The 72,089-nt window shown below is 48.1% G+C and overlaps 2 protein-coding genes across 5 annotated transcripts in view; both read right to left on the bottom strand.

Moving 5' to 3' along the window:
• CYP27C1 (cytochrome P450 family 27 subfamily C member 1) overlaps window positions 1-2,131 on the bottom strand; it is a 14,200-nt gene extending 12,069 nt beyond the window's left edge. For 2 of the 3 annotated variants that reach the window (XM_077273249.1, XM_077273250.1), the window contains exon 1: window positions 1,829-2,130. In XM_077273249.1, coding sequence (XP_077129364.1) covers window positions 1,829-2,128 — 300 coding nt within the window. In that variant the 5' untranslated portion in view covers window positions 2,129-2,130. Of the gene's footprint in view, window positions 1-1,828 lie in introns of all 3 variants that reach the window. The other variant, XM_077273248.1, reaches the window with a different exon arrangement.
• A 42,010-nt stretch (window positions 2,132-44,141) lies between these two features.
• On the bottom strand, window positions 44,142-64,915 carry ERCC3 (ERCC excision repair 3, TFIIH core complex helicase subunit). 2 transcript variants are annotated; one of them, XM_077273247.1, is made up of 15 exons: window positions 64,760-64,915; window positions 59,605-59,810; window positions 57,383-57,619; window positions 56,803-56,852; window positions 55,042-55,177; window positions 54,528-54,692; window positions 54,030-54,234; window positions 52,844-53,158; window positions 52,414-52,598; window positions 51,278-51,480; window positions 49,222-49,318; window positions 48,677-48,794; window positions 45,976-46,094; window positions 45,477-45,632; window positions 44,142-44,682 (listed from the first exon to the last, which is right to left on the bottom strand). In XM_077273247.1, exons 1-15 carry the CDS (start codon window positions 64,785-64,787, stop codon window positions 44,548-44,550), a joined length of 2,355 nt encoding a protein of 784 aa, XP_077129362.1. In that variant the 5' UTR covers window positions 64,788-64,915; the 3' UTR covers window positions 44,142-44,547. The 2 variants fall into 2 exon arrangements, 1 of the variants encoding a protein (XP_077129362.1); XR_013217876.1 differs by lacking the exon at window positions 44,142-44,682 and having other exon boundaries at window positions 45,493-45,632; window positions 45,976-46,096; window positions 48,678-48,794.
• Window positions 64,916-72,089: the final 7,174 nt, after the last annotated feature.

The following is a 72,089-nucleotide window of genomic DNA, read 5'->3' as shown; positions in this document are numbered from 1 at the left end:
TGCCGGGGATGGAGCACGCTGAGCTGTGTATCCAAGCCCGCCACGCACCCAAGCCCGCCACGCACCCAAGCCCGCCACGCACCCAAGCCCGCCACGTGTGATACTGCCTGTCAGTCACATAGCTGAGCCAATGAAATGTCTGTTACATGTATTCACACTTATTGGAATCCATATGGATCTCAGCCCACAGGCATCAACCATTCCCTTCCTGGGTCTCTCAGCCCCAGGCACCCCCCCCCCCCCCTTTGTCTCGGGGGTCTCATAGCCCCAGGCGCCCCTTTGTCTCGGGGTCTCTCAGCCCCAGGCGCCCCCCCTTTTTCTCGGGGTCTCTCAGCCCCAGGCGTCCCCCTATGTCTCGGGGTCTCTCAGCCCCAGGCGTCCCCCTTTGTCTCGGGGTCTCAGCCCCAGGCGCCCCCCCCCCCTTTGTCTCGGGGTCTCTCAGCCCCAGGCGCCCCCCCCTTTGTCTCGAGGGGTCTCAGCCCCAGGCGCCCCCCCCCTTTGTCTCGGGGTCTCTCAGCCCCAGGCGCCCCCCCCCCTTTGTCTCGAGGGGTCTCTCAGCCCCAGGCGCCCCCCCCCCCTTTGTCTCGGGGTCTCTCAGCCCCAGGCGCCCCCCCCCCCCCTTTGTTTCGGGGTCTCTCAGCCCCAGGCGCCCCCCCTTTGTCTCGAGGGGTCTCTCAGCCCCAGGCGCCCCCCCCTTTGTCTCGGGGTCTCTCAGCCTGTAGATGTTGCAGCAGCTCTGCAGTTACAACGTGTCACTTTCTGGATATAAACACTGAGCGGCCACGCCCACTTACATTACTCTGCACATTAGTGGGCGGGGCCTGCTGACAGCACCCACTGAGGCCACGCCCCTAGTTGTATAACTGCAACTCAGAGCACGTGGAGCAGGAGAGGAGAGGGTTAACTGGGGCTTCATTACAAATGTTAACCCCTGCAGCTCCGGAAACTCCCAGCACCTGCCCCTGCAGGAAAAACACAAACATTAACCCCCGCAGCACTGACATCTGAGGATGACCCCCCCCCCCCCCCCCCTCCGGAGAGAAGCACTGCAGACCCCCAGACAAGGCTGCACGGGACATGGTCCCCCCCAAAAAAAAAAAAACAGCAAGCACCCCTACAGTGCCGCCCAATATACACAGCCGCCTGCAGTACCTCCATCCACACAGCCCCCTAGTGTCGCCCAGCATGCAGCCCCCCAGTATCTCCTCACAACACGCAGCCCCCCCAGTATCCCCTAACACGCAGCCCCCCAGTATCCCCTCACGACACGCAGCCCCCCAGTATCCCCTCACCACACGCAGCCCCCCGGTATCTCCTCACCACACGCAGCCCCCCAGTATCCCCTAACACGCAGCCCCCCAGTATCCCCTCACCACACGCAGCCCCCCGGTATCCCCTCACCACACGCAGCCCCCCGGTATCCCCTCACCACACGCAGCCCCCCGGTATCCCCTCACCACACGCAGCCCCCCGGTATCTCCTCACCACACGCAGCCCCCCGGTATCCCCTCACCACACGCAGCCCCCCGGTATCCCCTCACCACACGCAGCCCCCCGGTATCCCCTCACCACACGCAGCCCCCCGGTATCCCCTCACCACACGCAGCCCCCCGGTATCTCCTCACCACACGCAGCCCCCCGGTATCCCCTCACCACACGCAGCCCCCCGGTATCCCCTCACCACACGCAGCCCCCCGGTATCCCCTCACCACACGCAGCCCCCCAGTATCCCCTCACCACACGCAGCCCCCCGGTATCCCCTCACCACACGCAGCCCCCCGGTATCTCCTCACCACACGCAGCCCCCCGTATCCCGAGCCCCCCGTACCTGGATCTCATGGATGCGGCTGAACCCGTCTCTCCAGAACAGCTCCAGCAGGTTGGTGAGGGTGCGGGGTCCGGGCATCTCCTTCAGGCTTCTCCCCAGCGCCTCCCCGCTGCTGAGCCCCCTTCTCTCAGCGCCCCCAGCCTCCTGCCTGACCGCCTGCCCTGCTGCCCCGGGGGTCCTGTGCACCCCCCTCCTGCGGAGCCCCCAGAGCCCCGTGTGCTGCAGCAGCCGCCGCCCCCCCAGCACCGCCGCCATCCTCCGCTCGGCTCCGTGCTCCGCCGCAGACTGGCCGCCGGGCATCAGCTTACACCATTATTAAAGCCTCCCTCCCCCCATCCCAGAGGAAGGGGTGGTCACAGGGCTGCGATCAATGGCTTCTTCATGGAAGTTTCCCCATCACGGGGACCCTCTGCCCAGGACCCCCAGCATTAACCCCTCCTCAGCGGGCAACTGCTCCCTCACGCGGAGCTCTTGCATTAACCCCTGGAGTCCTGGAGACTTTCTGATTCTTTTGTTATTTGTTACATTTTATATTATTATTCTTTTATAAGAAGAAACAACCAAAATCACCGGGAAGAAAAAATCCTGAAAGGGTTAACATGCAACCAAGTGCCATGTCCCTGTGTGGGGTCCGGGACCCTGTGTCCCACTATATGTATATGCTGACCATATGGCGATCCCACACGATGGATCCCAACAGATCCCGGCGCCCATTGACTCCTAGTGTACAAATCAGTGCAGTGTATGGGAGCAGATCTCCGGGATCCACACGTCCGCAGACCCTCAATATCGGCCAGAGTCGCCCACACCCGTCTGTCTGTTTTATATCTATTTGCCGCGGAGCTTGAACATTTTGTGAACTTTCCAGAATTATTTATTTTTCTGCATAAATTTGTCCTAAAGCGACATCAGATTTTCGCACCAATTAAATAAATGTCTCACAATTCTGAGAAGCGCTGGAGTCAGAGCGCCGATTAATGAAAAATGGTGAACAAACCTTACTCCAGTCAGGGACCGGAGTAAGACTCTGGGGTCGCAGCTCATCAGGAATTCGATGTGGCCTCAGATCTCTATTCGACCCCATCAAGCTCCGGCTCTGCCAGGATTGGAGGAACTGGGCAAAACTGGTGTGAAAATGACAAAAGTCACCAAACTTTTTTTCTTCTGGTGCGTTGCATGGCGTATAAGTCTCCTCACACTGGCATGTCAGGCTTGTCACTCTCCACAAGAAGAGATGTTGCCCCTTAGACCTTGTTCTTCTGGTGAAAACACTTGGAAACATCAGGGCCGCAGTCATTATTTTTACTGAGGGAAATGATCCAATGTCACGTCTGTGAGTTGCAAAAATACATGACTCTTAGGATGAACAGATCTTTTGAAGGTGACATTAGATTGTAATGACAAATCAATGGGATGAGACCCAGGTGTGAGCGGGCGACCAGAACACGGATCTATAAAAGGCTGATCCTCACAACACAAGTGTAACATGGCCGGAACACAGGAGACTTCTGCGGAGCTCCGAAGAAGAGACCTTGATGTTCATGAGGCTGGAAAAAGTAACAGAACCATCACTAGGTCCGTGTTACATATACAGCACTGTGTGAACAGCGGCTTCTTGACCTTTTGTGGCTTCCCCTCCTTGTGGAGTGTGTCAGTGACGCCTTCTGGACATCTGTCAGGTCAGCAGTCTTCCCCATGATTGTGGAGCCACTGAAACAAACTAAGGGACCTTTATAAACACTTAGGAGCCTTTGCAGGTGTTTATTGTTAATTATTCTAATTTACTGAGATAATGACTTTTGGGTTTTCATTGGCTGTAAGCCATAATCATCAACATTAACAGAAATAAACACATGAAATAGATCACTCTGTAATTTTCATTGGCTGTAAGCCATAATCATCAACATTAAGAGTAATAAACACATGAAATAGATCACTGTGTGTAATGACTCTATAGAATATAGGAGATTCACTTTTTGTATTGAAGAACTGAAATAAATTCACTTTTTGATGATATTCTAATTTTGTGAGAAGCACCTGTATGTGTTCTCTCCGTATATTCCACAGATATGACACGTACCCATTATAATCTATGGTGCTGGTGTTTATTCATAGATTGTGATGTGGATCTGTGCCAGACTCATGGAGACATGACCATTTTTCTACCGTATCTGTATATTTATCAAGGCAGCTCAGGGCCCCTGTACAGGATATATGTCTGGACCCCCCTCCCTGTCCGCCATGCCGCTTATGATGAAGACAATCTAGCCATGGGACCCCCATAGGTAGATGGGATCGGGCTCTGAGCAACAGGTCAGATTGTCCTCATTATCACCGCCCTGCAGGCGGGGGCGTACATAGAGTTCACAGGTCCCTATAGCACAAATTCTATTTGGGCCCCTGCACCTCCAATAATATATATTTATATTTTTTTACTGAGGTGGAGATATACTGTATATCTCCATTAGGATTCAGTTCTGCTGAGCCTAACCATGTATATATATTATATTGTATATCTGGTATCTATATGATCTGGGGTCTGATAAAGGTTATTCCCCAATAAATCAAGTTATCCCCAATCCCGGTGATTAGAACAGGACTCTGCAGCTCAGCCATGAATGGATTGGAGGGTGCATGCTTGACTTCTGCTCTATTCTTTGTCTATGGGACTGATGGAAGCAGCCGAGCGCAGGGCTCAGCAGCTCTATAGATAATGGAGAGAGCAGAGGCCGGGCAGGCACAACTCTGCTCCATCCAGGTCACGACTGGATGTCTGAATGAGGCCTAAAGAATTCATGCTCCACCAATTCACAGTCAGACAGATAGATTTGCTACAAATGGAGGAAATTCAAGGCCATTATTACCCTTCTCAGGAGAGTCGACCATCAAAGATCCGTCCAAGGGAAATTTGTATAATAATCTGCGAGGTCACAAAGTAACCCAAGGTAACCGCTAAGCAACTAAAGGCCTCTCTTACATTAGCTGATGTTTATGAGACCATCGGGGGACACTGAACAATGGTGTGCAGGGCAGGATTACAAGGAGAAAGTCACTGCTCTCCAAAAATAACATTGCTGTTCACCTGCAGTTTGCTAAAGATCACACAGACAAGCCAGAAGGCGATGGGAGCAATATTTTGTGAACGGATGAGATTAAAACACGGGTATTACATACCTGGTAATGTGTTTTTTCATGAGACATGACGGCACCACAAGAGAGGGGATCCGCCCATCAAGGACAGGAAACCTTCAAGATAAAAGGGGCGGGTCCTCTCTCCACATCAGTTGTGTTAGAGAGTACGAGAGGAACTCCGCCGGTTAGTGTAAACATAAATAATACATCCTATACGGTTCTATTCACCGATACCCCAGGGAGTGTATAATACAAATAATGCTAATAATGCACCCAACTAATGACGTGATCAAAAGGGTGGGAATATAAGGGTGCCGTCATGTCTCATGAAAAAGCACATTACCAGGTATGTAATACCCGTGTTTTTCCATCATACATGACGGCACCACGAGAGAGTTACAGAGATTTGTATTCTCTTTTAGGGAGGGATCACTGCTTGTAACACTCTTCTCCCAAATGTGAGATCAGAGGTAGCAGATAGGTCTAGCCTATAATGTTTAAAAAATTTAGACGGAGAGGACCAAGTGGCCGCCTTACAGATTTGGTCGATGGTAGCATCTGCTCTCTCCGCCCACGACGTCGCCATGGCCCTCGTGGAGTGGGCTTTCAGACCCTGTGGAATAACCCTGCCTGCACTACTATATGCTAGAATAATGGCCTCTCACCCATCTAGCTATAGTCTGTTTCGAGGCTTTAAGGCCCTTCCTTGACCCCTGGAACGAAACAAATAAAGCCCTCTGCTTCCTCCAGGATTTTGTCACCTCTATATACTGTAGGATACATCTCCTAACGTCTAGGCAATGGAGTCTCTCCTCTTTCTTGTTACTAGGATTGGGACAGAAAGAGGGTAGGGTTATATCCTGAGCCCTATGGAATCTCGATACCACTTTGGGGAGATATGCCGGATCTAATTTTAATACAACCCTATCGTCCATAGTTTGTGTGTAAGGGGGGTCAGCTGACAACGCGTGTAAATCCCCAACCCTATGGGCCGATGTAAATGCCAATAACAAAGCTGTCTTTAATGTTAGTACTTTATCTTAAGTTGTATTTAACGGCTCAAAGGGGCTTTCTGTCAAAGCTGTTAACACTAGATTTAGATCCCATGGTGGAGGAGTAGGGGATGGAACAGAATCAGCCCTACTACAGGCTCGGACAAACCTCACCACCCACCTATTCTTACCAGGTCACAGTTGAATAAGGCTGAAATGTGTACATTGAGGGTACTAACAGCTAATCCCAGATCTAAGCCCTTTTGCAGGAACTCCAGTATTGCCATTATCGGGACCTCCCCTTCCCGTATTGGCTCTGAGCTGGAGAGGAATTTCTTCCATATTCTCCCATAGATCTTGGTCTTTACTGGTTTTCTGCTGCTGAGCAAGGTGGATATTAACCCAGCTGAGAACCCTTCTTTCTCTAGTAATGACCGCTCAAATGCCAGGCTGTCAAATGAAGCCCGGAGTTCTGCGGGTGGTTGAAGGTACCCTTTGTTAGAAGGTCCTGGTCTTCCGGGAGAACCCACGGGTCCGTCACTGACATCACTCTCTGCCAGTAAAACCATGGCCTTTTCGGCCAGAAGGGAGCTATGACAATTACCCTGGCCTTGTCCTCCCTGATCATCTTCAGAACTGCTGGAACTAGACATATCGGTGGGAAGGCATACAGGAGTCCTGACGTCCATCCTAGACTGAAGGCGTCTACTGCCAGCGGCCTGTCTGCTGGGTTCAGGGAGCAGAACTTTTCAACTTTCTTGTTGGCTTTTGAGGCAAAGAGGTCTACCCTGGGTCTTCCCCACGTGTACTATCCATTGAAAAATTGACTTTTTTAGGGACCATTCCCCTTGCCTCAAGTGGTTCCTGCTTAAAAAGTCTGCCTTTATGTTGTCCACACCTCGAATATGCAGGGCCGATAATGAAAGGAGATGCCTTTTCGCTAGAGACATGAGTCTTGTGGTTACGTGCATCAGAGCCCGGGAGCGGGTGCCCCCCTGGTGGTTCACGTATGCGACCGCTGTTCGGTTGTCCGATAGGACCCTCACATGATGCCCTGCCAAGTGAGGAAGTAACTTCTCTAGCGCCTTTTCTGTTGCTAGGAGCTCCCACTTGTTTGAGGATAGATCTTTCTCCTCTTGAGCCCAGGGGTCTTGGACCCATAGTGTGTCTGAGCAAGCTCCCCACCCCCATGGACTGGCGTCTGTTGTGACTATTTTGGAGGCTCTATATGCCCAGGGAACTCCTCTCGGGGATGACTCTATCTGTAACCACCACCTGAGCGACTGGAGCACTGTTGTGAATTTGGATTCTGGGCTCCCCCGGTGGCTACTGGTGGAATTGAACTTGTGACATCATCTTCCCTGTTCACCTGTTCTGATTAGATCTGGGTGTCGCTATATAACCTGGCTTCTCTGTTAGATGCTTGCCGGTCAACAATGTTATCAGAAGCCTCTCTGTGCTTGTTCCTGCTCCCAGACATCTACTAGATAAGTTGGACATTCGTCCATGTTTTGTTTTTGTATTTTGGTTCCAGTTCACAGCTGCAGTTTCGTTACTGTGTCTGGAAAGCTCTTGTTGATCAGGAATTGCCACTCTGGTATTATGAGTTAATGCCAGAGTCCTAAAGTAATTTCTGGATGTGTTTTGTTAGGGGTTTCTACTGACCATGAAAGTATGCTTTCTGTCTTCTGCTATCTAGAAAGCGGACCTCAAATTTGCTAAAACTATTTTCCTGCTGCGTTTGTTGTTTCATCTCATATCACCGCCAATATATGTGGGGGGCTTCTGTCTCCTTTTTGGGCATTTCTCTAGAGGTGAGTCAGGTCTTATATTTCCCTCTGCTAGTATTATTTAGTTCTCCGGCCGGCGCTGGGCATATAGGGATAAAAAGTAGGACATGCTACCTGGCTACTTCTAGATGATGCGGTAGGTTTAGTTCATGGTCAGTACAGTTACATCTTCCAAGAGCTTGTTCCTATTGAGGCTTATGCTAGTTCTCTGGCCATGGAGATCATGACAGTTTGACCGGCCCACTAAAGGGTTAAAATCCTTGGCTGAGAAAGGAGAGAAATAAGAAGTCTGCTGAAAATTTTTTTTTTTTTTTTTTTTTTTTTTTTCTCTAGTAGTTAGTGTGCTCTTAATTGGATCACTTGCCAGTCTGTCTATGCTGCAGTCTTTCTTTTTTTTCTCTCTCCTTCTAATCTTTGAATGGCTCTATGTTCACCTGTCTATAATGGATCTACAGAGTGTAACTGCAGGTTTGAATAATCTCGCCACGAAAGTACAAAGTTTGCAAGATTTTGTTGTTCATGCTCCGGTATCAGAGCCGAGAATTCCTTTGCCGGAATTCTTCTCAGGGAATAGATCTAGCTTTCAGAATTTTAGAAATAATTGTAAGTTATTTTTGTCCCTGAAATCTCGTTCTGCTGGAGACCCTGCACAGCAGGTTGGGATTGTGATTTCCTTGCTCCGCGGCGACCCTCAAGACTGGGCTTTTGCATTGGCACCAGGGGATCCTGCGTTGCTCAATGTGGATGCGTTTTTTCTGGCCTTGGGCTTGCTGTATGAGGAACCTCATTTGGAACTTCAGGCAGAAAAAACTTTGATGTCCCTATCGCAGGGGCAAGATGAAGCTGAAATTTACTGCCAAAAATTCCGTAAATGGTCTGTGCTTACTCAGTGGAATGAGTGTGCCTTGGCGGCTACTTTCAGAGAGGGTCTCTCTGATGCCATTAAGGATGTTATGGTGGGGTTCCCTGTGCCTGCGGGTCTGAATGAGTCCATGACAATGGCCATTCAGATCGATAGGCGTCTGCGGGAGCGCAAACCAGTGCACCATCTGGCGGTGTCCACTGAGAAGACGCCAGAAAACATGCAGTGTGATAGAATTCTGTCCAGAAGCGAGCGGCAGAATTTTAGACGGAAAAATGGGTTGTGTTTCTATTGTGGGGATTCTACTCATGTTATATCAGCATGCTTTAAGCGTACTAAAAAGCTTGATAAATCCGTTCCCATTGGCACTTTACAGTCTAAATTTATTTTGTCTGTGACCCTGATTTGCTCTTTGTCATCTATTACTACGGACGCCTATATCGACTCTGGCGCCGCTTTGAGTCTTATGGATTGGTCCTTTGCCAATCGTTGTGGGTATGATTTAGAGCCTTTGGAGACTCTTATTCCTCTGAAGGGGATTGACTCCACCCCATTGGCTAATAATAAACCACAATACTGGACACAAGTAACTATGCGTATTAATCCGGATCACCAGGAGATTATTCGCTTTCTGGTGCTGTATAATCTACATGATGATTTGGTGCTAGGATTGCCATGGCTGCAGTCTCACAACCCAGTCCTTGACTGGAGAGCTATGTCTGTGTTGAGCTGGGGATGTAAGGGGACTCATGGGGACGTACCTTTGGTGTCCATTTCATCATCTATTCCCTCTGAAATCCCTGAGTTCCTGTCTGATTATCGTGACGTCTTTGAAGAACCCAAGCTGGGTTCACTACCTCCGCACCGTGAGTGCGATTGTGCTATAGATTTAATTCCGGGTAGTAAATACCCAAAGGGTCGTTTATTTAATCTGTCTGTGCCTGAACATACTGCTATGCGAGAATATATAAAGGAGTCCTTGGAAAAGGGACATATTCGTCCATCGTCATCTCCCTTAGGAGCCGGTTTTTTCTTTGTGTCAAAAAAAGACGGCTCTTTGAGACCATGTATTGATTATCGGCTTTTGAATAAAATCACGGTTAAATATCAATACCCATTGCCGTTGCTGACTGATTTGTTTGCTCGCATAAAGGGGGCCAAGTGGTTCTCTAAGATTGATCTCCGTGGGGCGTATAATTTGGTGCGGATCAGGCAGGGGGATGAGTGGAAAACCGCATTTAATACGCCCGAGGGCCACTTTGAGTATTTGGTGATGCCTTTTGGTCTTTCTAATGCCCCTTCAGTCTTCCAGTCCTTTATGCATGACATTTTCCGCGATTTTTTGGATAAATTTATGATAGTGTATCTGGATGATATTCTGATTTTTTCGGATGACTGGGACTCTCATGTCCGGCAAGTTAAGAGGGTTTTTCAGGTTTTGCGGTCTAATTCTCTGTGTGTCAAGGGTTCTAAGTGCGTTTTTGGGGTTCAGAGAATTTCCTTTTTGGGATATATTTTTTCTCCCTCTTCCATTGAGATGGATCCTGTCAAGGTTCAAGCTATTTGTGATTGGACGCAGCCCTCTTCTCTTAAAAGTCTTCAGAAATTTTTGGGCTTTGCCAACTTTTATCGTCGATTTATTTCTGGTTTTTCGGATGTCGTTAAGCCATTGACCGATTTGACTAGACAGGGTGCTGATGTTGCTAATTGGTCCCCTGATGCTGTGGAGGCCTTTCAGGAGCTTAAGCGCCGTTTTTCTTCTGCCCCTGTGTTGCGTCAGCCTGATGTGACTCTTCCTTTTCAGGTTGAGGTCGACGCTTCTGAGATCGGGGCTGGGGCAGTGTTGTCGCAGAAAAGTTCTGACTGCGCCGTGATGAGGCCTTGTGCCTTCTTTTCCCGTAAATTTTCGCCCGCTGAGCGGAATTATGATGTTGGGAATCGGGAGCTTTTGGCCATGAAGTGGGCGTTTGAGGAGTGGCGCCATTGGCTCGAGGGGGCCAGACATCAGGTGGTGGTATTGACTGACCACAAAAATTTGATCTATCTTGAGACCGCCAGGCGCCTGAATCCTAGACAGGCGCGCTGGTCATTATTTTTCTCTCGGTTTAATTTTGTGGTGTCATACCTACCGGGTTCTAAGAATGTTAAGGCGGATGCCCTTTCTAGGAGTTTTGAGCCTGATTCACCCGGCAACTCTGACCCCACAGGTATTCTTAAGGAGGGAGTTATCTTGTCAGCCGTTTCTCCAGACCTGCGGCGGGCCTTGCAGGAGTTTCAGGCGGATAGACCGGATCGTTGTCCGCCTGATAGGTTGTTTGTTCCTGATGATTGGACCAGTAGAGTCATCTCTGAGGTACATTCTTCTGCATTGGCAGGTCATCCTGGAATTTTTGGTACCAGGGATTTGGTGGCAAGATCCTTCTGGTGGCCTTCCCTGTCACGAGATGTGCGAGGCTTTGTGCAGTCTTGTGACGTTTGTGCTCGGGCCAAGCCTTGTTGTTCTCGGGCTAGTGGATTATTGTTGCCCTTGCCTATTCCTAAGAGGCCTTGGACACACATCTCGATGGATTTTATTTCAGATCTGCCTGTTTCTCAGAAGATGTCTGTCATCTGGGTGGTGTGTGACCGTTTTTCTAAGATGGTCCATTTGGTTCCCCTGCCCAAATTGCCTTCTTCTTCCGAGTTGGTGCCCCTGTTTTTTCAAAATGTTGTTCGTTTGCATGGTATTCCTGAGAATATCGTTTCTGACAGAGGAACCCAATTTGTGTCTAGATTTTGGCGGGCATTCTGTGCTAGGATGGGCATAGATTTGTCTTTTTCGTCTGCTTTTCACCCTCAGACTAATGGCCAGACCGAGCGGACTAATCAGACCCTGGAGACATATCTGAGGTGTTTTGTGTCTGCTGACCAGGATGATTGGGTTGCTTTTTTTGCCATTGGCGGAGTTCGCCCTCAATAATCGGGCCAGCTCTGCCACTTTGGTGTCCCCGTTTTTCTGTAATTCGGGGTTCCACCCTCGATTTTCCTCCGGTCAGATGGAATCCTCGGATTGTCCTGGAGTGGATGCGGTGGTGGAGAGATTGCATCATATCTGGGGGCAGGTGATGGACAATTTAAAGTTGTCCCAGGAGAAGACTCAGCTTTTTGCCAACCGTCACCGTCGTGTTGGTCCTCGGCTTTGTGTTGGAGATTTGGTGTGGTTGTCTTCTCGTTTTGTCCCTATGAGGGTCTCATCTCCTAAGTTTAAGCCTCGGTTCATCGGTCCGTATAAAATATTGGAGATTCTTAACCCTGTTTCCTTCCGTTTGGACCTCCCTGCATCCTTTTCTATTCATAACGTTTTTCATCGGTCGTTATTGCGCAGGTATGAGGCACCGGTTGTGCCTTCCGTTGAGCCTCCTGCTCCGGTGTTGGTTGAGGGTGAGTTGGAGTACGTTGTGGAAAAAATCCTAGACTCCCGTGTTTCCAGACGGAGACTCCAGTATCTGGTCAAGTGGAAGGGATACGGCCAGGAGGATAATTCTTGGGTCACTGCATCTGATGTTCATGCCTCTGATCTGGTTCGTGCCTTTCATAGGGCCCATCCTGATCGCCCTGGTGGTTCTGGTGAGGGTTCGGTGCCCCCTCCTTGAGGGGGGGGTACTGTTGTGAATTTGGATTCTGGGCTCCCCCGGTGGCTACTGGTGGAATTGAACTTGTGACATCATCTTCCCTGTTCACCTGTTCTGATTAGATCTGGGTGTCGCTATATAACCTGGCTTCTCTGTTAGATGCTTGCCGGTCAACAATGTTATCAGAAGCCTCTCTGTGCTTGTTCCTGCTCCCAGACATCTACTAGATAAGTTGGACATTCGTCCATGTTTTGTTTTTGTATTTTGGTTCCAGTTCACAGCTGCAGTTTCGTTACTGTGTCTGGAAAGCTCTTGTTGATCAGGAATTGCCACTCTGGTATTATGAGTTAATGCCAGAGTCCTAAAGTAATTTCTGGATGTGTTTTGTTAGGGGTTTCTACTGACCATGAAAGTATGCTTTCTGTCTTCTGCTATCTAGAAAGCGGACCTCAAATTTGCTAAAACTATTTTCCTGCTGCGTTTGTTGTTTCATCTCATATCACCGCCAATATATGTGGGGGGCTTCTGTCTCCTTTTTGGGCATTTCTCTAGAGGTGAGTCAGGTCTTATATTTCCCTCTGCTAGTATTATTTAGTTCTCCGGCCGGCGCTGGGCATATAGGGATAAAAAGTAGGACATGCTACCTGGCTACTTCTAGATGATGCGGTAGGTTTAGTTCATGGTCAGTATAGTTACATCTTCCAAGAGCTTGTTCCTATTGAGGCTTATGCTAGTTCTCTGGCCATGGAGATCATGACAGAGCACAGAGAGTGGGAGAATGATCTTTTGCTCTAGCTGCCCCTGAAGTTCCAGGTCGTTCTGCAGCACACACCACTGCAGTTCTCTTGCATGGAACTGGGCCCATTTTACTGCCGGTATGCAGGAGGTTAGGGACCCTAACACCGACATGGCCCTTCTTAAAGTCATCTCTGGCTTTTTTAAAGTGGCCATAATCATCTGTTTGATTTTTTCCTCTTTTTCTTCTGGGAGGCGACACTCCTGTGCCACGGAGTCCACCGTTATCCCCAGGAAATTCTGGACCATAGCTGGCTCTAGTTTTGATTTTTTGAGGTTTAGTTGCCATCCCAGTGTCTGAAGAGTGTCCATCACTATCTTGACCTGCTCCTGACAGTGAGAAAAGTTCTTCCCCACAATCAGGAAGTCGTCCAGGTAGGGTATTATCAGAGTGTCTTTTTCTCGGAGATGTGCTGTGACCTCTGCTATCAGCTTTGTGAATACCCGTGGGGCTGTTGCTATCCCAAAGGGCAGAGCCCTGTACTGGAAGTGACGCAGCTGGGACCCCATCTGGACTGCAACTCTGAGAAACCGACGATCTTGTTGTCTGATTGGGAAGTGATAATAAGCGTCCTTGAGGTCGAGGACGGACATGTAACACTGGGGATATAGAAGTTTCACCGCTGACTTTATGGTTTCCATCTTGAATGATGGTATTACAAGAAATTTGTTGAGGCCTTTTAAATTTATTATTGTCCTCCAAGAATTGTCCGTTTTTTTTATGAGAAAAAGGGGGGGAATAAAATCCTTCCCTCCTTTCCTCTATTGGAACTTCTTCCAAGACGTGTTTGTCTAGGAGTGATGTTACTTCCCCCTCCAGACTGTCTTGTTTCTCTTGGGAGGACGGTACCGGGGGATACACTCCTGACACAGTCTTTTACCCCAAGATGTCATTAAAGGCTTTTTACATAAGGGACATTCTTTATTTTTAATTTTCGCCTTATACTTTTTGGGGACCTCCTATACTCCACCCCCCAATGTATGTAAGAAAAGAGGGGAGAGAGGAGATAAGAGAAAAGAACAGACATTAGCGTGCTGGACTTTCTCGCAGTTCACTCACCACTCGGACGCTTTCAAAGTACGGGTACCGGATCCGGAGGTTGGCTGGTTTTCTCCGTGTCTCCCACTGAGACTAGGGACCCCTCCTTGTTATGGCGATCCGTCCGTATGCTGTCCGAGCAGCTTCTGCTGCTGCCATGGCGGATCTGGCTCTTTTCGCTTGAGCGAGACCGCCTCTCTTGCACCTCTTGCTGTGGCATCAAATGCTCTGGTGAAAAGCTCTCCATCATACACACCACCACGCAACAAGAGCAGTCACCTTCAACCTGACCTGGTTTAGCGACACAGGGCTGCGCGTCTGGCTTGTTTAAATAGATTCACTCTTTTTTTTTTTTTTAATGGATCACCCGGTTGATCCTGCCTTTTACTGGTCGCCTCAAAAATCAGGTGTATGATTGCACCTGTCATGAATGATTACCTGGTTGATCGTGCCTGCACCACTTCCGGTGCTCCTATAAGCAATCAAACACCTGGTTGATCCTGCCGCCGCAAGCGCAACGCCTGCGCTGTATAATCAAGTCAGAGCGCGCACCCGGCAACCACTTCCGGTGCGCGCTATTACCATTTACCTGGCTGATCCTGCCGGCCGTCCAGCGCGACGCTTGCGCAGCAAAGTGATACTTGAGCGCGCACCAGGCAACCACTTCCGGTGCGCGCTCCCATTTACCTGGCCTGCCACCACCAACGGCCTGCGCGCGCACCCGAACTTACTTCCGGTGCGCGCTGCTGAACTGTGCTCCAGGTGCGCATCACTTCCGGTGTGCGACGCCTTTTTCGATCCCCCTGCCCCTTAGCCCATTTCCAGGAACCCGGCGCCGGCTGGAAGGAGGCTCGCAGCGCTGACGGTGTCCACGCCACGGATGCCCTGCCCTTCAGGAAGACAGCAGCACTTACCCTCAGCGTCCCTCGCCAGACACTGCTCCATGCTTCTCCCTTCTCAGGTACCAACCAGGAAGGAGGGGAGAGGAAGGAGGGAGGGGGAGACCTGCACTTCACGCTCGACAGGGAGGGCCCCAATACCTCCGAGGAGCTTACCTAGCCCGGGCACTGATGTGCCTCACGGGCTGCATGGCCACCAGTAGTCAACAGGGGGGCACCATAAAGTGACCACCATGAACAGCAGGATTTTAAAATCGACAGGGGGAGAGCGCCACCTGCGGTCCCCGTGGATAATTTTCACCCGGGCGTTCGCCTCGCGGGCTGTGGCCATGCTTCGTTCAGGGGGTCATGGTATACATGGTCCCCGAGGCGACTACGGGTACCTGGTGACGGGCGCAGCAGACCAGCGCCTGCCCAAATCCACCCGACCCAGGCCCCGGCATCCTCTTCTGTCTTCATCAGACGTCTTCCATCTTGAGGGTTCCCCGTCAAGGACAGGAAACCAACTGATGTGGAGAGAGGAGCCGCCCCTTTTATCTTGAAGGTTTCCTGTCCTTGATGGGCGGATCCCCTCTCTCGTGGTGCCGTCATGTATGATGGAAAAATAAAGATTTATTGCTATAAATGAAATATGTTTATATTTGGAACAAGAAAAGCCCTGCACTATAGCATAAAACCTCCTATATGTGTGATAGACGGCTGTAGTATCAGGGTTCGGACCTGTTTTGCATCTGGGTCAGGATGGCCTCCATCATTGACGGAACAATGAATTCTGAATTATACCAGCAAATTCTAAAGGAAAATGTCCCGACGTCTGTGCATGAACTGAAACTCAAGAGGGAACATGAAGCAAAACGGCGACCAAAAGACACAAGACGTCCTACTAAAGAAGCAAGAATCAAGGTGACGTTCTGGGAAGTCACAGTCTGCAGCTAAATCCTATAGAGATGTCGTAGAAGGACCTGACGTGAGCAGATCATGGGAGCAAGCACCAAAATCACAGGTGAAGCTGGCCTGTACGAAGGAAGGGGTTAAAATTTCTCCCTCCGATTTGCATTAATAATCCGCAATTACCGGATACGATTGGATGCAGTTATTGCTGCACACCAGATACTGACAGCAAAGGGGTCACTTACTTTTACCCCTCACAGACGTGATATTGGGTCACTTGCAATCCTAAAATGGAAACTAGAAATTCTATTAATGCCCCTGATGTAAACAGGTTATATATTCACAAGTCACGTCGCCGTCATTCTGTGAAATATTCCGTTTTCCAGAACACAATGGGGGCAGCTGTGGGTGACACGTTGTGACCTCGGCGTCAGGATTGGAAAATTTGTGGAGTCACTTTGGGTTCAGCTCAGGGTCGTCTTTATGAAGTTGTCAGGTGGCCTCTGTACGTGGTGTTTTATGTCCTACTTAATGAAAACCTATTAAATAGGAAACTTGCTGCAGCAGTCAGGACACGATGAGAGTCGTAGTTCCACAAGAACTGATGACCCCGTATACTACAGATGACCATTCTTATCAGAAAACAGTATTTTACTAACACAAGAGAAAAGCAGATGCTATGGTTTGCTACTTGCACTTGAACAGAAGCCAGCAGAATTGTGAATGCAGCTCTGGATGTGATTGGAGTGTAGTACATCATCCTTTATCTTTCCTGACCCATTGGAGCACTGGACTGTAGGGACATTCTGACAGTAGTTATTTTACTGACTTTTAGCATTTTCCAGTATGCAGCAGGCGGAGAAATTGTAGACATCGTTGATTACTGATGACCGGACATTGTAGTTATTGCTGGGTACTAAGGATCGGACATTGTAGATATCACTGGGTACTAAGGATCGGACATTGTAGATATCACTGGGTACTAAGGACCGGACATTGTAGATATCGCGGGTACTGAGGACCGGACATTGTAGATATCGCTGGGTACTAAGGACCGGACATTGTAGATATCGCGGGTACTGAGGATCGGACATTGTAGATATCACTGGGTGCTGAGGACCGGACATTGTAGATATCGCTGGGTACTAAGGATCGGACATTGTAGATATCGCTGGGTACTAAGGACCGGACATTGTAGATATCACTGGGTACTAAGGATCGGACATTGTAGTTATCGCTGGGTACTAAGGATCGGACATTGTAGATGTCGCTGGGTACTAAGGATCGGACATTGTAGTTATCGCTGGGTACTAAGGATCGGACATTGTAGTTATCGCTGGGTACTAAGGATCGGACATTGTAGATATCACTGGGTACTAAGGATCGGACATTGTAGATATCGCGGGTACTGAGGATCGGACATTGTAGATATCGCTGGGTACTAAGGATCGGACATTGTAGATATCGCTGGGTACTAAGGATCGGACATTGTAGATATCACTGGGTACTAAGGATCGGACATTGTAGTTATCGCTGGGTACTAAGGATCGGACATTGTAGTTATCGCTGGGTACTAAGGACCGGACATTGTAGATATCGCGGGTACTGAGGATCGGACATTGTAGATATCGCTGGGTACTAAGGATCGGACATTGTAGATATCGCTGGGTACTAAGGATCGGACATTGTAGATATCACTGGGTACTAAGGATCGGACATTGTAGTTATCGCTGGGTACTAAGGATCGGACATTGTAGTTATCGCTGGGTACTAAGGACCGGACATTGTAGATATCACTGGGTACTAAGGACCGGACATTGTAGATATCGCTGGGTACTAAGGATCGGACATTGTAGATGTCGCTGGGTACTAAGGATCGGACATTGTAGTTATCGCTGGGTACTAAGGATCGGACATTGTAGATGTCGCTGGGTACTAAGGATCGGACATTGTAGTTATCGCTGGGTACTAAGGATCGGACATTGTAGATATCGCTGGGTACTAAGGATCGGACATTGTAGTTATCGCTGGGTACTAAGGACCGGACATTGTAGTTATCGCTGGGTACTAAGGATCGGACATTGTAGTTATCGCTGGGTACTGAGGACCGGACATTGTAGATATCACTGGGTACTAAGGATCGGACATTGTAGTTATCGCTGGGTACTAAGGATCGGACATTGTAGTTATCGCTGGGTACTGAGGACCGGACATTGTAGATATCGCTGGGTACTAAGGATCGGACATTGTAGATATCGCTGGGTACTAAGGACCGGACATTGTAGATATCACTGGGTACTAAGGATCGGACATTGTAGTTATCGCTGGGTACTAAGGATCGGACATTGTAGTTATCGCTGGGTACTAAGGATCGGACATTGTAGATGTCGCTGGGTACTAAGGATCGGACATTGTAGTTATCGCTGGGTACTAAGGATCGGACATTGTAGATGTCGCTGGGTACTAAGGATCGGACATTGTAGATATCGCTGGGTACTAAGGATCGGACATTGTAGTTATCGCTGGGTACTAAGGACCGGACATTGTAGATATCGCGGGTACTGAGGATCGGACATTGTAGATATCACTGGGTACTAAGGATCGGACATTGTAGTTATCGCTGGGTACTAAGGATCGGACATTGTAGATATCGCGGGTACTGAGGATCGGACATTGTAGTTATCGCTGGGTACTAAGGATCGGACATTGTAGATATCGCTGGGTACTAAGGATCGGACATTGTAGTTATCGCTGGGTACTAAGGACCGGACATTGTAGATATCGCGGGTACTGAGGATCGGACATTGTAGATATCACTGGGTACTAAGGACCGGACATTGTAGATATCACTGGGTACTAAGGATCGGACATTGTAGATATCACTGGGTGCTGAGGATCGGACATTGTAGATATCGCTGGGTACTAAGGATCGGACATTGTAGATATCACTGGGTACTAAGGATCGGACATTGTAGATATCGCTGGGTACTAAGGATCGGACATTGTAGATATCGCTGGGTACTAAGGATCGGACATTGTAGTTATCGCTGGGTACTGAGGATCGGACATTGTAGATATCACTGGGTACTAAGGATCGGACATTGTAGATATCGCTGGGTACTAAGGATCGGACATTGTAGATATCGCTGGGTACTAAGGATCGGACATTGTAGATATCGCTGGGTACTAAGGATCGGACATTGTAGATATCGCTGGGTGCTGAGGACCGGACATTGTAGTTATCGCTGGGTGCTGAGGACCGGACATTGTAGTTATCGCTGGGTGCTGAGGACCGGACATTGTAGTTATCGCTGGGTACTAAGGATCGGACATTGTAGTTATCGCTGGGTGCTGAGGACCGGACATTGTAGATATCACTGGGTACTAAGGATCGGACATTGTAGATATCGCTGGGTACTAAGGATCGGACATTGTAGATATCACTGGGTGCTGAGGACCGGACATTGTAGATATCACTGGGTACTAAGGATCGGACATTGTAGATATCGCTGGGTACTAAGGATCGGACATTGTAGATATCGCTGGGTACTAAGGATCGGACATTGTAGTTATCGCTGGGTACTAAGGACCGGACATTGTAGTTATCGCTGGGTACTAAGGATCGGACATTGTAGATATCACTGGGTGCTGAGGACCGGACATTGTAGATATCACTGGGTACTAAGGATCGGACATTGTAGATATCGCTGGGTACTAAGGATCGGACATTGTAGATATCGCTGGGTACTAAGGATCGGACATTGTAGTTATCGCTGGGTACTAAGGATCGGACATTGTAGATATCGCTGGGTACTAAGGATCGGACATTGTAGATATCGCTGGGTACTAAGGATCGGACATTGTAGATATCACTGGGTGCTGAGGACCGGACATTGTAGTTATCGCTGTGTACTGAGGACCGGACATTGTAGATATCGCTGGGTGCTGAGGACCGGACATTGTAGTTATCGCTGGGTACTAAGGATCGGACATTGTAGTTATCGCTGGGTACTAAGGATCGGACATTGTAGATATCACTGGGTGCTGAGGATCGGACATTGTAGATATCACTGGGTGCTGAGGACCGGACATTGTAGTTATCGCTGGGTACTTAGGACCGGACATTGTAGATATCACTGGGTACTAAGGACCAGACATTGTAGATATCACTGGGTACTAAGGATCGGACATTGTAGTTATTGCTGGGTACTGAGGACCGGACATTGTAGATATCGCTGGGTACTAAGGACCGGACATTGTAGATATCACTGGGTACTAAGGATCGGACATTGTAGATATCACTGGGTACTAAGGACCGGACATTGTAGATATCACTGGGTACTAAGGATCGGACATTGTAGATATCACTGGGTACTAAGGATCGGACATTGTAGTTATCGCTGGGTGCTGAGGATCGGACATTGTAGATATCACTGGGTGCTGAGGATTGGACATTGTAGATATCGCTGGGTACTAAGGATCGGACATTGTAGATATCGCTGGGTACTAAGGATCGGACATTGTAGTTATCGCTGGGTACTAAGGATCGGACATTGTAGATATCACTGGGTACTAAGGATCGGACATTGTAGTTATCGCTGGGTACTAAGGATCGGACATTGTAGATATCGCTGGGTACTAAGGATCGGACATTGTAGATATCACTGGGTACTAAGGATCGGACATTGTAGATATCACTGGGTACTAAGGACCGGACATTGTAGATATCACTGGGTACTAAGGATCGGACATTGTAGATATCACTGGGTACTAAGGACCGGACATTGTAGATATCACTGGGTACTAAGGATCGGACATTGTAGTTATCGCTGGGTACTAAGGATCGGACATTGTAGATATCGCTGGGTACTAAGGATCGGACATTGTAGATATCACTGGGTACTAAGGATCGGACATTGTAGATATCACTGGGTACTAAGGACCGGACATTGTAGTTATCGCTGGGTACTAAGGACCGGACATTGTAGATATCGCTGGGTACTAAGGACCGGACATTGTAGTTATCGCTGGGTGCTGAGGATCGGACATTGTAGATATCGCTGGGTGCTGAGGACCGGACATTGTAGTTATCGCTGGGTACTAAGGATCGGACATTGTAGATATCACTGGGTACTAAGGATCGGACATTGTAGTTATCGCTGGGTACTAAGGATCGGACATTGTAGATATCGCTGGGTACTAAGGATCGGACATTGTAGATATCGCTGGGTACTAAGGATCGGACATTGTAGTTATCGCTGGGTACTAAGGATCGGACATTGTAGATATCGCTGGGTACTAAGGATCGGACATTGTAGATATCACTGGGTACTAAGGATCGGACATTGTAGATATCACTGGGTACTAAGGACCGGACATTGTAGATATCACTGGGTACTAAGGATCGGACATTGTAGATATCACTGGGTACTAAGGATCGGACATTGTAGATATCACTGGGTACTGAGGATCGGACATTGTAGATATCGCTGGGTACTGAGGATCGGACATTGTAGTTATCGCTGTGTACTAAGGATCAGACATTGTAGATATCACTGGGTGCTGAGGACCGGACATTGTAGTTATCGCTGGGTACTAAGGATCGGACATTGTAGATATCACTGGGTGCTGAAGACCGGACATTGTAGATATCACTGGGTACTAAGGACTGGACATTGTAGATATCGCTGGGTACTAAGGATCGGACATTGTAGATATCGCTGGGTACTAAGGACCGGACATTGTAGATATCGCTGGGTGCTGAGGACCGGACATTGTAGATATCGCTGGGTACTAAGGACCGGACATTGTAGATATCGCTGGGTACTAAGGACCGGACATTGTAGATATCGCTGGGTACTGAGGACCGGACATTGTAGATATCGCTGGGTACTAAGGATCGGACATTGTAGATATCGCTGGGTACTAAGGATCGGACATTGTAGATATCGCTGGGTACTAAGGATCGGACATTGTAGATATCGCTGGGTACTAAGGACCGGACATTGTAGATATCGCTGGGTACTGAGGACCGGACATTGTAGATATCGCTGGGTACTAAGGATCGGACATTGTAGATATCGCTGGGTACTAAGGATCGGACATTGTAGATATCACTGGGTACTAAGGATCGGACATTGTAGTTATCGCTGGGTACTAAGGATCGGACATTGTAGATATCACTGGGTACTAAGGATCGGACATTGTAGTTATCGCTGGGTACTAAGGATCGGACATTGTAGATATCACTGGGTACTAAGGATCGGACATTGTAGTTATCGCTGGGTGCTAAGGATCGGACATTGTAGATATCACTGGGTACTAAGGATCGGACATTGTAGTTATCGCTGGGTACTAAGGATCGGACATTGTAGATATCACTGGGTACTAAGGATCGGACATTGTAGATATCACTGGGTGCTAAGGATCGGACATTGTAGTTATCGCTGGGTACTAAGGATCGGACATTGTAGATATCACTGGGTACTAAGGACCGGACATTGTAGATATCACTGGGTACTAACGACCGGACATTGTAGTTATCGCTGGGTACTAAGGATCGGACATTGTAGTTATCGCTGGGTACTAAGGATCGGACATTGTAGATATCACTGTGTACTGAGGATCGGACATTGTAGATATCACTGGGTGCTGAGGATCAGACATTGTAGATATCACTGGGTGCTGAGGATTGGACATTGTAGATATCGCTGGGTACTAAGGACCGGACATTGTAGATATCACTGGGTGCTGAGGACCGGACATTGTAGATATCGCTGGGTACTAAGGACCGGACATTGTAGATATCACTGGGTGCTGAGGACCGGACATTGTATATATCACTGGGTACTAAGGATCGGACATTGTAGATATCACTGTGTACTGAGGACCGGACATTGTAGATATCACTGGGTACTAAGGACCGGACATTGTAGATATCACTGTGTACTGAGGACCGGACATTGTAGATATCGCTGGGTACTAAGGACCGGACATTGTAGATATCACTGTGTACTGAGGACCGGACATTGTAGATATCACTGGGTGCTGAGGACCGGACATTGTAGATATCACTGGGTACTAAGGATCGGACATTGTAGATATCACTGTGTACTGAGGATCGGACATTGTATATATCACTGGGTACTAAGGATCGGACATTGTAGATATCACTGTGTACTGAGGACCGGACATTGTAGATATCACTGGGTACTAAGGATCGGACACTGTATATATCACTGGGTACTAAGGATCGGACACTGTAGATATCACTGGGTACTAAGGATCGGACATTGTAGTTATCGCTGGGTACTAAGGATCAGACATTGTAGATATCACTGGGTGCTGAGGACCGGACATTGTAGATATCGCTGGGTACTAAGGACCGGACATTGTAGATATCACTGGGTGCTGAGGACCGGACATTGTAGATATCGCTGGGTACTAAGGATCGGACATTGTAGATATCACTGGGTACTAAGGACCGGACATTGTAGATATCGCTGGGTACTAAGGACCGGACATTGTAGATATCGCTGGGTGCTGAGGACCGGACATTGTAGATATCGCTGGGTACTGAGGATCGGACATTGTAGATATCACTGGGTACTAAGGACCGGACATTGTAGATATCACTGGGTACTGAGGATCGGACATTGTAGATATCACTGGGTGCTGAGGACCGGACATTGTATATATCACTGGGTACTAAGGATCGGACATTGTAGATATCGCTGGGTACTAAGGATCGGACATTGTAGATATCGCTGGGTGCTGAGGACCGGACATTGTAGATATCGCTGGGTACTGAGGATCGGACATTGTAGATATCACTGGGTACTAAGGACCGGACATTGTAGATATCACTGGGTACTAAGGATCGGACATTGTAGATATCACTGTGTACTGAGGACCGGACATTGTAGATATCACTGGGTGCTGAGGACCGGACATTGTAGATATCACTGGGTACTAAGGATCGGACATTGTAGATATCACTGGGTACTAAGGACCGGACATTGTAGATATCACTGGGTACTAAGGACCGGACATTGTAGATATCACTGTGTACTGAGGACCGGACATTGTAGATATCACTGGGTGCTGAGGACCGGACATTGTAGATATCACTGGGTACTAAGGATCGGACATTGTAGATATCACTGTGTACTGAGGATCGGACATTGTATATATCACTGGGTACTAAGGATCGGACATTGTAGATATCACTGTGTACTGAGGACCGGACATTGTAGATATCACTGGGTACTAAGGATCGGACATTGTATATATCACTGGGTACTAAGGATCGGACACTGTAGATATCACTGGGTACTAAGGATCGGACATTGTAGTTATCGCTGGGTACTAAGGATCAGACATTGTAGATATCACTGGGTGCTGAGGACCGGACATTGTAGATATCGCTGGGTACTAAGGACCGGACATTGTAGATATCACTGGGTGCTGAGGACCGGACATTGTAGATATCGCTGGGTACTAAGGATCGGACATTGTAGATATCACTGGGTACTAAGGACCGGACATTGTAGATATCGCTGGGTACTAAGGACCGGACATTGTAGATATCGCTGGGTGCTGAGGACCGGACATTGTAGTTATCGCTGGGTGCTGAGGATCGGACATTGTAGATATCACTGGGTACTAAGGATCGGACATTGTAGATATCGCTGGGTACTGAGGATCGGACATTGTAGATATCACTGGGTACTAAGGATCGGACATTGTAGATATCACTGGGTGCTGAGGACCGGACATTGTAGATATCACTGGGTGCTGAGGACCGGACATTGTAGATATCGCTGGGTACTAAGGATCGGACATTGTAGATATCACTGGGTGCTGAGGACCGGACATTGTATATATCACTGGGTACTAAGGATCGGACATTGTAGATATCGCTGGGTACTAAGGATCGGACATTGTAGATATCGCTGGGTACTAAGGATCGGACATTGTAGATATCACTGGGTGCTGAGGACCGGACATTGTAGATATCGCTGGGTGCTGAGGACCGGACATTGTAGATATCGCTGGGTACTAAGGATCGGACATTGTAGATATCGCTGGGTACTAAGGATCGGACATTGTAGATATCGCTGGGTACTAAGGATCGGACATTGTAGATATCGCTGGGTACTAAGGATCGGACATTGTAGATATCGCTGGGTACTAAGGATCGGACATTGTAGATATCACTGGGTGCTGAGGACCGGACATTGTAGATATCGCTGGGTACTAAGGATCGGACATTGTAGATATCACTGGGTGCTGAGGACCGGACATTGTAGATATCACTGGGTACTGAGGATCGGACATTGTAGATATCACTGGGTGCTGAGGACCGGACATTGTAGATATCGCTGGGTACTAAGGATCGGACATTGTAGATATCACTGGGTGCTGAGGACCGGACATTGTAGATATCGCTGGGTACTAAGGATCGGACATTGTAGATATCACTGGGTGCTAAGGACCGGACATTGTAGATATCGCTGGGTACTAAGCAGTAGCGTAGCTACCAGGGGGGCAGAGGGGGCGGTCGCCCGGGCCCTGTGCTCTGAGGGGGCCCACCCGGAGCTACGCTACTGTCAGGGCCGGCGTTAGGGGCCCCTGCCTAGTCCGGTCAATGTTTATCTGTAATTTCCCCTGCGTTTGTACTGTGTATGTAGCTAAAGTAACATGCACGGTACAAACACTCACAGGGAGTCAGCAGAGAGATGGAAGAGAAGGCCTCCAATCAGAGTGCAGGGAGTGAGTCATGTGATCGCTCTTCTGCAGTCTGTGGAGGAGAGGGGGAAGGGAGGTCACTCACCCAATCCCGGCTGAGCGCGCTCTGCTCAAAGCTCCTGTGTGCTGCAGAGAAGTGATCAGCTCCAGCAGCAGGGGCAGCAGCAGGGGACGCAGGGGGACTCTGCCTCTGACTGTGACCTGAGCTCACTGCCTGCACATGATGTCTGCAGCATCTGACTGGGAGGAGCCTGAGGAGCAGCCCCCAGGACCAGAGGACACTCTCCACACAGCATGATGAGTATCTTGGCACATGTCATTTGCTATTTCATATGTCTGATCTGTTGCCTTGAATACATACATACAGGCACAGTATATAAAGCAATGAAGGTTCTTAAAGGGAACCTGTCACCCCGTTTTTAAAAGATGAGATAAAAATAGCGTTAAATAGGGGCAGAGCTGTGCTTTACATTAGCGTCTTTTTTGTGCCTTTATTCCCCAGCTATGCTGTCGAAATACCTTTGTAAAGTCACCATTTTGGGCTGTCACTCACACTGGTCTGGTCAAATGGGCGTGGTGACAGCGCTGTTTCTCCCCCAGATCTTGCTTATCTGTCCGTTGGTGGTGTAGTGGTTTGCGCATGTCCAGCTGCCGAATCCACTGCCCAGGTGAAGGAAAAGAACGCGATCTGCGCTGTTCCCCTGGTGATCGGTGGGGGCGGCCATCTTCCTGAGGCCGCACGTGCGCAGATGGAGTGCTCTGCTGCACGGGGCTTCAGGAAAATGGCTGCGGGATGTCGCGCGTGAGCAGATGGAGATCGCGGCGGCCATTTTCCTGAAGCCCCGGGAAGCCGAGCACTCCATCTGCGCACGCGCAGCCTCAGGAAGATGGCGCACACCACTACGCCACCAACGGACAGATAAGCAAGGTCTGGGGGAAGAAACAGCGATGTCACCACGCCCATTTGACCAGACCAGCGTGAGTGACAGCCCAAAATGGCGACTTTACAAAGGTATTTCGGCAGCATAGCTGGGGAATCAAGGCACACAAAAGACACCAATGTAAAGCACAGCTCTGCCCCTATTTAACGCTATTTTTATCTCATCTTTAAAAAACGGGGTGACAGGTTCCCTTTAAACTTGTATGTCTTGTTTATCCTGCAATCTTCGTGTCTTCGCACATCATTTATTTACTGCTGATTAGCTTATGAGAAGGAGAATGATTATTTTCTTAAGTTTGCGAGCGGCTGGAATCTTGCAGGACGGCTTTTACATGTGGGAGCCTGTCATCATATAAGGTCCGGCCAGCATCTGTACACCCTAACATAGTGTTCTAGAATGCTCTCTATGTCCCCAATCCTCTATGCAAGGCACAAAAAAGAGCTTTTATTATACTCACGGATGGCGCAGTCCGGGCGTCACAGTCTTGACCCGGCGCCGTCTTTCTTCCTGTGATCGCTGTCCCGCTTCGTGTGGAAGATGCGTCCTACATCATGCATTCAGTGTCCTCTATCACACTCCCGTGCAGGTGCACTTCTCTTTGCCCTGCTGAAGTCAGAGCACAGTATTGTAGTGCGCATGCGCCGGCTTTATTTCCAGGTCATCAGCGCCCTTTGGCCTTTCCCAGCGCACATGCACTACAGTACTTGGCTCTGCTTTCAGCAGCCTAGAGAGAAGTGCGCCTGCACAGGAGCGCAATGGGTGACACTGTGTGGATGACATAGGATGTGTCATACAGATGAAGCAGTAATGGAGGATGGCGATCTTAAGTCAAGACCAGCGATGCCTTGGTGAGAGCCATTGGTGAGTATAATGAGAGGTAATTTTTATGCCTTGAGGAGGGGATTGGGGACACATTTACAGCCTTCCTTATAGAGGCTGCCTATGGGAGCTGCATTATACTATATAGTCTTCCTATGTGAAGGGCATTATACTATAGGGTCTGCCTATGGGGAGTGCATGATACTATATGGAGGCCTATGGGGAATGTATTATACCATATTGAGGACTATCCGGTGTATTATGCTATATGGAGGCTATCTAGAGGGCCATCATTCAGTGTGGAGATTACAGCGACGGGGCCATCATACAGTGTTGGAGCCAGTTTGGAGGATATTAACGGGTCAGTATATACAGTGAGGGGGCATCATACTGTGTATAGGGGAGCTGTACAGTGGGGGAGACTCAGGACTTTATTAAATGTAAAGTGGGCACTTATTCTTACAGGGGGACTCAGGTTACTGTGACTATCAAAGGGTCACACACAGAGGGCATTATTACTTTCTAGGGGACAAAATGTGGGCACTGTTTTCTAGGGCACTTGCACCCGGCATTACTATATTATAGAGGGGTGCTTTAGAATTTAGAGGGCACAGAGAACCACACAGCAGGTGCAGTAATAGGGACACATACGGCAGCAGCGGCTCTGTATTGAGGTATCAGCAGGATGAGGAGGTTGTGCAGGTTGGGAATAGATGGTGATGGTGCTGGAATGTGAGAAGTGAAACGTGTCTTTGTTGTATTCTCTGCAGATGAGTTGTAGCTGGAAGAAGTTGTCATGTCGGTCTGGGCCAGATGGAAAAGACGGGAAAAATGAACAATTCTATCAGAAAGAACGTCAGAGGTAAGTCATTATCTGTAACTGTGCAGTGATCTGTTATATGTTCTGTAGGACTGGTATCTACCACTGACCATATGGCGGTAATATCAGTGTTGGTCTTTATATAGAGATTATCTTCAGTAACAGCGCGGTCTCCTCCACTATTAGGGCGCATCACTGAATTGTAATGAAGGTTACCTGGTTAGGGGCCCACTCAGAACCTTCGCCCCCCCTGGACCAAAACCCTAGCTACGCCTCTGGTACTAAGGATCGGACATTGTAGATATCACTGGGTACTAAGGACCGGACATTGTAGATATCACTGTGTACTGAGGACCGGACATTGTAGTTATCGCTGGGTGCTGAGGATTGGACATTGTAGATAGAGCGCCCCCACACCGCCGCAGGGCCGAGGGGTACCCGGAGCCGGGCCTCTGGGATCTCAGTCCTGGGGTTGTCACGGTGGCTAGACCCGGTCCGTGGCCCTGTCTGTCAGTGGGGGACGTACGGTGCAATAAGTGGTGGTGTAACGGTGCAGTTGTGGGGTGCAGGTCGCGATAAATAATGAGGACACCAGGTTGCAGTCTCTTTACCTCTTTACTGGAGATCTCTGGGTCCTCAATCCAGAATACGGCTCACCAGGCTGCGCAAGTCCGGCCGGTCCAATGGCACTTCCAGAGTTCTCTTCACAGGAGGAAATCTGTGCCTTCCCCCTAGCGCTATGTGTTGCGGTCCTTCCCTGCTGTGCTTACAGAAAGTCCCCACAACCGTTGTGTCTGTTTCTGATGTTCCCTCACAACTCGATTAGATGATGTTCTGCTAATCCTCCGTCCCTCCCTGATGTTCTGGTTGGGACGGCACCCGTTTGACGGGTAGGCTCGGAGCTCTTTCGGGACCCTAGAGTCGCCCCTCTCCCACAATTGCCTCCCAAGACTTCATAGGTGATTTGAGTTAGACAGCCCGCCTGAGACTGACTGTCCTGCCGCTGTTTGGAGTATTGCTTGAAGCTGAATGTTGTTCTACTCCCTCGGCGTTCCGGCCACCGGTAGTGCGCCTCAGTAGGATGTTGCTTCGGTCTTACAGCACGACTCCTACTGGTATATTCTCCTTTGCGTGATCCCGTTTCTCACTCAGCACAATCTATCTCGCTTCTAATCCTTTCTTGGGCACCGCCGCTACCCGGAGCAGGCACGGTCCCGTTACGTTCTTTCTCGTTGCCAAGCCTCTGTCAGGATCCCACCCCTGACAGAGACCCTACTGTATCTTCCCCTACAACACCCTCTGCCACAAGGTGTTGCCTGGTTCCAACCCAGTCAGCTTTCTGATCTAACTTCCTGCCTGACCCCCAGTTTACCCACTATGGTGGGGAGTGGCCTAATGAATAGCACCCTTAGCTCCCCCCGGAGGCCCGGCTGTGAAATGTATTGGTGTCTGTGATACCTGATCAGATGAACTCCTTCAGTGCCATCAGACGCACCGTAGCTCCCCATAGCGGCGGAGCCACAGTACTGCAACGACCAGGACTCTGGGGCGCTGCACTCCCCCCTGGTTAAACACAGTACTCCGGGACTGGGAAGAAAACAACAATACAAGTTTAGCAAAAAGACATACAGTTTGGTTGAGTGCAATAACAATAAGTATACTTGAACAAGCTTCCCTTTATGGGAGGTGAGGACACTTGAACGTTACAAAACATGGTTAAATATTAAACATTATAAATTACAGGCTATAAATAACTCCTGTTACCCAACCGGGTATTCTACTAAGTGCAAAAATTGTTGAACAATACTTTAACATTGCCTTTAAGGACATACACTCTGTATCCATTAAAGACCTTCTTATAATCACATTATAAGGTAAATTAACTTTTTTTTCATTCTCCTTCTTTGAATCTGCAGGACCGCCTGTCCTATCGGCACCAGACCTACTGCCTCTCCTTTCTGTTACAGGACCGCCCCGTTCAGCCCGGGCCTACTGCCTTTTCAACTACTATACACAGTATAGAACATAACATACTTTCAGTTTAAGAGCACTGAGCCATCTCTACATGACTCCTATGAGGACTCAGGGTTTACCTTCTATCCTAACTATCTATCAACATTATCAGAACATTTTCTATTGAACATTAAGCCTTCTCATTATCTTTCTTTCTATCATGCATGCTGGACTCCACGTCTATCCCTACGGGTCCACTGCATCCTTCTTCTACCTTTCACCTTTTTTACTTCTCAGAGCACATCATCAGTATTTCTTCACATTTAACTAATTAAACACATATAACTTTCTCGTACAACATTATCATCACTTTTCTCTCATCAACATTATTGCTACTTGTCTTAAGCAATATTTCTATCGAAATGCGGCAAATGAACATCCCCTTTAAGAGAGGACCAAGTCTCTGTGAGGTAGCGTATTTTCTCAAGCTACCAGTCCATACTCAGCAAAGGTTCCAGTGCGGTATCTTCGCAAAGAGTCCTTCTTTAAGTAAAACCAGTAGGGAGCGCCTTTAATAAGGTGCAACTATATACAAGGAGTTCGGATCATGCACTGTTCATGATTTCAGCAGTTCTTTTAAATAACGTAGAAAAATAGAAAACAACCAAAAACAATAGGGATCCCGGGTCAACAAAGGGATCCCTTTAAGAGTTTACCCTGAGCGGGTTTAGCAGCCAAGCAGGAAACAACCAGTTAAAAACTATATACATATTAATAAAGCAATTATGCTTACTCGTTCTTTGTGGAACCGGATGGTCTCCGATCTGGCCTCACCAGGCCAACGGATCGCACTGGTGAGCCAGGACGCGGTTCCGGTCCCAGCAGCGATAAGATCCCTCGCCGGGAGGCCCTTCTCACTGGCAGGTGCACACGTCCCTCCGGGGCACGGCGAGGCCGGGCTTCTCGAGGTTCCGCAGGGCCGGGCTCTGCTGCCTCCTTCACGGGATCTTCTTCTTCCGGTGTTCCGGCAGCAGCCCAGAGGGCAATGCATCGCTGTACGCCTCGGGCTATCCAGCCCGTCTCACCAGCTTCCCTCCTCCACCTCGTGTAGGTCACAGCGTCGCCCGGCTCCAGATCACGAGCGAACCTCATGCTGCAGGGCTCCACCTCCTCCCGATCGACACGGACCTGCAGCGGCTCTCCAATCTCCTGGATAACTCCTCTTCCGTGCCGGGAGTTAAAAGACACTACCACACCCCAGTGTGACGGCGGGATCTCTGGAGCTCTGACCAAGTCAATCGGCGCTTCTGGGGCTGTGTCAGGTTGTGCAGCCTCAGGCCGGATCGGGTCAGCCCCACGCGGTGCTCCTGGTGTCCCCATCTTTGCCTTTCCTCCAATGTCTTCTTCCCGCGGTCTCTTTCGTGGGCGGCCCCGTCTCCATGGTCTCCACCCTCCAAACAGGATCAGGAGGCGGACCTCAGCTGTTGACGGACACGTCCTCAGGACACAGAAATATTTGGACTGGGCGGCCATTGCTGTTCGCGCTCTCCAGCTCGCCTACGCCCACTTCACGCCCCTCTTCTTCTCCTGCGCCTCTCCTCAGCGCTGCAATGGCGGCGGTTTTGGCGGCAAGTGGCGCAGCACACAGTCTTTTCAATAAAGTACAATTCAAGCGCAATAAATCACAGTTCCAAGGCACACATGACCTGATTCTTCAGGCTTAAGTAGATCCTGTTCGTGACGCCAAATTAGAGCGCCCCTACACCGCCGCAGGGCCGAGGGGTACCCGGTACCGGGCCTCTGGGATCTCAGTCCTGGGGTTGTCACGGTGGCTAGACCCGGTCCGTGGCCCTGTCTGTCAGTGGGGGACGTCCGGTGCAATAAGTGGTGTAACGGTGCAGTTGTGGGGTGCAGGTCGCGATAAATAACGAGGACACCAGGTTGCAGTCTCTTTACCTCTTTACTGAAGATCTCTGGGTCCTCAATCCAGAATACGGCTCACCAGGCTGCGCAAGTCCGGCCGGTCCAATGACACTTCCAGAGTTCTCTTCACAGGAGGAAATCTGTGCCTTCCCCCTAGCGCTATGTGTTGTGGTCCTTCCCTGCTGTGCTTACGGAAAGTCCCCACAACTGTTGTGTCTGTTTCTGATGTTCCCTCACAACTCGACTAGATGATGTTCTGCTAATCTTCCGTCCCTCCCTGAGGTTCGGGTAGGAACGGCACCCGTTTGACGGGTAGGCCTGGAGTTCTTCCGGGACCCTAGAGACGCCCCTCTCCCACAATTGCCTCCCAAGACTTCATAGGTGATTTGAGTTAGACAGCCCGCCTGAGACTGACTGTCCTGCCGCTGTTTGGAGTATTGCTTGAAGCTGAATGTTGTTCTACTCCCTCGGCGTTCCGGCCACCGGTATTGCGCCTCAGTAGGATGTTGCTTCGGTCTTACAGCACGACTCCTACTGGTATATTCTCCTTTGCGTGATCCCGTTTCTCACTCAGCACAATCTATCTCTCTTCTAATCCTTTCTTGGGCACCGCCGCTACCCGGAGCAGGCACGGTCCCGTTACGTTCGTTCTCGTTGCCAAGCCTCTGTCAGGATCCCACCCCTGACAGAGACCCTACTGTATCTTCCCCCACAACACCCTCTGCCACAAGGTGTTGCCTGGTTCCAACCCAGTCAGCTTTCCGATCTAACTTCCTGCCTGACCCCCAGTTTACCCACTATGGTGGGGAGTGGCCTAATGAATAGCACCCTTAGCTCCCCCCGGAGGCCCGGCTGTGAAATGTATTGGTGTCTGTGATACCTGATCAGATGAGCTCCTTCAGTGCCATCAGACGCACCATAGCCCCCCTTAGTGGCGGAGCCACAGTACTGCAACGACCAGGACTCTGGGGCGCTGCATAGATATCGCTGGGTACTAAGGACCGGACATTGTAGATATCGCTGGGTGCTGAGGACCGGACATTGTAGATATCGCTGGGTACTAAGGATCGGACATTGTAGATATCGCTGGGTACTAAGGACCGGACATCGTTGTTATCGCTGTGTAGTGAGGACCGGACATTGTAGATATCGCTGGGTGCTGAGGACCGGACATTGTAGATATCGCTGGGTACTAAGGACCGGACATTGTAGATATCGCTGGGTACTAAGGATCGGACATTGTAGATATCGCTGGGTGCTGAGGACCGGACATTGTAGATATCACTGGGTGCTGAGGACCGGACATTGTAGATATCGCTGGGTACTAAGGATCGGACATTGTAGTTATTGCTGGGTACTAAGGATCGGACATTGTAGATATCGCTGGGTACTAAGGATCGGACATTGTAGATATCACTGGGTACTAAGGATCGGACATTGTAGATATCGCTGGGTACTAAGGATCGGACATTGTAGATATCACTGGGTACTAAGGACCGGACATTGTAGATATCACTGGGTGCTGAGGATCGGACATTGTAGATATCGCTGGGTACTAAGGATCGGACATTGTAGATATCGCTGGATGCTGAGGACCGGACATTGTAGATATCGCTGGGTACTAAGGATCGGACATTGTAGTTATTGCTGGGTACTAAGGATCGGACATTGTAGATATCACTGGGTACTGAGGATCGGACATTGTAGATATCACTGGGTACTGAGGATCGGACATTGTAGATATCGCTGGGTACTAAGGATCGGACATTGTAGATATCGCGGGTACTGATGACCGGACATTGTAGATATCACTGGGTGCTGAGGACCGGACATTGTAGATATCGCTGGGTACTAAGGATCGGACATTGTAGATATCACTGGGTACTGAGGATCGGACATTGTAGATATCACTGGGTACTAAGGATCGGACATTGTAGTTATTGCTGGGTACTAAGGATCGGACATTGTAGATATCACTGGGTACTGAGGATCGGACATTGTAGATATCGCTGGGTACTAAGGATCGGACATTGTAGATATCACTGGGTACTAAGGATCGGACATTGTAGATATCGCGGGTACTGATGACCGGACATTGTAGATATCACTGGGTACTAAGGATCGGACATTGTAGTTATTGCTGGGTACTAAGGATCGGACATTGTAGATATCACTGGGTACTGAGGATCGGACATTGTAGATATCACTGGGTACTGAGGATCGGACATTGTAGATATCACTGGGTACTAAGGATCGGACATTGTAGATATCGCTGGGTACTGAGGATCGGACATTGTAGATATCACTGGGTACTAAGGATCGGACATTGTAGTTATTGCTGGGTACTAAGGATCGGACATTGTAGATATCACTGGGTACTGAGGATCGGACATTGTAGATATCGCTGGGTACTAAGGATCGGACATTGTAGATATCACTGGGTACTAAGGATCGGACATTGTAGATATCGCGGGTACTGATGACCGGACATTGTAGATATCACTGGGTACTAAGGATCGGACATTGTAGTTATTGCTGGGTACTAAGGATCGGACATTGTAGATATCACTGGGTACTGAGGATCGGACATTGTAGATATCACTGGGTACTGAGGATCGGACATTGTAGATATCGCTGGGTACTAAGGATCGGACATTGTAGATATCGCGGGTACTGATGACCGGACATTGTAGATATCACTGGGTACTAAGGATCGGACATTGTAGATATCGCTGGGTACTAAGGATCGGACATTGTAGATATCGCTGGGTACTAAGGATCGGACATTGTAGATATCACTGGGTACTGAGGATCGGACATTGTAGATATCGCTGGGTACTAAGGATCGGACATTGTAGATATCGCTGGGTGCTGAGGACCGGACATTGTAGATATCACTGGGTACTGAGGACCGGACATTGTAGTTATCGCTGGGTGCTGAGGACCGGACATTGTAGATATCACTGGGTGCTGAGGATCGGACATTGTAGTTATCACTGGGTACTGAGGATCGGACATTGTAGATATCACTGGGTGCTGAGGACCGGACATTGTAGATATCGCTGGGTACTGAGGATCGGACATTGTAGATATCGCTGGGTACTGAGGACCGGACATTGTAGATATCGCTGGGTACTAAGGATCGGACATTGTAGATATCGCTGGGTACTGAGGATCGGACATTGTAGATATCGCTGGGTACTGAGGATCGGACATTGTAGATATCACTGGGTACTGAGGATCGGACATTGTAGATATCACTGGGTACTGAGGATCGGACATTGTAGTTATCGCTGGGTACTAAGGATCGGACATTGTAGATATCGCTGTGTGCTGAGGATCGGACATTGTAGATATCGCTGTGTACTAAGGATCGGACATTGTAGATATCACTGGGTACTAAGGATCGGACATTGTAGATATCGCTGGGTACTGAGGATCGGACATTGTAGATATCACTGGGTACTAAGGACCGGACATTGTAGATATCACTGGGTGCTGAGGACCGGACATTGTAGATATCACTGGGTACTAAGGATCGGACATTGTAGATATCACTGGGTACTAAGGATCGGACATTGTAGATATCACTGTGTACTAAGGATCGGACATTGTAGATATCACTGGGTACTGAGGATCGGACATTGTAGATATCACTGTGTACTAAGGATCGGACATTGTAGATATCACTGGGTGCTGAGGATCGGACATTGTAGATATCACTGGGTACTGAGGATCGGACATTGTAGATATCGCTGTGTACTGAGGATCGGACATTGTAGATATCACTGGGTACTAAGGATCGGACATTGTAGATATCACTGTGTACTAAGGATCGGACATTGTAGATATCACTGGGTACTAAGGATCGGACATTGTAGATATCGCTGGGTACTAAGGATCGGACATTGTAGATATCACTGGGTACTGAGGATCGGACATTGTAGATATCACTGGGTGCTGAGGACCGGACATTGTAGATATCGCTGGGTACTGAGGATCGGACATTGTAGTTATTGCTGGGTACTGAGGACTGGACATTGTAGATATCACTGGGTACTAAGGACCGGACATTGTAGATATCACTGGGTACTAAGGACCGGACATTGTAGATATCACTGGGTGCTGAGGACCGGACATTGTAGATATCACTGGGTACTGAGGACCGGACATTGTAGATATCACTGGGTACTGAGGACCGGACATTGTAGATATCACTGGGTACTAAGGACCGGACATTGTAGATATCACTGGGTGCTGAGGACCGGACATTGTAGATATCGCTGGGTACTAAGGATCGGACATTGTAGATATCACTGGGTGCTGAGGACCGGACATTGTAGATATCACTGGGTACTAAGGATCGGACATTGTAGATATCACTGGGTACTAAGGATCGGACATTGTAGATATCACTGGGTACTAAGGACCGGACATTGTAGTTATCGCTGGGTACTAAGGATCGGACATTGTAGATATCACTGGGTACTAAGGATCGGACATTGTAGATATCACTGGGTACTAAGGACCGGACATTGTAGATATCACTGGGTGCTGAGGACCGGACATTGTAGATATCACTGGGTACTAAGGATCGGACATTGTAGATATCACTGGGTACTAAGGATCGGACATTGTAGATATCACTGTGTACTAAGGATCGGACATTGTAGATATCACTGGGTACTGAGGATCGGACATTGTAGATATCACTGTGTACTAAGGATCGGACATTGTAGATATCACTGGGTACTAAGGATCGGACATTGTAGATATCACTGTGTACTAAGGATCGGACATTGTAGATATCACTGGGTGCTGAGGACCGGACATTGTAGATATCGCTGGGTACTGAGGATCGGACATTGTAGTTATTGCTGGGTACTGAGGACTGGACATTGTAGATATCACTGGGTACTAAGGACCGGACATTGTAGATATCACTGGGTACTAAGGATCGGACATTGTAGATATCACTGGGTGCTGAGGACCGGACATTGTAGATATCGCTGGGTACTGAGGATCGGACATTGTAGTTATTGCTGGGTACTGAGGACTGGACATTGTAGATATCACTGGGTACTAAGGACCGGACATTGTAGATATCACTGGGTACTAAGGACCGGACATTGTAGATATCGCTGGGTACTAAGGACCGGACATTGTAGTTATCGCTGGGTACTGAGGATCGGACATTGTAGTTATCGCTGGGTACTGAGGACTGGACATTGTAGATATCGCTGGGTACTAAGGACCGGACATTGTAGTTATCGCTGGGTACTGAGGATCGGACATTGTAGTTATCGCTGGGTACTGAGGACCGGACATTGTAGATATCACTGGGTGCTGAGGATCGGACATTGTAGATATCGCTGGGTACTAAGGATCGGACATTGTAGTTATCGCTGGGTGCTGAGGATCGGACATTGTAGATATCGCTGGGTGCTGAGGATGGGACATTATACATATTGCTGGGTTCCCCATCCACAATCTTGTTCCTCTCCCCCTTCCAGCACTGGCATTGCTGTGTGTCACATTTTATTACGTTTTATTACATTACACATCGGCCCCAGGACGGTTACACCCCAGCGACAGGACTGAGCGTCACGCTTCTGCTCCGTGTTAGTCTTGTTTTTGTTCTGTCTATGCACATGCAGGATGGTCACTAGAATTTTCTTCACATAGAAACAGATTTTTTTTTTTTTTTAAGGGGCCGATCACCAGTGATTTATCAGTGAAGTTTTATACAGCAGCTAACAGCGTTACATTAATGAGAATTTAGGTTGTCATACAAGTAGGTGTTTAGTTGCAGGAACTGGATACATTTGAGGTTAAAGGGAACCTGTCACCTGAATTTGGCGGGACCAGTTTTGGGTCATATGGGCGAGGTTTTCGGGTGTTTGATTCGCCCTTTCGACCCAAAACTGGTCCCGCCAAATTCAGGTGACAGGTTCCCTTTAATATCAGAAGTGGTTGTCTGATAAGTGTTTCACCAGCTCATCCTTTTCATTATCAATGTTTGCTTTAATGAATGTTTGTTTAGTTTGTTTAGAATTAATTTGTTACATTGTATAAGGATAAGGCTGAAATTACACAAATCAGCCCCAATCCCATGCAGATTTATGCCATTCAGTGAAATCTGCAGACAATTCGTCCATTTCCATAACAGATGAAGCTTCCTGGGATTTGTTTGTTTTTTACACTGAATGTAAATAAGGCTTGTTAGAAACCTTATCTCACTGCTGTGATACTGAACTTGGGTTCTAAAATCAAACTTTTACAATAGTGACCTGATGTGTGACTGCAGAAAGCTTAAAAAAGCTGCTAACCTGAAGTTCAGGATGAGAGATTTGCGCAGCTCGTGTGTTTAGCTCAGAGGATTGTCACATTGTAAGAAATTCAAACTGTGTCCATAGTATCTGATGAGACAAGAATGTTACCATTAAAATTATTTAAAATGACGTTGGGGTAATGATTTTTTTTTTGCAAAATGCCTAATATTTCTGCAATAATTTCTGTCAGACAAAGTAATCAGTCCTGAAGGGGAGGCAGGAGGACATTTGCTTAAATTTTTTTTCCACTTTTTAAAAAATTGCAATTGATGAATCGGCTGCAAACATCTGGATTGCAAAAGCCGCAGCCACAATAGTAAACAGAAAATAAAACAGACGAAGTAGAAAATAGACTTCAAAATAGACGCAACTTAAAAGAAGTTATTAGAAAGTTGCAGAACTTTTCCCGATGCAAAGATTAGGCCGAGTCGTTTAACTCTTCATTTTTATCAAATGTCAGTGGAAAAACACAAAATGCAAATGAGATGCTGCAGCTTATTTACGAGTTGGAAGGAATTGATGTAAGCGAGGATCTGCTCACGCTCGGGAGTTCTGCGGTCTCTCCAAAACACAATTGTGATATCGCCTCTGGATACACACTGGAATCAGGACATGTTACCGTCATCAACATTTTTACCATCTCAGTGGTAAATCTGTAAATAAGATTACTTACTCTAGTCACATCCAAAGCTGCAAACATTGTTCTGCAGTTCCAGACTGCAATACCCTTTACTGCTGCTGGATCCTGGGGTCTGAACATGAAAAGTTCTGCTGTGATCATCTGAAAACGAGCCACATCTCCCACAATGCATTACAGCAGAGTATAGTGATGACTCTGCGGGGTGCAGAGGTAACATGGACACCTAGGCCCTGATGAGTACGGGGGGCCAAGAAGCCCCTCTACCACACAAGATGCCAAAATTATGAATGGCTCATGGGTGGTTTGAGGCTCAGGAGGTTAAAGCTCCAAATCTGACCAGTTATTAGGATCTATGGAAGAATTCATGATTTGTGGGAGAGTTTCTGTCGGTTTAATCATATGGTATCAGCTGCAAAAAGTCACATAAGCCATTACAATGTTGCACGCAACGCTAATGAAATGTAAAGAAAAAAGTTGCGAATAATCAGCTGCAAACATCTGGATAACACAAACCACGTCCGTGACGATGAGCTGAGAAGCAAGTAGACGAAGTAGTAAGAAAAAGACATCAAACATAAGCAAAATTTAAAAGAGGAATATGATGCAAAAATTAAAGTAACTTCATAACAGGAAAAAAACAGAAGAAAAAACATGCACAGATGCAAAATGAATGGACCTACATCTCTGCTGCTGAGATTCTGTGAGGCCTTAGCAATGTGGCAGCTTTGGATGTGACTGGTGATACATGACGTAGCTCCTCAGCATTAAACGGCGGGCGAAATGAGTACTGGACACGTCACCAATTTTCTCAATATATCTATTTGTAAAGGTGCTATTGACATGAAGTTCTCCCCAGATGTCGGTAACAGCCCCTCCAATCTACACAGGAAAGAAATCACCATAGGTCTCATAAATTGTGTGTAATAATGAGAAATGACACAGGGGAAAGTATTGAACAGGTTACTGAAATGCAATTAATACTTTGTATAAAAGCCTTTGTCGGTGATGAAGCTTCAATACGCCTCCAGTATGGAGAAACTAGTCGCAGGCATTGCACAGGTGCGATTTTGGCCCATTCTTCCACACAAACACTCTGCACATCCTGCTCCTTCAGTGATCTCTGAGCTTTAGTTCCTTCCGTACATTTTCTATTGGTTATTGGCTGTTAGGGCAGTGAGAATCTGGAGTTCCTTGCCTGAGGAGGTGGTGATGGCGAACTCAGTCGAGGGGTTCAGGAGAGGCCTGGATGTCTTCCTGGAGCGTAACAATATTGTATCTTACAGCTATTAGGTTCTTTAGAAGGATTTAGATCTGTGACGGAATATAGGCTGAACTGGATGGACACATGGCTTTTTCCAGCCTTGCTAACTATGCTACTATGATTCAGGTCCGGTGATCGGCTCGGCCATTCTAGCAGATTTATTTTCTTTCTCTAAAACCAATAGTTTCCTTGGCCGTGTGTTTGGGATCATTGTCTTGCTGAAATGTCCACCCTCGTTTCATCTTCATCATCCTGGTAGATGGCAGATTTTTATCCACAGTATCTCGGTACATTTGTCCATTCAGCGTTCCTTCAATTACATAAAGTTTGGCAGTGCTTTGTGGGAAAAAAACAGCCCACACCGTGATGTTCCCACCTGTACACTTCACTGTTGGTATGGTGTTTTTGGGGTGTCTTTTGGCCTCCAAATGTGGTGTGTATTATGGCATCCAACAAGTTAAATTTTGGTCTCAGAGGATATTCTCCCAGTAAGGCCGGGGACACACTGGTGCGAGATACGGCCGAGTCTCGCTGGTTAAAAGCAAGCTGTGGCACCTGCACTCCGGAGCGGAGCGTGCGGCTGCATAGCAATACATGGAGCTGCACGCTCCGCTCCGGACTGCAGGTGCCACAGCTTGCTTTTAACCAGCGAGACTCGGCCGTATCTCGCACCAGTGTGTCCCCGGCCTAATTCAGACTTGTTTAAACGTTGTTGACCAAACTGTAAAAGCGCTTAAACATGCTCTTTGGTCAGCAATGGACCCTTGTGTGAGGAGCGTGCATACAGGCCATGGAGGTTGAGTGATGAGCATGAATATAGCTAATGGAAGTTGTGTGGTGAGCGTGCATACAGGCCATGGAGGTTGTGTGGTGAGCGTGCATACAGGCCATGGAGGTTGTGTGGTGAGCGTGCATACAGGCCATGGAGGTTGTGTGGTGAGCGTGCATACAGGCCATGGAGGTTGTGTGGTGAGCGTGCGTACAGGCCATGGAGGTTGTGTGGTGAGCGTACATACAGGCCATGGAGGTTGTGTGGTGAGCGTGCATACAGGCCATGGAGGTTGCGAGGTGAGCGTGTATACAGGCCATGGAGGTTGCGAGGTGTGTGTGCATACAGGCCATGGAGGTTGTATGGTGAGCGTGCATACAGGCCATGGAGGTCGAATTCATTACTTATAGTCTTCTGTGAAACAAATGTAGCTGTTGATTCTAGGTCTTTCTGTAGGTCTCCACAGGTGTCCTTGGCTCTTGGACAACTCTTCTGATAATTATTTACACTCCTCTGTCTGAAATCTTGTGGGGAGCACCTGGTTGTGGCCGGTTTATGGCAAAATGATGTTCTTTCCACTTCCAGGTTATGGTCCCAACAGTGCTCACCGGATCCTTCAGTATTTAGAAATTCTTCTGCAACCAATGCCATCAGGATGTTTTGCAACAATAAGGTTATGAAGGTCTTGAGACAGCTCACTGGTTTAACCCATCACGAGATGTTTTTTGTGTGGCACCTTGGTAATGAGACACCTTTATATAGGCCATCAGTTGATCGACTGATATTTATTACTAAGACTTTAAGTGGCAGGATTGTTTTCTAATTACCGATACATTTCAGCCGGTGTCAGGACTTTCCAGGGCTTTTTGCTCCTCTCTTTCTCCATGTGTTCAGTACTTTTCCGTGTCATTTCTCATTATTACATACTTTATGGACATCTCTGGTGATTTATTTCCTGTGTGTATTGGATGTTCCCGACGTGTCAATAGCACCTTCAGAAATGCTTATTTCTCCCGCTGTACAGAAACCTAAACTTCTGCAGTCAGCGCAGCGCTTTCTTTCCGGTGCCCAAGGTCTCCCATGAACACGTCTGTCATCCGGCTGCAGGAAATTTGCTCCTCGTGTTTCTTATCCATCAGGACCTGAATCGGATAAATGAGCAGCTGGGAAAGGCCGAGCGGGAAGCTTCCTCACTTATGAGGTGCGTGGTTTACACTGCCCCCGATCAGCGCAGGGATCAGCTCCTATTCAACCAGATGCAGACAAAACGTCAGCATGTTATTCATGAGACTTGGCAGAGAACGGTGAAATACTTCTGTTATTTGTCATTCACGTCGCCCCGTCTGCCTGCTGCGGACAGATCACAGATGAGGGGCATGGGGGGGATTATACAGGATTAGGAAAACAGGGCTGCGGCTTTCAGAAACAGCACCACATCTGTCTGCAGGTAGTGGCTGGTATTGCACCTTATGGGGTTGAGCTGTAATACCACACACAACCTATGGGCAGGGGTGGCGCTGTTTTTTGAAAGAAATCAGTCATATTCTTCATGAAGTCACAAATGAATTGCAGTAAAATTGTTATTATGTTACAACTTTGATGGTTTCCTAAAAATATAATAATTTGCATGTGACTATTAGGAAATGTCCAGCTTGCAGTTCCACCATGATTGACACTGTAGGGATTTATCCCCTAATGAAAGTCGCCGTCGTTACAGCTGTAAAAGTGAGATACGGCCGGTCTGGCGAAGCGGGCTCCCGCTACGTGGCGGGTCTGGAGGGGCGCACTCCCGCTACGTGGCGGGTCTGGAGGGGCGCACTCCCGCTACGTGGCCAGTCTCGCGGGGCGCTTCCCTAGGTTAATACCTATGAAGTGACACTAATTGGCTATCAGAGGTTTCCCAGCACATGTGGGGAGTTGGTGGCACCAGTCTGGTCTGAGCCCACAGAAGACAGATGTGCCTGGACGCGCAGAGCATTGCAGCCATGACAGCACAACAGGGACATGTACCATGCCCCGCACCGATCTGGCAGGGTCCTTGCTGGGCGAGTGCATGGGGAACATTCATTATCCCGCCGGTGGCCTCAGTGTTATGACGACCCCTGTATAAATAATGCAATGTGGCTTTGCCTGTTAACTATTGCTCCATGTTATCAGCCATCAGGTAATTAACAAGAGCGGTCTCCCGTCATCGGCATGGTCACATCATGGACAGGCTCCACTGAAGGCCAGGCAGATGCAATGTATTGTTCCCAGTTAGCAGCCATATGTGGCTGATGTCAGGTGTACGGTTACTGGCCCTTTAAATGCCCGGTCCATGAAGAACGCTGAATCATTCGTCCTTATTCCATCAGTGTCGGACAATCGGATTATATTTTATCTTTTCTGTTAAAGTCCAAAAAAAAAAAAAAAAGTTGGCACAGAAAAGATTGGAATATAAGAACCAGATGTGCGACGTCACTGACACCGGGGCCGATAATCGGAAAAGTCACCAGTCCAGCATCTGTAATATGGCATGACTACAAGAGCAGCGACGTCTCCGCTCTTCTGTCCTGAGGCCGTGAGTGAAGAGACGCAAGATGTAAAGCACTAGGTGTCAAGATCTGCTCTAGTCACATCCAAAGCCGCACTCACAATCCCGTGTCCGTAGGCATTCAGCCCATTAGACTCCGTGATCATAAAACAAAGATTCTCCTTATGTATTATTGGTTTTCAAAATCTACGCTTGCTTTCAGTGAACAGACAGAAACGGTCACATCTTTACTGCGCCGTTTTTCAATTAGGCATCACAGTTACAGAACTAAAATCTTTCTGGGGTCCAGTCATCTTGCTGTGAGCCCCTCATACATCGAAATCAACCCTCATTGGGTCATAAATGTGAATTGCTCTGAAGTTATTCCTTCCTTTCATCTTCTACCATTGCGTAGGTCAGTCCTTACTGCACTTCTAGCATTCTATTCATGAACCAGAGGGCTCAGGATGAGCAGTTATGTCTGTTCTGTACGGACGTAGCTCTTAAGGGCACAGATTCGAAATTTCGCCCATTGGATCAAAACAAAAGAGCTGATACCAGAGAGCAGCAGCGGAACAAAAGTCACAACAAATTGAAACCTTTATTGCAAGGAAGTAAAACAGACGCCCGTATAGTCAGACTTTATACACATCGTATAAAAAGAGTCGCTGGCAGCAGCTGCGCCCCCACGCTGGGTACCACAGCCGCCAGTCCGTGCCAATGTATCGCTACATTGTAACCAGAAACACATGTTACTGGTCAGAAAGAAAACTCATTACTATTCCTGCAAGGAATATAGGAATATTCATCTCCGCATCCACCTGCGATCACATCATCCACACGAAAATGATAAATAGTTTTTTAAAGGGGGGAAAAAAAAACTTCAAAAATAAACCTGAGCGGCGCATTTTGAGTCCTGCGGGTCAGCGGCGTTCCACTATCGCAGTGTGGACGACGCGTCAGATCTGCAGCAGCAGAACCGCGGGGTTCATTTGCGGAAGCGCTTGAAGAGCGGGTGCACGTGTTTGTTGCCGGCGCCCTTGTTCCTGGGAGCCTGATATTCCATGTACACAGTGTCGTCTGCCCCAGACATGGAGCTCATGGTGCCGACGCGCCGCGCGACCTGCGGAGGGGAGGAAAGAACGAAGGACAATCAGGGAATGTATCATTTGTGTCTGCTTTTTGGCGCATTTTGCAACATTTATTAACCCCTTCCTGCTGCAGTCTAATTTAGTTTTTTTCCCTTCACTTCTTCCAAGAGCCATCACTGTCTCAAAAGGAGGACGTCATATGAGGGCTTGGGTTTGTTTTGCAAGAGAAGTTGTTTTGAATGACAATTTCCTTTACCAACAATATACTGAAAACAGCGGGGGAGGGAAAAAAAAAAAACTCAAGTAATAAAATGGGTAAAAAAAAAATAAAAAAATTTGCCATTGATTTTTACGCTCTGTTTTTACGACACTAGATGGTAAAAATGAGCCGGTGACAAGATTCATCAGCTCTGTGTGTTTCCAGAGATGGCAAATTTGAAGAGTATTAAAAAAAAAAAAAAAACCCATTATAATAAAAAAATTTAATAAAATATTACATTTGTCAACATTTTCACAGACTCCTAACCAAATATTTTTATTCCTTTATCTTTAAAAGGAGGAGATTTATTTATTTTTTTTACTTTATTTTTTCGTCTCGTTTAGGGACTTGAACCCAAGATCTTGTCCTAGAGATTGCAGTGAATAGTGACGTTCTCGGTTAAAGCTCGGCCACAAACCAACAAGCCCCACATTTCCCATTGGCGGGAGTGAGGATTTTTTACCATCTCAGTCTGGGGGTGCACAGGGATTTACTGTGGAGTTCCCCTTTAAGACACAGATGTCCACTCATGAAGAGGAGGTTACAAGGCGACGCTCTCGTACTTACGTGGGTGGAAGATTTGGATCCGAACTCTCCGGCCACCACTTCCTCTTCGGCGTCGAGGTCGGAGGCGGCCAACACTTTCTGGAGGAGAAGCTGCTGGTCATCCTTGGTGGAGAAGCTCAGGTCCTCCTCCTCCATGCCAGCCAGCTTTGTGATCACCTGGTCGAAAGGGGACGAGGAAATTACTTGGTTGTCACAGTTATGTAAATGAGCAGCAAGGCCACTATGAATACATTATCTGATGGCCCCTCCTCCCTGCAGATGCCACGCCCTCAGGAAGAGCAGTAAACCTGCAGTAGTTACTTTATTTGGCCCCCCTTGACCCCCCATTACCCAGCAGTGATGGAGTTCTCCTTCTATCGCCCCCTCCCTGCTTATCCCCCTGCCTGGATGACCCCTTTAAGTACATATAAAAAAGTAGTGGTTGTATCTTCTGTACAGCAGACTGCCTCTCAGTGCTGCACAGACTTGTCCTAGATCTCAGGACCCCTCCTGCCCTTACCTTAAAGCTGTAGCCCTGATCCACCAGGAACCTCTGCCTCTTGGTGGAATAGGCCATTTCCTGAGTGTCCTGCGACACCAGAGAATAGAAGAAGGCGTTGTATTCCTCAGCCACCATTCCTGGAAAGAGAGAACACACATGACACGTATAGGTATAAGAGGGGTGTACGCCCTGGTAAAGGGGGGGTCCAGCTAGGAGCCCTGGGTCAGGAAATCTGCAGGACAGTGAATATATCATCTGTATGAACACAGGGGAAATACAAAGAATGGGTAAAGCAAAGGGTTAAACCCCCCCACCCATATGGACCTGATATTTCACACAGCTGAGCGTTTGTTACAATGTATACAGCCAGTGTACAGTGAGCTGCATTCATCAGAAGAACCAAGTCCTTGACAGTTTGCTACAATGTGTCAGTGCAGGTACCGTTGATTGTCCAGACAGGATACAATTGTAACAAGCTGTTCGGTATTCACCCTCTGAAGACGATGTTTCCATTCAGTAAAAGCAGCAGAGATGGGGACAAACCTGTGGGATTGGAGACATCATTCTTTTGGTTATCTTAGGTTTGCGGAACATTTATTCCGGCTTTTGCAGGTTTGTTCAGCCCCCGCATCCTTTAGCTTTTACCGATGTGACTGCGGTTTTCATTATCCGGAGATTTTCGGCTAAATCATTGCAGGATTTAAAAAAATTAAGAGCGAATCTATTGGGCGGTGAGAAGTCATGCCTCCTCCTACTGAGTAGAAAACGTGACTTTAACCACCAGTTTTCTTCTTTTTTTTTTTTTTTTTTTTTTATTAATATTTTTATTACGTTTAAAAAATGGAAAATAAATTAACAGCGACAATCAGAATCATAGAATCATAAGTGTCATCAATGTCCACTGAGGCCACATCAAGAGGAGACTGCAGATTAAAATACAAAGGAAAAAAAAAAATAGCGACCACATCGTAGTCAGTAACAGGTAGGAGCCGCAGCCGGGCTTATAAAGAGGCATAAATCAGAGGACGCAGGCAGAACGCCGGGCGAGGGAGGAGATGAAGGCGGCACGGGGGCCGCAGGGAAAGGTCGGCCCCCCACATGGTAAAGTCATGGCGTCAGAGGCCGTGAGAAACGTTCAAGCCTATTAGCTGCATTTAATAAGTGACGGAAACGCACGTTCCGGTCGTCTCACCTCGTCAGCGCCCAGCTGTGAGACCACGCCGATACGTGGGAATAATCCACCCACAGAGCGATCACAACAGCAGTGCAAAGCGGAAACTATCAGGGTGCACAAACTTTACAGCCGAGTCATGTGATGGCCACCAACAGCTCAACACCCAGCTCTCCAGGACTCCTGACCGGCGAAACTAATTATGTGCAGGAGCGACGGAAACAGCATGGCTAAACTAAGCAGTGTAATCTATGTACACAGTGACTGCACCAGCAGAATAGTGAGTGCAGCTCTGGAGTATAATACAGGATGTAACTCAGGATCAGTAATGTAATGTATGTACACAGTGACTGCACCAGCAGAATAGTGAGTGCAGCTCTGGAATATAATACAGGAGGTAACTCAGGATCAGTAATGTATGTACACAGTGACTGCACCAGCAGAATAGTGAGTGCAGCTCTGGGGTATAATACAGGATGTAACTCAGGATCAGTAATGTAATGTATGTACACAGTGACTGCACCAGCAGAATAGTGAGTGCAGCTCTGGAGTATAATACAGGATATAACTCGGGATCAGTAATGGAATGTATGTACACAGTGACTGCACCAGCAGAATAGTGAGTGCAGCTCTGGAGTATAATACAGGATGTAACTCAGGATCAGTAATGTAATGTATGTACACAGTGACTGCACCAGCAGATTAGTGAGTGCAGCTCTGGAGTATAATACAGGAGGTAACTCAGGATCAGTAATGTAATGTATGTACACAGTGACTGCACCAGCAGAATAGTGAGTGCAGCTCTGGAATATAATACAGGAGGTAACTCAGGATCAGTAATGTATGTACACAGTGACTGCACCAGCAGAATAGTGAGTGCAGCTCTGGGGTATAATACAGGATGTAACTCAGGATCAGTAATGTAATGTATGTACACAGTGACTGCACCAGCAGAATAGTGAGTGCAGCTCTGGAGTATAATACAGGATATAACTCGGGATCAGTAATGGAATGTATGTACACAGTGACTGCACCAGCAGAATAGTGAGTGCAGCTCTGGAGTATAATACAGGATGTAACTCAGGATCAGTAATGTAATGTATGTACACAGTGACTGCACCAGCAGATTAGTGAGTGCAGCTCTGGAGTATAATACAGGATGTATCTCAGGATCAGTAATGTAATGTATGTACACAGTGACTGCACCAGCAGAATAGTGAGTGCAGCTCTGGGGTATAATACAGGATATAACTCGGGATCAGTAATGTATGTATACATTGATCGGCTAGGATGATAAAATAAAGTTACAACACGGCAAATATTCGCACCTGGGATAATTCTGTATATTTAACAAATCTGACTGATGGAGATATTGGGAGGGTGTTGCCAATTACTTGCTCCTTAGTTACTTTCTTGTGGATCTTCCTGATTATTAGCCAATATCTGGACCTTGCGAGTCCCACGTGACGGAGCAGCTGCTGATCTCCAGGATAGCATTATATGCACTGCAGGTATCTGCTGACAGTAACTTCACGGACAGAGCTTTACCTTTTTTTGCTCTCAGGACACGGCCCAGACGCTGTGCCTCCTGCCTTCGGGACCCTCCGTGTGAGGAGATCTGGATCAGAACGTTGGCTTCAGGTAAATCAAAGGAAGTGTCACCTACCTGCCGAAAACAAAATGTACCGAGTGTTCAGCTAAAATACCCAAATATAGAAAAGAAATTGACAACAAATTCCCTCGGTCGTCGGTCAGTGACAGGTTACTCCGAGCAGCCTAGAGTTTTGATTTATGTATTTTTTGTATTGCTTGCAGTCAGTGACTAGAACCTGGAAACCTGTCATTAATATCCGGGCTTTGCTTGTTACTGAGTAGCAGGGAGTGTTCTCAGTAGGGTGCTGCAATGTGAATCATGGAACATATGACCGACCCTTAGACCTCCAGAGCGAGTCCTGCTCATAAATGAAAGCCAACACCGTAACCAGCTTTGCAGATTTTCTTTCCCTTGATCCAGCAAGCAGAGATCTTTAGAATGGTGACAAATGTCAACGAAGGCGATTGGAAAGCTGCAGATATTTGATTTGCCTTCTTACCTTTGATATAAAGATGGTATTGATTTTTGGATTGTGCTTAAAGTTTTGCAGAATTTGCATCCGTTCCCCCTGGGAGGTCGGGCCGTAGATGTAAGGTCTGGGGAAAAAATAAAGAAAGTTAATGTTACGGCGGCCTTAAATCAATGTTTCACCATAGGATCCTGAATGACAGTATTCACATCCAGAGCTGCATTGATAAAGCATGAAGTTATAGAGCAGATCAGATGAAGCTCAGTGTCTGCAGATCCTGCGCACAGGTTTAGACCCGACCTAAGCAGGAACTTACGGTGTCGTCTGTAGGGAACAAGACTCCAATACATGCAAATGGAAAAAGCTTTGAAAACTATTTTGACAGTAAGAGGCCGAGCACATATAAGGGGGTCGCACCCCAGGACGGAGGGAGAGGTGAAATAACGCCCTGAGGTCATTCCTTGCCCGCTCACACGGAACAGTGAACACATCTAATGACATTCCTCCAGCAGCGCTGCTGCTAATCTCTTTTCAGGCCAATTTGAGAAAGATTAAAGGATCCTTCCCAGAAATAAAAAAAAACAAAAAAAACATCTGTCTGGATTGAGGATCAGCATTCAGTGTCGTATAATAACGCACAAGGTTGGGTCACGCCAGTGCAGAGCAGAAGAAAGGAAAATTAGCACATCTGCAGTCACAACACAGGACAATTGCCACCTGTCAGGTCGCTTGTAACCACTTGTCACAAAGTGATACATTTCTAGACTTAACTGGAAACAATGTATCGCTGAGGCGACAGACAAGTAATGACCAGATGGTATGAAAATGTTCGATAATCTCTAGTGGGGAGTTTGTCGCCGCCGGGTAGGAGACGCACCATTTACACTATCACAGTTATTTTAAGTGCTCTGATGTCACCCTGTAGCCATATAACAACTAACAATTGTGAAAAATGTAACTTGATGGATTTTTAATTACAAACTGCAAGTGATGGAGTCCAGAATCGCGAGTCCAGAATCGCGAGTCCAGAATCGCGAGTCCAGTGGACGACCCGTTTTTTTCTTTTGCTTTTACATTCTATTTTCAGGGTTATTTGGAGACTTTTGGGCCCCAGAATGTGTGTGACGGCTGCTGCAGTGAAGTCGCACGACTTTCTGGTGCGATCTGGCCGGGAGTCGCATGCTGGTCAGGATTTGCAAACAAGATACTTCCATGGGTCTCCCTGCTGCAAAAGTAATTCATGATCGCCGACAAACTACATCGGGACTTCACACGTGTCGAATTTGTATCACATCACATGTAGCAGAACAGCCACATTTACGCTTGGCCTGTTACAATGCAACCTTATCTGGGCACTGGAAAACATTGCTGCTTCTTTAAGAAACACCCCCACATCTGACCACAGGTTGTGTCTGGTATTGCAGCTCAGCTGCTTTCAATTGAATGAGGCTAAATTTCAATAGCACTAGTAATCTGTGAACAGGTGTGGTGGTGTACTCACAGCAACATTGCTCAGTACTACTGAGGAATGTCCTCCATGCTGCTGCTCTGTATTGAGTGTTTTAGATCTCCTAGCGTTTTATTCACAGCTACACTGCTCAGTACTAATGTAAACGTTCTTGCTGCTGCTTTTAGTAAGTGTCTATCTCAGCCCAGAGCTGGATTCACAGCTACACTGTTGAAAAATAATGCTGCTGCAACTTTTGATCATGTGCTACATACAGACAGGGATTCCTGCTTTCTCGTCTCTGTGTATGGTGTATAGGAGACATAGCAGCTCGTCTACCCCCACAGAGACAACTGAACATTAGAGATGGAGCAGAGGGAAAAACTGGTGAAAAATGCAAAATAAAAGTGATATAAAGGCCAGAAATAGTGCTCTTTTCATGTACATACACAAGCAGTCGGCCGTTTTGACAGATTCACATATTTTTTTGCATTATTTTCTTTGTTCTCACTACCAAAGCAGAAATCTTTCCACCGCTGAAGACTGAAGTCAAACGCCCCAGTAACTCACCCTCTGCTAAAAAAGTTTAAAACAAAAATCCCAGGAGCTTGCGGCTCATTGTCATGCAGGGCCACTTACTTGTTGAGCCTGATGGCGTACTCCTTCAGCGCAAACACATTGTCTGCGAACACAATGATCTTGTCATTCCGCCGCTCATGGAACTTAATCAGGAACTGGCAGGCTCGGAATTTATTTGGGTTCATGGTGTATAACAGAATCCGCTTCTTTGTCTTGATGGCGACGTATTCTCTGTAAAACTCGGGGGACATGGGGCACCAGACCTGAGGGAGAAAGGAAGGAGAGGAGGAAGCAGGCGGCCAACATGGAGGCCTGGGCCGTATTCTGAACACGCAGCTCGTTTGTCTGGTGAGAGGAAGAAGCTGAATAGACCCCGAAGGTAAAAGCCTCAATACGAGCCACGGGGTACAAGAGCGGCGGCTCACCACGGCAACAGCCTCCTCCGACCGCCGGGAAGAAAAGACAACGTCTTAATCAGCTCCAAGGCTTTCATGGAATTAGCAGAAGAAAAAAGCAACAATGAAAGCGGAACGAGGAAAAAAGTGACAAACAGCAGAGAGTCTGCAGGAGGGGCGAGGAAAACGTTATGGGGGGCGAAGACATTTAAGCAGTCAGGAAACGCGTCATACTATGACGAGCTGTGAGAAAGCTTATTGCAGTGGAGGTATGACAGAGATTCGGGAGACGGGACCGCGCCATCCGCAGCCGGCACCAACTTACAGGATCGGAGTAAACTCTGATCTCGGCCACTCAATCCGTCCTACATAGAGGTGGACACCTAGCAGTGTCATAGTGCTCGCAAAAACCTGGCCCCAATCTGGAAAATACCTAGAAGGCTCAAACTGGACAGTGTCTTTAAGGGGTTAACAAGGCATAAAAGCTCCATAAATTACCACTATAACGCAAGATTAAACTCTTGCATGGATGTCGGCCATTATAACAAGGCTCCTCCCCAGCAGACCCTGCATTGCCCGAGACATAATAGTAAGACTACACTAACAGGTCGGATAACGATCACTACCACAACACCGACCTATGGGGCATGCCCAGAAATGCCCCAATTGTGCCCTCTCCACTGTGCATAAGAAGGTGACAATGGCGCCGTGCAGACATTGTGGAGCACTCGGTCCTGAAGAAGGCAGGTCCATGATGGATAGGGATGAGTAGCCCCCAACATAACCCACCTGCCCCCTTACCTCCGCACACTGCACCTTTGCGATGTAGCCGTTGTTCTGCAGCTCCATCCAGTTGGCTTCGTACAACTTTGGGCCAATCAGAAAATTCAGGTCGACTATTTTGTCGTCCTCTCGGACTAGGGTGGCGGTGAGCCCGAGCTTACAGTGAGCCTGGACGATGGTCAGGACGCGGCGGAACATCTTTGCTGCAAGAAATAAAAAGCTGATGCAAATCAACGTAAAGAAGCAGAAGGTTATGGAAGTCTAATAAAGACGAGAGAAAGTGCAAAGTGTTGGTCACTTATCAGACATTACACTCTAGTCACATCCAGAGCTGCATACCTTAGGTCAGTTTTCAGTCTCCCTGTACAGGAATGTCCTGTACAATCTATAGTTACCGCAGCATTGGATGTAACCAGAGTAAAAAAAAAAAAACTTTGCTCCCCTGTACCTGGAATAGTATGCACCTCGTCCAGTATCATCAGACCCCACTCCTGACTTTTCAGCCACTCCATCACCCGCTCTGCTTCCCATGACCTCTTGGTTGTGTGCCCCAGCATGGAGTACGTGCTTATGGCGATGGAGCACCCGATGGGCTTGTCCTTGGCGTCGGAGGTGAAGCGACAGATCTGGCTGTCGTCAATGGTCGACCACATCTTAAACTGCGCTTTCCACTGCTCCACTGACACGGCAGAATTACCCAGCACCAGGCACCTTTTCCGCACGGTGCAGGCGGCGGTGACACCAACCAGAGACTTCCCGGCACCTGCAGATAGAAACGCTCTCATCAAGAACATCAGGTCCAGCCGCAGCACAGATTAACAGGACGAAGAAGAGTCCTGAAACTTTCTATTACACTTTGTATTCAGGTATCTCTGCTTCGTGTCATTGAATTCCTGTTTACATCAGCACAAATGAAACTCATCCTGACCCAACACGATACTGCTGAGAGTTTGTTACAATTGCATACAAGTCGTCTAAACATCTCAAACTAGAAGACTTTACCTGCACTGACACATTGTAACAAACTATCAGTGCAGGGGATACATCAGATATAATTGTAACTAATCCTCTGCTGACAGTAGAACACATTTTGATTGATTTGATACATTGTTGCGACCAAGATCTTAAACAGATCCTGAGGCATTGAGTTAATAAAAGCCTAAACAATTGCATAAATATTGAGACCCATGTGGAATAGGCAGCTGGAGAGGAGGGAGCGGCTCTCTGCGACCCTGGATATTGCACTGACCACCTGTGATCCATTGCCGTCTGTCCTGCTGCAAACTACTGGTATATTGCGCCCTCTGCTGGCAGCTCCCCTCCACTGCCGCAATTACTGAAAATGCCCCCTCTGCTGGCAGTTCCAGCTTGTTGCATCCACCCCTCACCGACCATTGTCAAAGGGGTAGAGGGAAATTCTGAGAACTGAAAGTTGGATAATGCATTGACCTGCACTGATCCTGAGCACTGGGTGCAAAGACCAATGTGAACAGGACAATGTTCGAGCAAGTGCAGGAGTGCGCTCTGCGCCATGCATAGGACAGGGAATAACTTCCAGTTCTCTGAATTTACAGTGTACGGCTAACACCACATAGGAAACCACTGAAGAAAGCTGAACCGACAAAGACCCTCACCGCAGGGGAGCACAATCACCCCGGAGCGGGCGCGGCCATTGCCAAACATCTTGCGCAGGCTCCTCTCTTGGTACGGGCGCAGGACGGCGGTGGGCTTCAGGTCAATGTTGATGTCCGGGTTCATGGTGTCATTCCTGAAGTCGTACTCTGCCAGGAGCGGGTACTCCAGGTAGATGCACCGCTTCTGGAGATCCTCAATCAATTCCTGAAAAAGACACCATGGCAGCCATTACTAGCGGGGAAGACGCGAGGCCGGGGGGTTCTTACAGCCAGTTCCTTTATGCCAATGCACCTAGATTTACTTTGCAGCAACTTTGACAATACTTTTGCTTTTTGCTGCCGATGTGGAACCATCATCATCACATCTATCGTCAGGCTGGAGAGGAAAGCAAATCTGACGTGTAGAAGCGACTCACAGCGCTCTGTGCTATAGGAAATAGTCAGCAAGCTGGTGGACCAATGCCTACGACAGCGAGGACTAAATACGAGCGGTTTTACCTGTTTAACCTCGAATGATACAGTCTGTGTCTCTTCCTCCTCCTCTTCTTCTTTGTCCATCTGTTCGTAGAACTCAAACAGGTCGGCCGGGACGTCGGTCTTATTCTGCGTCTCAGGGGTCTGGGAAGTGGAGGGGCCCCCGGCCGGATCCGTCGTCTTGGAGATCTGGGAATAAATGTGCCGTAAGAAGAAGTCTCGTCTCTGGTCGGCCGCAGAACATACTGCAGTAAGGATCTAAACGTGCACCAATGTGAATGAGCTGCGCTGCAGTGTAAAGCACGGGGCAGCAAGTCTGAGGATATACGAGGTGGAGGGCGAGGACTTCACCTTTCCATATGTGCAGGGACAGTACGTCTGGATGAGGGGCACGTGCTGATTTTGCCTCTTTCCTATTTCTTCTAGAAGTTTCATGAAGTTTCTTTAGTGCCATTTTGTACAGGATAAACGACAATGATCGTTCCTGGCGGACGGGTTTCACAGTATAAGTCTGCTAGCAGTCAGTGAATGGACTTACCGCGGATTTGCTAGTAAAGGTCTCGGTGATCAGCTCTGTCTCTTCTCCCTCCTCATTCCTCAGTCTGCAGCCGCGGACGACTCTGTCTTTTAGAAGATCCTGGATGACGTCTGGGTGAGCGCTCTCCACGAAGTATCTGCAGGTCATGTGATCACATTTAGGCCATGTGGAAACGCTGCATGTTCTTCCCGGACGTCCCCCCCAAATTACACGATAGCAATCTGCTGCATTTATTGCAGTTGTGGTTTTTGCACTGAGTTTTTTTATGCAAATTTTGCCGGTCTTAATGCTTTTTTAGAGCAGAAATACAAACGTTTTTAATGCATTTTTCATGTCTCTACGACCATGTTCCACGTAGCATAAATAATGTGTTTTCTGGGGGCGGAATATCTACCGTTCTTCGAGTTCAAGCAAAGTGTATGCAGTTTCATGAAAACTCCTGCCCACCAGTCATTCAAAGAAAGTAGAAATTTTCATTTTTTTTTTCTCCATAGTTTCATATAAGGAACCCGAGAAAAAACATTTGTAAATCTGCAATCGCGTCCAAGTGTAGAATCGTATCATCTACAGAAAAAAAACTGTATAAAAAACGCTGACGAAACCTGTAATCGATTGTGTAACACACAATGACGTCTGAACTAATCTGCAGTGAAAATGGGAAATGCAAAGTCGCATATTTTGGTGTGAACAAGAGCGCAAAATGTGCTGGGAAAACACGCAGAGTCTCCGCACTTGGGAAGGAGTACGGGACTACAGTTACAGTAATTTAAAAATAAAAAAATTCCAAAGTGAGGTTCTGCAGCATCTTTAAAAACACAGCTGTCAGGAGAGTTCATGGAATCACATCCACTTTGTTTAACAGCAGCTCAGGATACGTTCACACAACGCGTTTTTGTTGCATTTTTTCTCCGTAGGAAAAACTCAATCACAAGGAAAATGAAGGAGCTAACCTGTATTAAAATATGTATTTCTGATGCAGTTTAATTGGTCTGATTGACAAAAAGTTGTAAGGTTATGTTCACACGTGGCATTTTTGCAGAGACTTTTTGCGTTTTTCTCAGTGGCCAAAAAACGCTGCATTTTACAGAACCAGCAGATAGAATGAGATTTTTAAAACCTGCAGCTGTCAATTCCTTCCCCTTTTTCACCCATTCAAATGAATGAAAAGAAAGCAAATAAAAATGCAACCAAAACCTGTGTATAGAATGCGAATGTTTTACTGCCACCACTATACTGTAGTTTTTGGTGTAGAAACAAAACACTGCAAAAATGCAATGTGTGAACATAACCTTAAAACGCTGAGCAAATAAATGCAGTGCTTAAAAAATGAAAAAAGGAGAGGAGTGAGTGAGTGACATTTTAGAAATCTCATTTATTTTGCGGCTACTGGGAAACACTTTTTTTCCTGCTGCTAAAACAGAACGGACAAAACGCTGTGTGAACAAGCCCCGCTCCAAGCCAGAGCATAGGCCAGCACCAATGCCAGCCGCACAGCCCTGAATAAACACATGAGAGCACCGTGCTGTGAATCGGTGGGGGTCTCGGCAGCAGACCCCTCTAGTCTTTGGTTAGGACTCTCTGTAGTAACTGCAGTGCACAGGAAAGCATGGCGCAGCAGCACAGCAAACAGCAGCTACAGCTCCATGGTCGGGCTATGTGCACTCAGCAGGAGAGATGAGCAGCCCTGCCGGGGTCTTGCACCTGCTCGGGGTCCACACAGCGCACGGACCGGCACAAGCCGCAGCGTAGATCATACCTCACCTGTTGTGCTTCAATACCAGCTTGACTTTCCCATAGCTGACAGTGCAGAGCTGCAGGTGAGAAACAAAAGATTTCTATTAACTAACCCTACTGGGCAGTTAGCGGGTCACAGACATTTCTACCAAGTCCTTTCTTGTCTCGGAGACCCCCATAAGTCCTAAAATGAAGGAACCAGTGACTAGAAACTCCTCCTGACTAGTTACACAAGTGCCGAGCTCAAAACAAAACCCACGCGACACTAACAAGCTCTGCAGCCGTGTCACTCGCACATAACCACAGCGCATTTCAGCCTCTGGATGTACAGAAGAATGTATGGCATAAAGTTACAGAACCTCATTATTATTGGCGTTTCATCTTTATAGAGCACAAGTAACATGGACAAATGCTCTTAATTATAGGGGTCCTCCAGCTTTCAGGGTGGTCTCTGACTGGTCCTTCGATAAGTCTAGGCTTACAGAGTCGTCCATTGATCTCATTGACCTCGCTAAGGGCAGAGCGTTCTACGGACCAGTATGGGGGAAGCATTTAACATGAGACTGTCCCCTTAAGCACCTGCCAGACCCCCGTCTCGAGCGCTCACCTTGATGAACTGCACGATTCCCTCGGGCACGCCGGTTTTGCTCAGCTTCTGTAGATACTCAATGATGTCTGAGGTCTGCAGCCCAACACTGACGGCAGCGTACAGGGAGTAGGCCGTGAGCTTGTACTCGTGGACATGCACCGGACGGCAGACGGGCTCCGAGATGGCGACAAGGAAGTCCTGGGCGTATTTATAGACCGGAGAGAAGGCTTCCAAAAAGATGTGTCCGTCTGGGGCCTGGAGCAAACATAAATCACTGATGATCACCTGAATTTCCCTCAAAAATTCCCCAATTTACAATCCTAAATTCTACAATAATAATATCACTTAAAGGGAGTGTCACCACCAAAACTATTCATACAGTCCCACAAGGGTCTTAGCCCCCAAAAATCCATCCCCGCAGTATAGGAGGTAACTTTAGTTATGCACATGAGGGCTCCTCGGTGCCCCCTTGGCGTGACCAAGAGCTCAGTGCACCGATGCCCCCTCAGTCAGCATGCCAGGCAGCGCTCCACAGCACTGGCTCACTACAGAGCCCAGCAAGTACCGGCACGGTGGCAGTGCGGCTGATGCAGGCAGGAGGGCGATAACCACTCACGTGTACTGCCACTGTATGTGAGCACCTGGAACGCTGAGGCGAGGAGCACTCATTTACAAACGAAAGAAAACTTTTTTTTGTACAATTAAATATGTGACATTTGGACGTCAGGGATGATGTTATAGAGGCCAAGTCCCCGAAAGGAGTATATAAGTTGTGTTAATCAAAGTTTTGGTGAGACAGACCCCCTTTAAATTCATACAGTAACTGGGGGCTCAACTGCTAAGAACCCAGCGATCGCAAAAACGAGACTCTGCACACGGAAATGGAGCACACGCATAAAATCAGTGGCAGAAATCAGAGGCCGACCCCGAGGCTGGGCTGCAGGATTGCGGTTTTCTCTGCAGCAGATTGACAAGGATTATCCACCAACCAGCGTCCTCAGAGATCGGCAGCAGCCAGCGTTCCCTGCTCAGCTTCTGATCAGCTTCTGATGTGCAAACAATCTGAAACCTTTTAGCTGTTTGGTAACTTGCACTTTTTTTCATTGCACTTTTGACACTACAGTTTTGTCTATTTTTTTACATCAAGTTTTAAATAAAGCTGCTTAGTGTTTGATAATTTGTGATATTTGGCTTTGATTTTGCCAAAACTTTATTGATAGTCATAGTTTACAGAGTATTTAAAAAAAAAAAAAAAAAAAAAAAAAGCTCAGTGGGCAGGAAATTTTTATCAGCCTTATCCACTTTGCTGGAACTGGAAAATGCTCAGTTTTTTGCACCAAAGTCACTAACTCAACGTGGGACCTTAACCTAAATCGGCGTTTATCAACCGGGATGAAGGAACAACCTGTGAAAAAACTGGTGGTAAGGGCGACGAGCAGGAGACCAGCGCGGGGGGGGGGGGGCGATGAGCAGGAGACCAGCGCGGGGGGGGGGGGGGGGGGGACGATGAGCAGGAGACCAGCGCGGGGGGGGGGGGGGGGGGGGACGAGAAGGAGACCAGCGCAGGGGGGGGGGGGGGACGAGAAGGAGACCAGCGCAGGGGGGGGGACGAGCAGGAGACCAGCGCGGGGGGGGGGCGATGAGCAGGAGACCAGCGCGGGGGGGGGGGGGGACGACGATGAGCAGGAGACCAGCGCGGGGGGGGGGGGGGGGGGGACGAGAAGGAGACCAGCGCAGGGGGGGGGGGGGGACGAGAAGGAGACCAGCGCAGGGGGGGGGACGAGCAGGAGACCAGCGCGGCCTCCCAGTTTGCACCTTCATGTCGTCGCCAATATATAACGACATCATGGAGTTTTCAGCATCGTTCAGGAGGAAGCACAGAACACTGGACGCACAGGAGCCCCCCCCCCCCATGTGATGAGAGGTTGCTTCAATCCAGGGGGGCTTTTTTTTTTTTTCTATATTAAAGTGGGTGAAATATATGTCTCTTCATTTGTAAATTATTCGGTAGGGGCGCTCCACGGTAATTTAGGTTTCCTTTTTCACCCGGTGGTGCCCTTATACCCCAAGTCATAGTAGGTGAGGATCTGGATAAGACTTAATTGTCTCATTCATTCATTCAAACTTTGTAATAGCTATGAGAAGTGGCCGCCGCACAACCGGGCGCCGCTGATCAGCAGGGAATATGCAGGCGGTGGGGGGGGCACACGTCCATTTTATAGCTGGACTCAGACACCTACCACCCAGAGAGGACGGGACGTGTGGTCGCCCTTCAGGGGCATTTCCGATCTGTAATCTTTGGCGTTGTACTCGTCCAGTTTGGTGCTGGCCTCGTCCACTTGCTTTCCAGCCGCAGAGGGCACAGCCTCCTGGTCATAAGTGGGCGCCACGTCATCGTCATCTTCCTCCTCTTCATCATAGTGACGCTTCTTGGATTTTTTCTTGTCTGTAAGGAGGATTAACACCGAGGGTTAATATCCCCTGCATCGCTGTGAGAAACACTAGACAAAGCTGCATATCCGGCCCACAGGGCCGACGCTGTCCGGACATTAGGACTGGACAGACCCAGGTGACCGCACTGACCAGAAAATCCCAGATGGCAGCTGGTTCATAGGGGGCAGCTCCAGGAAAGACGTTCATTCCTGACATGGGGCAGATATCAGCACAGGCTCAGACCCCCGCAGTGAGGAGCCAGTCGGACATGGGGCAGATGTCAGCACAGGCTCAGACCCCCGCAGTGAGGAGACAGTCAGACATGGGGCAGATATCAGAAAAAGACCTACTTGGTCGAAATGTTGCTCTACTATGGCAAAATAAACTTGTCTTTTTGAACTACTACACCCGGATGGAGCGCTGTTGCTTTACTATTTTGGACATGGGGCAGATATCAGCACAGGCTCGGACCTTCGCAGTGAGGAGCCACAGCCTGTCATGAGGCAGAAATCAGCACAGGCACGGACCTCCACAGTGAGGAGCCACAGCCGGACATGGGGCAGATATCAGCACAGGCTCAGACCCCCACAGTGAGGAACCACAGCCGGACATGGGGCAGATATCAGCACAGGCTCAGACCCCCACAGTGAGGAGCCACAGCCGGACATGAGGCAGAAATCAGCACAGGCTCAGACCCCCCACAGTGAGGAGCCAGTCGGACATGGGGCAGATATCAGCACAGGCTCAGACCCCCACAGTGAGAAGCAACAGCCGGACATGGGGCAGATATCAGCACAGGCTCAGGCTATGTTCACACTTTGCGGTTTTTGCTGCGGATCCGCAGCAGTTTTCCATGCAGGGTACAGTACAATGTTACCCTATGGAAAACAAAAACCGCTGTGCCCACATTGCGGAAAATCCCTTTAAAAACCGCGCGGAATTGCTGCGGAAAAAAAGAAGGAGCAAGTCACTTCCTTCTGCGGATTCCGCAGCGGTTTTCAACATGCACCAATAGGAAAGTGCTGTTGAAAACCCGCAGAGGAATCCGCAGAAGAAACTGCAGGAAAATCCGCAGTGAAAACCGCAGCGGTTTTGCACTGCGTTTTTTCCAAATCCTCTGCGGAAAAATCCGCAGCAAAATCTGCAAAGTGTGAACAAGCCCTCAGACCTCCACAGTGAGGAGCCACAGCCTGTCATGAGGCAGAAATCAGCACAGGCTCAGACCCCCACAGTGAGGAGCCAGTCAGACATGGGTCAGGTATCAGCACAGGCTCGGACCCCCACAGTGAGGAGCCAGTCAGACATGGGCAGATATCAGCACAGGCTACGACTCACAGCAGACAGGGCAGAGAAGGACCACAAGTCTCAACAAGCCACACCAAGATAGCACTACAACTCCCAGCATTCCTTATGCCCAAGTTTCTACAGTGTGATTAGCCAACAACCATACCTCCCAACCGTCCCGATTTCAGCGTCACAGTCCCGCTTTGGCACCGGGGTCCCGCTGTCCCGCTTCGGGCATTTAAAATCCCGAATTTGCGGCCGCCGGTGAAGCCCCGCCCACTTCCGGGACGTAGAGAGAGCCCGATTAGGTTTGTGGCTGTTTTTTTTTTCTTATACATGCTGGGTCTCCTCCCGACCGATCCCTCCCCCGCCCCCGCCCCCTGTGTGTGCGGCGCTGCCACGCTGAGGCAGAGAGCCAGCAGCGATCAAGATGAGAGGTCAGCGACTCACTACCTGAGGTGTGTGCACAGAGCTCCGGCGTCTCCTGCTCTTAGCTGCTATCCCGGCAGAGAAGGAGAGACGGGGGAGGTGCCGGGACAGTGCAGAGCTGTGAGCAGCCGGAGAAACTGAAGAGCTGCACATGGACAGATCAGCCGCCCCTGCACCACAGAGGAGATTGTGTGTGTGTGTGTGTGATGTGTGTGTGTGATGTGTGATGCTGCATTTGTGTGTGTGTCATGTGTGTATGAGGTATCTGGTGTGTGTGATGGCTGGGTGTGTGTGATGGCTGGGTGTGTGTGTGTGATGGCTGGGTGTGTGTGTGTGATGGCTGAGTGTGTGTGTGTGATGGCTGGGTGTGTGTGTGTGTGTGATGGCTGGGTGTGTGTGTGTGTGTGATGGCTGGGTGTGTGTGTGTGTGATGGCTGGGTGTGTGTGATGGCTGGGTGTGTGTGATGGCTGCATGTGTGTGATGGCTGCGTGTGGGTGTGTGTGATGGCTGGGTGTGTGTGTGTGATGGCTGGGTGTGTGTGTGTGATGGCTGAGTGTGTGTGTGTGATGGGTGTGTGTGTGTGTGTGATGGCTGGGTGTGTGTGTGTGTGATGGCTGGGTGTGTGTGATGGCTGCATGTGTGTGATGGCTGCGTGTGTGTGTGTGTGATGGCTGCGTGTGTGTGTGATGGCTGCATGTGTGTGATGGCTGCGTGTGTGTGATGGCTGCGTGTGTGTGTGTGTGTGTGATGGCTGCGTGTGTGTGTGTGATGGCTGCGTGTGTGTGTGTGTGTGTGTGTGTGATGGCTGCATGTGTGTGTGATGGCTGCGTGTGTGTGTGTGTGATGGCTGCGTGTGTGTGTGTGATGGCTGCGTGTGTGTGTGATGACTGCGTGTGTGTGATGACTGCGTGTGTGTGTGATGGCTGTGTGTGTGTGTGTGATGGCTGCATGTGTGATGCATTTGTGTCAAAGCTGCATGTGTTTGTGAGCTGCGTTTGTGATGCTGCGTGTGTATGTGTGATACTGTGTGTGTGATGCTGCATGTGTGTGAGCTGCGTGCCTGTATGTCATTATACAGTATGGAGAACTGTGGCCATAATACAGTATGGAGCATCATGTGGGGTCATTATACAGTATGGAGCATCATGTGCAGTCATTATACAGTATGGAGCATCATGTGCGGTCATTATACAATATGGAGCATCATGTGCAGCCAGTATACAGTATGGAGCATCATGTGTGGTCATTATACAATATGGAGCATCATGTGCAGTCATTATACAGTATGGAGCATCATGTGCGGTCATTATACAATATGGAGCATCATGTGCGGTCATTATACAGTATGGAGCATCATGTGCGGTCATTATACAGTATGGAGCATCATGTGCGGTCATTATACAGTATGGAGCATCATGTGCAGCCAGTATACAGTATGGAGCATCATGTGCGGTCATTATACAATATGGAGCATCATGTGCAGCCAGTATACAGTATGGAGCATCATGTGCAGCCAGTATACAGTATGGAGCATCATGTGCGGTCATTATACAATATGGAGCATCATGTGCGGTCATTATACAGTATGGAGCATCATGTGCAGCCAGTATACAGTATGGAGCATCATGTGCGGTCATTATACAATATGGAGCATCATGTGCGGTCATTATACAGTATGGAGCATCATGTGCGTTCATTATACAGTATGGAGCATCATGTGCGGCCATTATACAGTGTGCATGCGGTCATTATACAGTATGGAGCATCATGTGCGGTCATTATACAGTATGGAGCATCATGTGCGGCCATTATACAGTATGGAGCATCATGTGCGGTCATTATACAGTATGGAGCATCATGTGCGTTCATTATACAGTATGGAGCATCATGTGCGGCCATTATACAGTATGCATGCGGTCATTATACAGTATGGAGCATCATGTGCGGTCATTATACAATATGGAGCATCATGTGCAGCCAGTATACAGTATGGAGCATCATGTGCAGCCAGTATACAGTATGGAGCATCATGTGCGGTCATTATACAATATGGAGCATCATGTGCGGTCATTATACAGTATGGAGCATCATGTGCAGCCAGTATACAGTATGGAGCATCATGTGCGGTCATTATACAATATGGAGCATCATGTGCGGTCATTATACAGTATGGAGCATCATGTGCGTTCATTATACAGTATGGAGCATCATGTGCGGCCATTATACAGTATGCATGCGGTCATTATACAGTATGGAGCATCATGTGCGGTCATTATACAGTATGGAGCATCATGTGCGGCCATTATACAGTATGGAGCATCATGTGCGGTCATTATACAGTATGGAGCATCATGTGCGGTCATTATACAGTATGGAGCATCATGTGCGGTCATTATACAGTATGGAGCATCATGTGCGGCCATTATACAGTATGGAGCTTCATGTGTGGTCATTATACAGTATGGAGCATCATGTGTGGTCATTATACAGTATGGAGCATCATGTGCGGTCATTATACAGTATGGAGCATCATGTGCAGCCAGTATACAGTATGGAGCATCATGTGCGGTCATTATACAATATGGAGCATCATGTGCGGTCATTATACAGTATGGAGCATCATGTGCGGCCATTATACAGTATGGAGCATCATGTGTGGTCATTATACAGTGTGGAGCATCATGTGTGGCCATTATACAGTATGGAGCATCATGTGCGGCCATTATACAGTATGGAGCATCATGTGCGTTCATTATACAGTATGGAGCATCATGTGCGGCCATTATACACTATGGAGCGTCATGTGTGTTCATTATACAGTATGGAGCGTCATGTGTGGCCATTATACAGTATGGGGCATCATGTGTGGCCATTATACAGTATGGAGCACTGTGTGGCCATATTTTTTTGTTTATAACTATTGTATATGAAACAGTGTGATCAGCAGTGCTAAATGGGTGTGCTTGGGACGTGGATATGGGTGTGACTAATTATGAATGGGTGTGGTCAGAGGCGTGGCCTAAAATTTGCGCGCCGCAAACTTTGTCCCTCTTTCCCATCTTCAAAAGTTGGGAGGTATGCAACAACTCCTCATCTAACTACAGAGTAATGGGAGAACTACAACTCCCAGCATCTCTTATATGACACAACTGCGGCACTACAGCCCCCAGCAGGCAGACTCCCCTCCACCAGCTGTGGTCGCACGGCTGACAGGCGCTGTAGTCCCGGTGCCGCCCGCAGTCTCCTACCTCGGTCGCCTCTGTCCTTCTTGCCCATTCCGCGGCCGCAGGTGATGACAGGAAACCAGGAGCAGCAGGAGCACCACAGCAGCAGAGCCCCGCCCCCTGCAGAGGACTGGCCAATAACACCGCTCAGCAGAAAACGACAACCGGAAACGCCTTCAACTTCCGGCAAATCGACCAATCAGCATCAGGGGCGTGGCTTGTCGAGCTTGTGATTGGAAGCTGCCGTGTTGTTTGTTGTTACAATGAATGTTGCTGTCCGAGGAGACTGAACTGCGCATGCTCCTCATCACTTGGCTGAGTGACTGCACACAGGGTCTTATGATTGATTTATCACTAATCCGTCACATTTCACCGATGTGATCAATTGCTATGGGCGTCCAGGCTACAGCGTGGTGGGACCGGTCCTCCCTGTGTGGCTCGTATCAGCTGTGCTAGTGGCCCATACCTCCCAACCGTCCCGATTTCAGTCACAGTCACAGTCCCGCTTTGGCACCGGGGTCCCGCTGTCCCGCTTCGGGCATTTAAAAATCCCGAATTTGCGGCCGCCGGTGAAGCCCCGCCCACTTCCGGGACGTAGAGAGAGCCCGATTAGGTTTGTGGCTGTTTTTTTTTTCTTATACATGCTGGGTCTCCTCCCGACCGATCCCTCCCCCGCCCCCGCCCCCTGTGTGTGCGGCGCTGCCACGCTGAGGAAGAGAGCCAGCAGCGATCAAGATGAGAGGTCAGCGACTCACTACCTGAGGTGTGTGCACAGAGCTCTGGCGTCTCCTGCTCTTAGCTGCTATCCCGGCAGAGAAGGAGAGACGGGGGAGGTGCCGGGACAGTGCAGAGCTGTGAGCAGCCGGAGAAACTGAAGAGCTGCACATGGACAGATCAGCCGCCCCTGCACCACAGAGGAGATTGTGTGTGTGTGTGATGTGTGTGTGTGTGTGATGTGTGATGCTGCATTTGTGTGTGTGTCATGTGTGTATGAGGTATCTGGTGTGTGTGATGGCTGGGTGTGTGTGTGTGATGGCTGTGTGTGTGTGTGTGATGGCTGAGTGTGTGTGTGTGATGGCTGGGTGTGTGTGTGATGGCTGGGTGTGTGTGTGTGATGGCTGGGTGTGTGTGTGTGTGATGGCTGGGTGTGTGTGATGGCTGGGTGTGTGTGATGGCTGCATGTGTGTGATGGCTGCGTGTGGGTGTGTGTGATGGCTGGGTGTGTGTGTGTGATGGCTGTGTGTGTGTGTGTGATGGCTGGGTGTGTGTGTGTGATGGCTGAGTGTGTGTGTGTGATGGCTGAGTGTGTGTGTGTGATGGGTGTGTGTGTGTGTGTGATGGCTGGGTGTGTGTGTGTGTGATGGCTGGGTGTGTGTGATGGCTGCATGTGTGTGATGGCTGCGTGTGTGTGTGTGTGTGATGGCTGCGTGTGTGTGTGATGGCTGCATGTGTGTGATGGCTGCATGTGTGTGTGTGTGTGATGGCTGCGTGTGCGTGTGTGTGTGTGATGGCTGCGTGTGTGTGTGTGATGGCTGCGTGTGTGTGTGTGTGTGTGATGGCTGCATGTGTGTGTGATGGCTGCGTGTGTGTGTGTGTGATGGCTGCATGTGTGTGTGATGGCTGCGTGTGTGTGTGTGATGGCTGCGTGTGTGTGTGTGATGGCTGCGTGTGTGTGTGTGATGGCTGCGTGTGTGTGTGATGACTGCGTGTGTGTGATGACTGCGTGTGTGTGTGATGGCTGTGTGTGTGTGTGATGGCTGCATGTGTGATGCATTTGTGTCAAAGCTGCATGTGTTTGTGAGCTGCGTTTGTGATGCTGCGTGTGTATGTGTGATACTGTGTGTGTGATGCTGCATGTGTGTGAGCTGCGTGCCTGTATGTCATTATACAGTATGGAGAACTGTGGCCATAATACAGTATGGAGCATCATGTGGGGTCATTATACAGTATGGAGCATCATGTGCGGTCATTATACAGTATGGAGCATCATGTGCAGTCATTATACAGTATGGAGCATCATGTGCGGTCATTATACAATATGGAGCATCATGTGCAGCCAGTATACAGTATGGAGCATCATGTGCGGTCATTATACAGTATGGAGCATCATGTGCGGTCATTATACAGTATGGAGCATCATGTGCGGTCATTATACAGTATGGAGCATCATGTGCAGCCAGTATACAGTATGGAGCATCATGTGCGGTCATTATACAATATGGAGCATCATGTGCAGCCAGTATACGGTGTGGAGCATCATGTGCAGCCAGTATACAGTATGGAGCATCATGTGCAGCCAGTATACAGTATGGAGCATCATGTGCGGTCATTATACAATATGGAGCATCATGTGCGGTCATTATACAGTATGGAGCATCATGTGCAGCCAGTATACAGTATGGAGCATCATGTGCGGTCATTATACAATATGGAGCATCATGTGCAGCCAGTATACAGTATGGAGCATCATGTGCAGCCAGTATACAGTATGGAGCATCATGTGCGTTCATTATACAGTATGGAGCATCATGTGCGGCCATTATACAGTATGGAGCATCATGTGCGGTCATTATACAATATGGAGCATCATGTGCAGCCAGTATACAGTATGGAGCATCATGTGCAGCCAGTATACAGTATGGAGCATCATGTGCGTTCATTATACAGTATGGAGCATCATGTGCGGCCATTATACAGTATGCATGCGGTCATTATACAGTATGGAGCATCATGTGCGGTCATTATACAGTATGGAGCATCATGTGCAGCCATTATACAGTATGGAGCATCATGTGCGGCCATTATACAGTATGGAGCATCATGTGCGTTCATTATACAGTATGGAGCATCATGTGCGGCCATTATACAGTATGCATGCGGTCATTATACAGTATGGAGCATCATGTGCGGTCATTATACAATATGGAGCATCATGTGCAGCCAGTATACAGTATGGAGCATCATGTGCAGCCAGTATACAGTATGGAGCATCATGTGCGGTCATTATACAATATGGAGCATCATGTGCGGTCATTATACAGTATGGAGCATCATGTGCAGCCAGTATACAGTATGGAGCATCATGTGCGGTCATTATACAATATGGAGCATCATGTGCGGTCATTATACAGTATGGAGCATCATGTGCGTTCATTATACAGTATGGAGCATCATGTGCGGCCATTATACAGTATGCATGCGGTCATTATACAGTATGGAGCATCATGTGCGGTCATTATACAGTATGGAGCATCATGTGCGGTCATTATACAGTATGGAGCATCATGTGCGGTCATTATACAGTATGGAGCATCATGTGCGGCCATTATACAGTATGGAGCATCATGTGTGGCCATTATACAGTATGGAGCATCATGTGCGGTCATTATACAGTATGGAGCATCATGTGCGGTCATTATACAGTATGGAGCATCATGTGCGGCCATTATACAGTATGCATGCGGTCATTATACAGTATGGAGCGTCATGTGTGTTCATTATACAGTATGGAGCGTCATGTGTGGCCGTTATACAGTATGGGGCATCATGTGTGGCCATTATACAGTATGGAGCACTGTGTGGCCATATTTTTTTGTTTATAACTATTGTATATGAAACAGTGTGATCAGCAGTGCTAAATGGGTGTGCTTGGGACGTGGATATGGGTGTGACTAATTATGAATGGGTGTGGTCAGAGGCGTGGCCTAAAATTTGCGCGCCGCAAACTTTGTCCCTCTTTCCCATCTTCAAAAGTTGGGAGGTATGCTAGTGCTGAGAAATCAGCTGTATATCAGTGACCAGGCTCTGGGGCTGGTGCCTGGAGATTATAGGACCCTAGACCTGTGGCAGGATAAGGCTGGTTTCACATTTGTGTCTGTGAACGCAGCGTTTCATCCGCATGTGTCCATATCTTTACCATGGTGTACGCAGGGATATACGTTTGCATGCGTCGTTTCCCGGTTTGCATCGTGGCGCCGCTAAGGCTACTTTCACACTAGCGTCGTGCACTGCACGTCGTAATGCGTCGTTTGGTTGAAAAAACACATCCTGCAAAAGTGCTTGCAGGATGCGTTTTTTCACCATTGATTTGCCACACGTCGCAACCGCCGTGTTGTGGCGGACCATCGGCTGCAAAAAACGTTACATGTAACGTGTTTTGCTGCCGACGGACCGCCATTTCTCCGCCCCCACCTCCCCACATCTCACAATGGGGCAGCGGATGCGTGGAAAAACAACATCCGCTGCCCCCGTTGTGCGGCGCATTCACTGCTAGCGTCGGTGCGACGGGCCGAGTACGACGCTAGTGTGAAAGCCTAAGGCTACTTTCACACTAGCGTCGTTTGCAATACGTCGCAATGCATCATTCAGGAGAAAAAACATCCTGCAAAGTTGTCTGCAGGATGCGGTTTTCCCCCCATAGACTTACATTACCGACGCATTGCGATGTATCGCCACACGTCGCATCCGTCGTGTTTTGACGCACCGCCGGCACAAAAAAAAGTTACATGTAACTTTTTTTGTGCGTCGAGACCGCCATTTTCGACCGCGCATGCGCGGCTGAAACTCCGCCCCCTCCTCCCTGGACCTTACAATGGGGCAGCAGAAGCGTCGTAAGACTGCTTCCGCTGCCCACGTCGGGCATTTCTTTCACAGCATGCGTCAGTACGTCGGGCCGACGCACTGCGACGTGCCCGTACCGACGCTAGTGTGAAAGCAGCCTAACTCAACAATGTTGCATTTATTTGAGGCGTCAAATGTGCGCACGTGGATGAGTGGGTTAAAAAAACGCATTAGTGTCTATGGGAACGCATACGTTCGATGCGCTTGCGTACTTCAGGCTGCACCTGTCCAGGAATTGATTCAGACACGCCCTCCTGGAAATATCAAACGCATGCGCATAAAAAGCACAAACACTGCACTTTTTTGCCGTCATGCGTAAGCTGTTGCGGATGATGTGCTGTGCACATAGACGCTAATGTGAAACTACCCTAAGTTCACACTGGGCGCCTTTGCTGGTTTTTTATGCTAATGTTCAGCTGCATTTTACAGTTCCATCAAAGCCTATGAGATTTCAGAAATGTCATGCACAGTTTTGTTTTTTTTTGTCTTCAGTATTTTGTGCTTTGCTTTTTTTTTTTTGCCGGTTCTTGTCTTGTCTTCATGTAAAATAAGCTCTGGAGGCAGAGTTCTCTCCAGGCCCCATTCCCCCAGAGCCTGGAAGTGCTCATTTATATAAAGTGACAAAAGATGATCTCTCAGCAGCAGCACAGCTGATATGAGACACACAGGGTTAACTGTTCGCACTACACGCCCAGATTACTAGTCTAGATAGGTCAAATTTGGTGCCAGATTCCCTTTAAGGCACTGTGCACACCACCTTAAGGTAAGATCACATTACAGCCACCGCTCCAGGCCTGACTTCAGCTAACAGCCTCATAGATATTAAACAGAATGCACCAACCTGAAGCAGCGCCACACTGGCCTGGTGGCTGTGAGGAGTAGTGCATGAAGAAGGGCAGGATTTCTCTAACAGTACAGTGTTTAGAGCTGGAAGAGGCATCCAGACTATGAAAGCCTACAGCAAGCTATACCCATTCCTCCTGCAGGGTAAAGCATGGTGGTGCAGTCTGAGCACTTGAGCAATCCAAAGTAAAATTCCCTTTAATTAATTTCAGTGGAAAGGAGCCTGGACTGTACATAGAATCTCCTCCCCGTCTTTGATGCTCTGCCCCCTAATCCTTCCCTCGGTGTTTGAATAACTGTTCATTCAGTGATCTGCCTGCGAGGGGCAGGGGGAAATTGCAGCAGAAGCTCAGAGGTGGGCCAGGAAGGCACAGAGAGGAGAAGACTGAGGGCGCAGTCCTGCTCCTGTGCATCAAAATCTAATTACAAAATTTCAAATGGTGATTAAATAACAAAACAAATTGTATCCATGTAATCTGTATTACTGCCGTGTCTTTACTTTACAAAATCTTGATCACAGGTTCTTTAAAGGGAATCCGTCACAATTTTTGACCTATCTAAATAATTAATATGTGTACACAGGCTATGAACTGCTGAAGACAGTCCTCCCTGTGCGGCTCATAGCAGCTGAGTTGCTGCTGAGATTATCTTTTATCACTTGATATAAAAGTGACTTCTTCCAGACTCCGGGGTGGATGGTGTCTGGGGATAACTCTGCCTCCAGAGCTGGTTTTAAATATAAGGCGGCAGCACCAGTGTGATGTGTGATGGCCGCTCTCTGCTCTCCCTGCAGAACTCTGGGTGCTTATAACCGACATCTACAGGTTCCTCTCAGCTTCGGCCTCCAGCTCTCAGCAGACAGGGAGACAATAGTGTTACACTACAGCAGAGCTGAGAGCGAAACAAAGATGTATTTGAAAGAAGACAAACTTAATTTCTCCTGTGTTGGTGCCTTGTTTCACACTAGGAACACCTTCATATAAAACAAGCTCTGGGGGCAGAGTTCTCTCCAAGCACCGTCTGCCAGAGCCTGGAAGGGGTTATATAAAGTGATAACAATAAATAAAGAAATTATCTTTTATTAGTAAAAAAAAAAAAGAGAAAGCTACGCGAAATGCGCGTTAGGGGGTATCAAGGGTCCCAGGCGCCGGTCACTTCACCATGGGTAAGACATTTTGCACCTGATATGCACCACAATTGTTTTTGTTTCCTTCCCGTGTGTATGACACTTGTTTATATGGAAACCAGTACTACTCTTTGCTGTATGGTGGTTCATACTATATGTTAATATAAGCCAGTTATACAGTGGGGCAAAAAAGTATTTAGTCAGTCAGCAATAGTGCAAGTTCCACCACTTAAAAAGATGAGAGGCGTCTGTAATTTACATCATAGGTAGACCTCAACTATGGGAGACAAACTGAGAAAAAAAAATCCAGAAAATCACATTGTCTGTTTTTTTTATCATTTTATTTGCATATTCTGGTGGAAAATAAGTATTTGGTCAGAAACAAAATTTCATCTCAATACTTTGTAATATAGCTTTTGTTGGCAATGACAGAGGTCAAACGTTTTCTGTAAGTCTTCACAAGGTTGCCACACACTGTTGTTGGTATGTTGGCCCATTCCTCCATGCAGATCTCCTCTAGAGCAGTGATGTTTTTGGCTTTTCGCTTGGCAACACGGACTTTCAACTCCCTCCAAAGGTTTTCTATAGGGTTGAGATCTGGAGACTGGCTAGGCCACTCCAGGACCTTGAAATGCTTCTTACGAAGCCACTCCTTCGTTGCCCTGGCGGTGTGCTTTGGATCATTGTCATGTTGAAAGACCCAGCCACGTTTCATCTTCAATGCCCTTGCTGATGGAAGGAGGTTTGCACTCAAAATCTCACGAT

This window comes from Ranitomeya variabilis, chromosome 7, assembly GCF_051348905.1.
Source record: "Ranitomeya variabilis isolate aRanVar5 chromosome 7, aRanVar5.hap1, whole genome shotgun sequence".
Lineage (NCBI taxonomy): Eukaryota > Metazoa > Chordata > Amphibia > Anura > Dendrobatidae > Ranitomeya > Ranitomeya variabilis.
Note: the sequence above shows the minus strand (reverse complement) of the source record. Positions and strands in the feature narration are given on the sequence as shown.

Coding starts and splice junctions, on each gene's coding strand:
- ERCC3 (XM_077273247.1), bottom strand. CDS start 64,787: ATGGGCAAGAAGGACAGAGGCGACCGAG. Junction 56,853..57,382: donor GAATCGTGCAGTTCATCAAG/GTGAGCGCTCGA, acceptor TCTCACCTGCAG/CTCTGCACTGTCAGCTATGG. Junction 54,693..55,041: donor CCTTTACTAGCAAATCCGCG/GTAAGTCCATTC, acceptor ATTTATTCCCAG/ATCTCCAAGACGACGGATCC.